We start from the raw sequence: 71,338 nt of genomic DNA on the forward strand, positions 1-71,338 counted from the left end.
ATGATCAAGAAGTGATCCTAGAACAACCTACGTCAAGCATAACTCCAACACCGTGTTCACTTCCCGGACTCCGCCGAGAAGAGACCATCACGGTAACTCACACAGTTGATTCATTTTAATTAAGTTAAGGTTCAAGTTATCTACAATCGGACATTAACAAATTCCCATCTGCCCATAACCGCGGGCACGGCCTTTGAAAGTTCAAATCCCTGCAGGGTTGTCCCGACTTAGCCCATGACAAGCTCTCACGGTCAACGAAGGAATAGACCTCCTCCCGAGACATTCCGATCAGACTCGGTATCTCGGTTCTTCAAGACATTTCGACAATGGTAAAACAAAACCAGCAACACCGCCTGAATGTGCCGACAAATCCCGATAGGAGCTGCACATATCTCGTTCTCAGGGCACACTCAGATGAGATCTCCATACAACTAAAACCAAACCTCGAGTTTCCCCGAGGGGGCGCTGCACAGGACTCTAGTTTGGACCAACACTCAGAGGAGCACTGGCCCGGGGGGGGGGGGGTAAAATAATGATGACCCTCAGGAGCGCGACTCCCAAGGGAAACGAAAAAAGGCTAGGTGGCAAATAGTAAAACCAATGTTGGGCATTGCTGGAGGAGTATTATTCAAGGCGAACTGTCAAGGGGTTCCCATTATAGCCCAACCGCGTAAGGGACGCAAAATCCGGGAACATAACACCGATATGACGGAAACTAGGACGGCAAGAGTGGAACAAAACACCAGGCATAAGGCCGAGCCTTCCACCCTTTACCAAGTATATAGATGCATTAATTAAATAAGATATATTGTGATATCCCAACAAGTAAACATGTTCCAACAAGGAACAACATCTCCATGTTCCAACAAGGAACAAACTTCAATCTTTACCTACAACTAACAACGCTATAAGAGGGGCTGAGCAAAGCGGTAACATAGCCAAACAACGGTTTGCTAGGACAAGGTGAGTTAGAGGCTTGGTTCAACAATATAGGAGGCATGATAAGCAAGTGGTAGGTATCGTAGCATAGGCATAGCAAAAGAGCGAGCATCTAAGCAAGCAAAGATAGAAGTGATTTCGAGGGTATGATCATCTTGCCTGAAATCCCGCAAGGAAGAAGAACGAGTCCATGAAGAAGACAAACGAACGTAGACGAACGGGTCCTCACAAACACGACGTTACCGGAATCAACCCGAAGAAGCAAACACCGGAAAGAAGCACACAACATAGTAAACAACCAACACATGAACATGGTATGATATGCGGGATGCGGTATGCGATGCATATGCATGATTTGACGAGGAATGATGGAACCTAGACTCAACATGGAAATCCAAGTGTGCCACTGGAAAGATGAGATGAAATCGCTTGAAAACGATATAAAGAACGCCGGAATCGGAGTTACGGTTTGGAAATGGCAAGCAATTCAAATATGGCCACGTTCTGCGATTTACAGCAAGTAGCCATCTAAATGCAACAAGACACACATGCTACATCACTCAAACATGGCAAAAAAAAACATGGAAGGGATCCAATCATGATGCTTAACAAAAGAGGAACACTAAGCTATGGCCAATTCACCCATTAACAGGTTCAAACAAGCATAGCAAAAGTGCAATTGGTAAACAGATTTCAGACTTAGTGAAATTAACACTTGTCTGGAATTCAGATCAGATATCACACTTTGGAGCATGAAAACTATATGCTACAGGACCTGAACATGGCAAAGTAAAGCATGGCATGGAGCTACTCAAAGGGCTTAACAAAAGTCCCTTAGTGACCTTGAGCCAAAAGGGATCATAAAATACAATTGCAAGCATGTGAACATGGCAAAAACATAATCAGACTCTCAGACTTAGTGAAAAACTGGAGCATGCAAATCAGATATCAAGTAGGCATGTTTACGAGCTCGATGCACTCACTACAGAGCAAGTCATGACAATCTAAGCATACACCCATCAATAATACACATTATGCAAGCTAGACATGGCGAGAACAATAACATAGCATGCACAGATCAACTACAACATCCTCGGCAAAATTGCTAACAAGTAGACAATCTTCCCAGATTCACGAAATAGCAAAAGTAGAGCTTGATTGACTCAAGCTAGGTTGCTCCATAATTTCAAACAAAGACATGGATGGATAGATCACTACAAGATTAACAATACATCCTTACTGATCATCCTCAAAAGAGGCACGGATCACTAGGAAACAACATGAACATATGGCATAATGAGATAAACAGACCAAGGACTTAGTGGAAATGCTAAGTCCCTGGAATCAGCATTAACAAGTGCACCACTTTGCAAGCTTGTGCTAGTCACCACACACATCATAAAAATACATGGGTTGCATCTCTGGATAGATGACAAAACATATAAAAAACTTATGAAGAGCTCATGGGCATATCATGCACACAATAATCATGGCAAAAATGACAAATAGCTATTTGGTGCAGCAGATCTGACAAACATCTCAACTAGCTCTCTTCCAACAGCATTTCGGGCATCAAGATGAACTCAAATGAAAATGATGCAATGAGATGAAATGATGTACTCTTTGAGATGAACATTTTGATATGCTATATGCCCAAAACGGGTCTACGGATGCAAAGTTACGATACGATGAACATGTGCATTTGAAACTGGAAATCTCCGGGACTTAGTAGAAAAATGGACCTCCAGATCTAGGGTTCTTGGCACGGAAACCGAGGCACGAACGAAGTTCGCCGGGCACGACCAGAGGCAGCGACGGCGGTGGCCGGAAGGCGCGGGATCTCACCGGAGGGTGCAGACCCGAGCTAGATCCCGCCGGATCCGGCCCGATCCGGGCGCGTGGCGCCATGGGGAGGACGGGGGCGACCGGGCGCTGAGGTCCGGCAACCTAGGCGGCGGGGCAGGGCGCCGGTGGAGAGCGGGTTGGCGGCGCCGGCGCGAGGTGGCGGCGGCGCGCGGCGAGCTGGGCGGCGGGGCGGAGGAGAATCGGGCGCGGCGGCGCGGAGGGAACGGGCCCCGCGTGCCAGGCGCGGGCCTCGCGGGCCGGTGGGAGGCGAGGGCGGCGGGACGCCAAGTGGCGAGATGGGATAGGGCGCGGGGGCGGCGCTGATGACTTGTCGGGCGTTGATTGGTTGGAGCGACGTGGCAGTGGGCGGCGGACAATGTCCGGCGCGGCGCGAACGTGTCCGGCGGCGCAAGGAGGACGAAGGTTAGGGTTCATCCGCAAATTTTGGGAGGGGAGCACATATATATAGGTAGAGGGAGCTAGGAGAGTCCAAATAAGGTGCGGTTTTCGGCCACGCGATCGTGATCGAACGACCGAGATGATGGAGAAGGTTTAGGTGGGTTTTGGGCCAAAATGGCAGGGTGTTGGGCTGCAACACACATGAGGCCTTTTCGGTCCCTCGGTTAACCGTTGGAGCATCAAACGAAGTCCAAATGGCACGAAACTTGACAGGCGGTCTACCCGTAGTAAACCAAGGCCGCTTGGCAAGTCTCGGTCCAATCCGGAAATTTTTAATCCCCACACACGAGAAGAAGGTAGAAATGACCACCGGAGGAGAACGAAACGCCGGAATGCAAAACGGACAACGGGGAAAATGCTCGGATGCATGAGATGAATATGTATGCAAATGAAATGCACATGATGACATGATATGCAAAGCATGACACGCAAGCAATGACAACGCAACAACAGCGAATAACTGGACGACACCTGGCACATCGGTCTCGGGGCGTTACATGGAGCATCCTTTCATATGACTTATGATTCTTCCACTTTGTCCTCTGTTCGACCTGTCGAGTCTCCTGTTCGTGTTCTCATGGCTGACGGCACTCCCCTCCCTGTAGCTAGTCGAGGCACTCTTAGCACTTCTTCATTTCATGTTCCCTCTGTCGCTCATGTTCCTCGACTTACCATGCAACTCATATCTGGTGGTCAGATTGTTGACTCTAGTTGTATGGTCATTCTCGACTTTGATTCATGTTCTGTTCAGGATCGTCGCACGGGCGCTCTACTTGGTGCTGGCCCTCAACGTTCTGATGGTCTCTGGGAGCTTGACTGGCTTCATCTTCCCTCCGCTGCCACCTCTGCCAGTCTCGCAACCCCTGTTGTTGCATCTACTAGCTCTTTTCAGCAGTGGCATCACCGTCTTGGCCATTTATGTGGTTCTCGTCTCTTGTCTCTAGTTCATCGTGGTGTTTTGGGTTCTGCCTCTGGTAATGCTTCGTTGGATTGTATGGGTTGTCGGCTTGGTAAGCAGATTCGGCTACCATATCCTCATAGCGAGTCAGTGTCCGAGCATCCTTTTGATCTCGTTCACTCTGATGTTTGGGGTCCGGCTCCCTTTGCTTCGAAAGGGGGTCATCGCTACTATATTATCTTTATAGATGACTTTTCTCGGTACACTTGGATCTATTTCATGTCTTCTCGTAGTGAGGTCTTATCTATATACAAAAAAATTGTTGCCATGGTTCATACCCAATTTTCCACTCCTATTCGTGTTTTTCGCGCAGATTCAGCTGGTGAGTATATCTCCCATGCGTTGTGAGGATTTCTTACTGAGCAGGGTACTCTTGCTCAGTTCTCTTGCCCTGGTGCTCATGCTCAGAATGGCGTGGCTGAGCGCAAGCATCGTCACCTTCTTGAGACAGCGCGTGCGATGATGATCGTCGCCTCTCTTCCGCCTCACTTCTGGGCTGAGGCTGTTACTACTTCCACCTATCTCATCAACATTCAACCATCTGCTGCTCTACAAGGTGGTATTCCTCTCGAGCGTCTTTCTGGTCGTTCTCCTAATTATTCGGCGCTCAGTTTGTTTGGTTGTGTCTGCTATGTTTTCCTTTCCCCTCATGAACGCACCAAACTGACCGCTCAGTCTGTTGATTGTGTCTTTCTTGGATATAGTGATGAGCATAAGGGCTATCGGTGTTGGGATCCTGTCGGTAGCCGGATGCGTATTTCCCGGGATGTGACCTTTGATGAATCTCGTCCCTTCTACCCGCGTCCATCCTCCTCGGCTTTTTCTATGGAGGACATCTCTTTTCTTACTTTCCCAGATACACCTCCCTCTATGGCCAGTATTCCTACTCCTCATCCCGCTATTGCAGATCCGACACCGTCCTCTCCTACGGTTTCTTCTACTCACCTGTCGCATGATTTTCCACCTTCATCGTCGATAGCTTCCCCTTCTCCACCTTCATCACCGATACACTCCTCGTCTCCACCTCCAGTGATTCCACCTCTTCCGTCCTTTCCTTTCCATTATACTCGTCGTTCACGTGTTGTGAATGAGTCTACCGATGTGCCCTCTACTTCTGGTGTGTCGTCTTCCTCCTCTCACCCGACTTATGGTCTTCGTTCTCGGCCTTGTCCGCCCCCTGACCGATATTCTCGTTCTCATTATGGTCTCTCGGTCGTTCTTGCGCCGACTTCTTATTGAGATGGTATTGTTTATCCTGAATGGCAGTTCGTGATAGCAGAGGAGATTGCTGCCCTTGAGCGCAACAACACGTGGGACCTGGTTTCTCTTCCCCCCATGTTCGTCCCATCACTTGTAAGTGGGTCTATAAGATTAAGACTCGCTCGGATGGTTCTCTTGAGCGTTATAAAGCTCGTCTTGTGGCTCGTGGCTTTCAACAGGAGCATGGTCGTGATTACAATGAGACTTTTGCTCCCGTGGCCCATATGACCACTGTCCGCACACTTCTCGCCGTGGCCTCTGTTCGCCACTGGTCCGTGTCTCAGCTTGATGTTAAGAATGCCTTTCTTAATGGTGTGTTGCGTGAGGAAGTTTATATGCAGCCACCACCTGGGTATTCAGTTCCTGATGGCATGGTTTGCCGTCTTCGTCGCTCTCTATATGGCCTTAAGCAAGACCCCCGCGCTTGGTTTGAGCGTTTTGCCTCTGTGGTCACTGCTGCTGGTTTTTCGCCCAGTGCTCATGATCCAGCGTTGTTTTTCCACCTTTCTGCTCGTGGTCGCACTCTTCTTCTTCTATATGTTGATGACATGATCATCACTGGCGATGATTCTGAGTACATTGCCTTTGTCAAGGCCCGTCTCAGTGAGCAGTTTCTTATGTCTGATCTTGGTCCCCTTCGTTACTTTCTTGGGATTGAGGTTTCCTCCTCCTCTGATGGGTTCTCTATTTCCCAAGAAAAGTATATCCAGGATCTTCTTGCTCGTGCGGCTCTTAGTGGCGAGCGCACTGCTGAGACTCCTATGGAGCTCAATGTTAATCTTCGTGCTTCTGATGGTGAGCTCTTGTCTGATCCAACGCGTTATCGTCATCTTGTTGGGAGTCTTGTCTATCTTACTGTCACTTGTCCGGATATCTCCTATCCTGTCCATATTTTGAGCCAGTTTGTTTCTGCTCCCACTTCAGTTCACTATAGTCACCTTCTTCGTGTTCTACGATATCTTCACGGCACGGTCTCTCATCGTCTCTTTTTTCCTCGTTCCAGCTCGTTATAGCTCCATGCCTATTCAGATGCTACGTGGGCCAGTGATCCTTCGGATCGCCGTTCACTTTCTGCTTACTGTGTTTTTCTTGGTGGTTCTCTCATTGCCTGGAAGACGAAAAGAAACAAACTGCAGTTTCTCGTTCGAGTGCAGAGGCCGGGTTGAAAGCTATAGCTCTTCTGACGGCAGAGGTGACTTGGTTACGATGGCTACTAGAGGATTTTGGTGTTTCTGTTACTACACCTACCACCCTCTTGTCCGACTAGAGCACAACATAGATTTCACCTCTCCAAACTCAGTGTTGTCGAGCCACCATGAGTTTGAGGGGGGGTGGTTAGAGTTATATTGATGATGGCCTTTGGCCTTTTGTATTCTTGCCTTTTGGCATCCTCATGTACATCATATATATGGTGGCTTTGGCCTCCTAGTAATACAAGTTGCATATTCATGACAAGCTCCAATACAGCTCGCAAACGGAGAAAAAATAAAAAGGGAAACTCATTACCACATCCGGCAGGATAAATAGGACCAAAACACTAGACGCCTATCCTATTATGAGGCCTCCATCCAAACTGGTTGAATATAGCCTGTGCTACCATCTCCCACCAGGTGCACCCAGTAACCAAAGGCTTCTTGGAGTCTGTTGGAGTGAGTAAGGACCACGTACAGATTCATGGCGTAGCTCTGAAGATGACCTGCAAGAAAGTTAAAGTATGATGTCTGTTAAAAATCATATCATTTCTGCAATCCCATATAGCCCAAATAAGCGCACATATTTCAATTTGAATACGAGCGCAGTAATATGATCTACTCCAGCTAGCCATGTTCCAAATAACGCTTCAATGCTAACTAGAGGAATAATGTTAAAGGCTATATGACCATTCACCAAAGTAATTTTGCGAGAGGGAAATCTATGAAAAGGTGTTGTATTGTTTCATCATGATCACAAAAACAACAACGTGCACTATCTACCCAACATCGCTTTATTAAGTTATCTTTGATGAGGATCCCTTGCTTGTGGAAAAACCACATGAAAATTTTGATACACAAGGGAACCTTAATTTTCCATATATGTAATGATCTTGGGATTGGGCCAGAATTAATTAGATCCATATACATAGATTTGACCGTAAAGACACCGCTTCTGGTTAATTTCTAGTGGAAAGAATTAGGTTGGTCGGATAGTTGAATCTCCATCAACCTCCGCATCAAGTGTAGCCAGGATTTCTTTGTTTATTCATGTTTAATTTTCTTACCATCAATTTTTCCTTAATATTTGTGCATATGACAATGTATTTTATGTTAGAATTGTGTGCCAGTTAGTTTTATGTTAGGAAATTATGATGTACTTCCTTTGTAAACTAATATAGGACGTTTTTTATCACTACTTTAGTGATCTAAAACATCTTGTATTAGTTTGCAAAGCGAGTAATTTATTTTTTAAGTGATCTACTTCAATCATAATAGTTATTAAAGTTGCAATATATGCTTGTTATTGCATTTTTTCCAAACAGTGCAAGTTCTACTAAATCTATTATAAACAATTCCACGAGTTGCTTGGTTTTGTTTCTTCTATTAGTGTAATACCAATGCCCTTAATTCATTCTACCTTCAAAAAAAGATATGTTTTTTATAATGTCTTTGTTATTATGGCTTAGTAGGTTTTTTGGCCGTCGAATTTTTCCAATATTCGTGAATGTGGCAGCGTATTTGATGCTGCAATTGTGTGCCACTACTTTTTTGTGTTCGGAACTTAAAATGAAATTCATTTAGTTAGTGCCCTACTTGAATCATAATGATTATTGAAGTTGCACTACTAAATGCTTATCATTGCATATTGTAGAATAGTGCAAATTCTACGAAGTCTGTTATAAATTTTGGTCAACATTTGCTTTGGGTTTTTCTTCATTTCTTCTTTTAGCGTAAAACCAATCCCTTAATTCATTCTACCTGAAAATTAGATTTCTTTATGTTTAAAATTTGTTTTATTACTTCTTCATTGTTCATGCTTAGTCGGTTTTTAACCATTGTTTTTTCTTCTTATATGTATGCAGATGACATCGTGTTTAATGATGCAATCATGTGCCACAACTTAATTTTGTGCGACGAACTTAAATAGAAATTAATTTTGTAATCGATCTACTTGAATGTGATTACTATTAAAGTTGCACTAATTGAGTAGTTCACATGTCCTTGTTCATTACAGAATAGTGCATGTTAGGCATAATTGTGTGCAAATTTCCAATATACTCTAGTTCTTGGATGAAGGAAAGAGCTTGAGAATAAGTCATTATGGTTCTTTACGTCGGCGAAGTTGTATAAAATTATTATTTTCAATTTTATTATTATTTCTTTTATTGTTAAAGCACTTGCAATTCATTACTCCATGCAAAATATTTGTTTTATTCATTTCTTCCATTAGGTAACCCCATCCCTGGAATTCTATCTTCCTCAAAGCAAGCATGTCTCTCTCTCTATGATTTTTTGGGCTAAGTCAACTTTTCTTCTTCTTTTTATGCATGTTTGCTTCTGTTTTTCTTTATTTTGGTCGAGTTTTTCTTTATGTATATTTTTGGATGTTAGATGTTTTTGTAAATGTATACATGCAATTGTTATAGAATATATGTGTATACTAGAATGCGAAAAATTAACTATTATATTTTTGTTCTTGCATATTGCAAAAAGTCTTATTTCTGTTTAAATTGAAGTTTTGTCACCATTAGTTTTATGTTTTTTTTCATTTTGTTTCTTCTTTAAGGATAATAGCAATGCCACAAATTCATTATTTCTTAGATTTTTTCATTTTGTGTGTGAAAGTACTATATAATATGTGTTTGTATTATACTACAGTGTGAAAAATGCGCTATGATATGCTTATTATTTTCATAATTTTAAAAAAATTCTATGAAGATTGTACGTAGGCAAGCTTTGTCATCGTTTAATTTAAGTTTTTTTCCTTTCTATTTTAAGGGTAATACCAATGTCACTAATTCATTTTCTTAGAAAATTCATTTTTGATTTTGTATGTGTAAGTACTATACAATATGTGTGAAATTATACTAGAGTGTGAATTGCACTATTATATGTTTATTATTTGCATACTATAAAAAATGAAGTTTGTGTACAAATTGGATGCAAGTTTTTGCCATTATTTTTTTGGGTTTTGTCTTCCATTTTATTTCTTTTTTAAGGGTAATACAAATGCCACCAATTCATTTTTATTCCTTAGTAAACTTAATTTTTTTTAGTTTTTATTTTACTTATTTATGGAGAAAAGGTGAAATGAGGAATAAGATGAATGGTGGCCCTTGATTTTCAATGTAATGGTCCAAACACATATGACCGAATGCCAAAAGTAAAATGAGGCGCCTGATGGATAGTCTCCTGTTACGTCTCCAACATATCTATAATTTATGAAGTATTCATGCCATGTTTTGAAAAAAATTATATGGTTTTGGTAGGATTTGATTAGAACTAACCTGGACTGACGTTGTTTTCAGCAGAACTATCGTGGTGTCATTTTTTGTGCAGAAATAAAAGTTCTCGGAATGAGCTAAAAATTTACGATGATTTTTTGTGGACTAAAAGAGACCCCCGAAGCTTCGTGGGAGGACCGGAAGACCCATGAGGACACGACAAGCTCGCTAGGCGCGCCCTACCCCCCAAGGAGGGGCGACCGAGCTTGTCACTGCCTCGTGGACCCCCTTGACGTGAGACCGACGCTAAAAATTCCTATAAATACCAGAGCCCCCAAAAAGAACCCTAGATGAGAAGTTCCGCCATCGCAAGCCTCTGTATCCATAAAAGCTCAATGGGGACCCCGTTCCGGCACCATGACGGAGGGGGGAATCATCACCGGAGGCCATCTTCATCACCCCGACGGCCACCAGATGAGGAGGGAGTAGTTCACCCTCTGGGCTGAGGGTATGTACCAGTAGCTATGTGTTTGCTCTCTCTCTCTCTCTCGTGTTCTTGATTTGGCACGATCTTGATGTACCGCGATCTTTGTTAATATAGTTGGATCTTATGGTGTTCTTCCCTCTCCACCTTCTTGTGATGAATTGAATCTTTTCCTTTGATGTATTGTTATGTCGGATTGAATCTTTTGTATGTGAGAGCACTTGATGTATGTCTTGCGATGGGATATCTGTGGTAACAATGGGATGTTCTATTGATTCACTTGACGTACGTTTTGGTTATCAACTTGCGGATTCCCGTGGTGACATTGGAGTAATATGCATAGGTGTTGATACACATTTTCATATTCCTTTCTCCCATAGAAATCTTGGGGTACTCTTTGAAGTTCTTTGTGTTGGATTGAATATCATGAATCTGAAATTGTGTGATGCACATCGTATAATTAACCACGGATACTTGTGGTGACATTAGAGTATCTAGGTTACATTAGGGTTGATTGATGCGTGTCATATGGTGTTATTTTAGTACGAACTCTAGTGCTGTTTGTGACACTTATAGGAATAGTTCAAAAGATTGATCAGAAAGAATAATTTTGAGGTGGTTTCGTACCCTACAAACAATTTCATCTTATGTTCTTCGCGATAGGAATTTTGGAGTGATTCTTTGTTGCACGTTGAGGGATTGTTATATAATCCAATTATGTTATTATTGTTGAGAGATCTTGCACTAGTGAAAGTATGAACCCTAGGCTTTGTTTTCAAGCATTGCAATGCCGTTTTTGCTCACTTTTGTAACTAGTTACCTTGCTGTTTTTATATTTTCAGATTACAAAAACCTATATCTACTATCCATACTACACTTGTATCACCATCTCTTTGCTGAACTAGTGCACCTATATAATTGACCATTATATTGGATGTGTTGGGGGCACAAGAGGCTTTTTGTTATTTGGTTGCAGGGTTGTTTGAGAGAGACCATCTTTACCTACACCTATCACGGATTGATAAACGTCATCCACTTGAAGAAAATTTACTACTGTCCTACAAAACTCTGCGCTTGGAGGCCTAAGATGAGTCTACAAGTGGTAGACATCATTGCCCCCTTATATTTTCATAAGTAACAACACCTCTAGAGTTCTTTCTTCCTTAGATAGTTTTATATCACTTATTTATGTCTTTTTTTGGGTAACACGACTTCCATAATATTCTTCCTTACATGAAATTTATTCTTTTTTGGGGTCTTTTAATTTGAATTATCATTATTTTGGTTTGTTTCTCCGTTCCTTTATAGATTGTGCGGTTCACTATTTTGGATGGACATTCTTCTTTTCCTTGTCCAAATGTGTGCCGGTGCTTTACTTTTCATTCAATATTTTTATTTCCAATAGTCATCTCAAAGTGTGTTGCGTAAATTGTTTTCAAAATTAGGTATGAAAACTATAATTTATTTTGTGATTATGATTATAAGATTTAGCATAATGCTTTTTTTGCAAGGGAAGCATAATGGTTTTTTTACCAGGAAACTATAGAACAATGGCTCTATGGTAAATCATATTAAAAAATTATATACAAGCAATCCAATTACACCACGGTGATCACCCAATACCAGTTTTGTGAAACATGTAAGAAATTATAAGTTCTGTAAAACCCAGGAGCTAATCTTGGGCGCTTTGGCTTGCTTTGCTTTGATCTGTGATGCCCATAGACCATCTTGGAGGTAGAAATTCCATCCCTGAACATGAGGAGCTGCTGCTCTAAAGATCTTATTGTTTCTGATGGACCATATACTCCAACAACCCATCAAAACAATATCAAGTGCAATATCTGGGGGGAGTTGCTCCATGGCTAGTTGGAAGTCATCAAAGACAGATATGCCTCTAGGCTTGAAAGGGATGATGGAATCCCAACATTGGAGAGCAAAAGGGCAATTCCAGAATAAGTGAAGCAGAGTCTCCTCCGTGTTATCTGAGCAGAGTGCACAATTGTAATTATTGAGATGCATAGATTTTCTGTTGAGAAGGTTCCTTATGTTGATCCTGTCATGAAGCAGGAGCCAAATAAAAATCTTGTGCCTCAGTCTGCAATTTGCGTGCCAAATCTGTCTGAAGATCGGGTGGACCATACTAGGTCCACACATATGATGATACATCTTGATGGAAGAGTATCCTTTGGAGGCTCCAGAATATGCCATTCATCTGGGTTATTGCATTGAGGTCTGTGCTGCAGATGCTGGAGTAGCAGAGTATATTGTTGGAAAGCTTGTTCAGACATTGGAGTGTGAAAGAGTTCTGACAAGTCAGGTTCATTCATAGTAGTCTTCAGGGTTACAAGTTCATTCCTTGTATAGGAGTGCAACTCAGGGAATTTAGACCAAAGTGGCCGATCCCACCAGTTATCAGACCACAGCAAAGTGGTGTCGCCAGAATGAGCCTTGCAAAATGCAAACTGTTTGTAGGTTGGCAGCATCTTGAGAATTGCTTTCCACCAGAAAGATCCCACCAATCTCTCACCAGGTAGAGAGGTGGAGTAGTAAGATTCCCAAATGATATTGATCCAGGGAGTATCAACTTTATTAAGGAATTTATGCAGTTGTTTCATCAGAAGTGCCTGGTTATGGGTCTCAATATCCAATATCCCTAGTCCTCCATTGACTTTAGGTTGACATGTAGTGTCCTAAGCTATGAGTGCAGCACCCCTCTCCAATGAGCCATATTTCCTCCAAAAACAGTTTTTCAGATAAATGTTCAGCTGTTTTAACACTGTTTTTGGTAGCCTCAAAGAGCACATGAAGAAAGTTGGCAAGCTGGAGAATACAGATTTAATGAGAGTTATTTTTTCTCCGGTGGAAAGCAGAGTAGAACAACCAAGCAGTCTATTCTCCACTTTCTTGAGCAGAGGTAAGTAATCTTCCACTCTAGGTTTGTGCAGGCTGAGAGGCAAACCCAAATAGGTGCGAGGAAGTGTTCCAATCTGGCAACCAAAGATAGATGACAGATATTGCATTTGCTCCACAGAAGTGTTGATGGGAATCATGATAGACTTGTTGTAGTTGACTTTCAGCCCAGTGAAAAAAGAAAAGTGCAAGAGCACATTCTTAATATGCATCAGTTGGGAGGCCTCAGCTTTGACCACTAAAATGGTATCATCAGCATATTGGATGATAGGAAAATCAGGGCTTGATTGATGTACCAGACGGGGTTGGATCATAGAGTTATGCATTGCCTCATTCATAATAGATTGCAGTATGTATGCTGCTAGCACAAAAATGAGAGGGGAAAGAGGGTCCCCTTGTCTTACTCCACATTTGCATAGAAACTGCTTGCCAGGTACCCCATTGAGTAGAACAGAAGAAAATCAAGTGCCATAAATCATTTTGATCCAATTAATCCACCTAGATGCAAAACCTTTGGCTTGCAAAATCTCCATAATAGTATCAAAAGCCTTTTGAAAATCCAATTTCAGAAGAATGACATCTTTATTTGACTGGTGGCATTGATGAATGTATTCATAGGACCAAGCTAAACAATCTTGAATGCACCTGTTGGATAGAAGACCATATTGGTTCAGATGAATGAGCTTGAGAATCTTGCTTTGCAATCTGTTGGCCATAAGCTTGGTTAAGATCTTCAGGGTGCAGTTTAAAAGGGAAATTGGTCTAAAGTCATTTGGTAGCACAGCATCATCTCTCTTGGGGAACAATGTAATGAAAGAATAGTTGATACTCTGCAAATTTATAGTACCCAAATGGAAATCCTCAATAAGTCTATAGAAATCAGGAGCCACAATATCCCAACAAGTTTTGAGAAAAGCTACATTGAAACCATCTGGTCTAGGAGCTTTATCAGTAGGCATCTTCTTAATGACATCATCAATTTCTTGCTTAGTAAAGGGGAGTTCCAGGTCTGATAAATCATCATGTTGTAAGAGTAGATTCTGAAGCATGAGTGGGTTTTCAGTTCTAGAAACAGAGCCTAATCTCTTTTTAAAAGGTTTGAAAAGGATAGTAGCTTTAGCTTGGTGATCAGTATGCTCTTCATCATCTTCATCCCTTAACACAGCAATATGATTAAATCTGTGCTTAATAGTGGCTTTTGCTTGAAATTACTTGGTGTTTGCCTCCCCCATTTTGATGTTCCTGATGGTGGCTCTCTGCTTCCAATATATCCTCTATTGTTCATTAATAAGGCTCAAATGCTCAATCAGAAACTTCTTGCCATTAGATTCCTCAATAGATAGATCCCTGAATTCCTCAATAACATCATAAAAAGGATCATGTAGTTGATGTTCTGAATAATTTGTTTGTGGTTTGAAATAGATTTGGCCCAGTTCTTCAAACCCTTTCTAAGCCTTTTGAATTTTGTAGCAATGCATTTGGCACTATCAGCTTCATGAATATCTTGCTCCCAGATGCTCCTTACCACATCCTTGAATTGAGGGTGTTTCAGCCAGAAATTTTCAAATCTGAAAACCCGTGCTTTAGGGATGCAGGTGCCCACTTGGATAACAATGGGGAGGTGATCTGAGGTAGTTTTGGCAAGAGGGATGGCTTGAGTGGAAGGAAACATGAGGGTCCAAGCTTCAGAAGTGAAACACCAGTCCAGTTTTTCCAATAGAGGGGCATCTTGCATATTGCTCCATGTGAACTTTCTGCCTTTCAGAGGAATTTCAACAAGTGCTTGATTATTGATTGCTTCATTGAACAAGAGCATGTCATTCAGGTTTCCCCCTCTCTATTTCTGTTATGAGGATACCTGATGTAGTTAGAGTCACCCAGAACAAGCCAATTATCATCATCCCCCACATGAAAGTTTTTAAACCAATCAAGGAAAACAATTCTTGCATCCTGTTGACAAGGTCCATAGATGTTGGTGAGCTTCCACATAATCCCAGATAGTTTGCAGGTAAACTTGATGGTCAATGAGAAATCATTTTGGTGATCCAACTGACCAAAGAAAAGATTGTCATTCCAGGCAATCAGCAGTCCTCCAGACGCACCAATGGATGGCAGAAATTCAAATTTGGAGATGTTCTTGGGACAGAATTTCCTAATGTATGATGTGTCAAATAACTCTCTCTTTGTTTCTTGGAGGCATAAGATGGAGCAATTGGATTCAGCAATTTTATTAGATAGAGCATCCCATTTCTTCGGGTCATTGATACCCCTAATGTTCCAATTCAAAATATTCCAATTTCTCTTCATGAGGATTATAGTAAACTAGGAAGAGAAGGGTGGGAGGCTGGGAGTTGGAGAGTGTGTGGCAGCAGATATAGATCAGATCTACCAGGATAAGCAGGAAATGATAGAAAACATCAATCCACAGAGTCATAACATACTGGAATCTCATATAGAGTCTGATCCATAGTAACCATAGAGTGAAATGCCCAGATATACATCACAAAGACAAATATTCTCATGACCCCAAAAGTTCAGGTACAAACACTGACGGAAGAGACCAAGCATAACTACTTTCCACTCTTCCCACTAATGGCCCCCTCCTTGGACTTGCTGTCCCCCTCCTTTGCCTTGGTAGCAACCTTGGGTTTCTTTATCTTAGTGGAAAGCTTCTCTTCTGAAGTATCTTGTGCATTGACCTTGCAATAAGTAGTGTTCAGATTCTTAATAATCTTAGCAGGTAATGGAGGTGGGAAAGAGTGACAAGCTAAGCAATCTTTATCCATGCAAACAGACTTCTTATAACCCTTATTGAGTTTTTGGAGACGGCAACTCCTCCTTACCTCTGTCTCCTCTAGAGGCCCCTTGCCCTTCCTCTTCCTGTTATGATGAATAACAGAGGTGGAGGATGAAGTGATCTCTTGAGAGCCACACAAAACATTAGGTGTATTCTCGTGATCCTGAGAAGTTACCAAGATACCAGAAAGATTAGAGCTGTCAGGACATGAATCTGGCAAGGCAAAAGGTAAACAGATCTCCTCATTCTTGTTTTGAGAGATAATATCCCAGACTTTAGAAGTAATGAACTGCTTGGCCCAATCAAACTTCTCAGGAGAAAGGAAAGTAACAGAAAGGAAATTAACCCAGTCAACTGGTACCTGAATGATGTCCTTACTGGTTTCTTTAGGAGCAAAATGTTTGGTCCATATTTGAGCTCCTTCTTTTCCAAGGTACTTCTCTTTAGTACCAATGGCAATCTCTTGTACGGTGGGGCAAGGCAGCCATTTCCCTGTGATAATCATGTGATCAGACTTAAACATAGGAATAGGAAAACCTGGTGGAGTAGAGACATCAGAGGATGAGGATTCACCTTGTCCTTCAGCATAAATCATGGGATCAACTGTCTTAGTAAGCATCACAAGATTAGGAGTATCAATCTGTTGCATGGCCACAGGGGGGTGAGCTTGCATAGTTGAGTTAATTTCATCCTTGCTAATAATTGGTGCAGCTTGGCTTCGCAGCATAGGTAGAGTGGCTTCCAACTGAGTAGCTTCCACAGTAAAAGATTCAACTAGGGGTTTAACCAGTTCATCAGAGTTGACACCCTCAGGAATAAGATTGATTCTGGGAGGCAGAGAACTTTCAAAATGCATGGGGTCCACCATGTGGAAGTTGAGGTCCACAGATTGATCCTTCAGGATGGCTGTGAGATTCCGATCTTCTTGCAGTGGCACAGCCAGGCTCCTCTCAGCTAGAACTACCACATTGGGTGAAACCTGGGCCATAATGGGCCCAACAGGTTCCGCAGGCCCAAACTGTCCAATATAAGCATTCAAATCAGGTAGCAGTGGGGCAAGAGGCGCCAAAGGTCCAACAGTAGAGTTTGCAGTTTCAGCACTAATATTAGGTGGTTCATCAGAGACAGTGACATTACTGTTAGCCGGATGCTGCTCCTCATCAGGATGAATATGATTTTCTTCCATGGGTTCCATCAGATCATGCAAGTGCAAAAATTCTCCAGCATGTAATTCCTGGTCAGCAAGTTCTTGTTCTGCCGGCATGGCCCAGTGTCCCCAACCAGGAAGCTCTGCCATTTCCTCCTCTTCATCAACCTGAATTCCTAACTGAAGATCCAAAATCGGGTTCTGAACTGGTGCTTGGACTGCATCTTACTCATGGAATTGCAGTGGCCCCAGAAAGTGATTATGTTGGTTTTGGTGGAAGTGAGCTTGAGCAGGGACAGGGTGAGGGTTGCCAAAAGCTGGAATCGGGTCTTCATCAGGTGCTTCTATTCCTAAAGGTGTGTCTTGCAGTATCACCACAGGTACCGAGACGGTAGCAGTATCATCTCCTTCTCCAATTGCAATGATGGAAGGAATATCGCACAGTTCTTCCACCTTGATTTTGACCATAAGATTTACTCTAGTGCTTCTGTTCCTATCCCACATCACAAACTTGCCAAACTTACTAATAGCATTGCTAATCTCATGAATGCTGCGACGGTCCAAAGGAAATCCACACAACAAAATCCACACTTCTCTGCTGAGATTTAGTTTGCGCCAATTCAGTCCTTGATTGTGCTTCTCAAAAATGACATGCACATCTGTAAAGGGGTGTGGACTGCTGTTGACTAGCTCATCCCGATCAAACACACTATCGAGCTTGACATAGGATTGTCCAAATGGGCAGGGCGAGATCTCAGAAAACCCCAGGTGCTTAACATCAGTAAGAAACTCAGAGAGTACCTCTCGAATAGTAGCAAACTGGACCGGCAGGTTGGGCATCGGCACGATGGTAGCAATGGCCCATTCTTCATGCGCCGCAGGGACCGCTCCAGTCAGGATACGAATGCGCCCCGGCCTACCCGCAACGTCGACGCGGTGGTGGCCGGCAGGGATGAAGGGGCTCGGGTCGAACGGGAAGGCAGCCATGGATTGCGCGGTTGAGGAGGAGGAAGGGTGGATTGCGAGGCGGAGGGAAGGGGAATGAGCACTGCCTTGGATGGTCGCAGCTCTCAATCATTGGGCGATGGATGCAGCGGCAGGGTTGTAATGGCGGATGCCCTCTCCGGCGGATATCGAGGCGTCTCCTCTGTTTCCTTGGTTGGCAGAGGCAATGACTACCCCTCTGACCGGCTGATTATTCTCATTCGCGGCAACAGTGGAGATTTGCCTCGGAATCACTAGATTCGGTGTCGCATGGGCTGTGGGCTGAGACACCAGGTTGAGGTCCTTAGTGGGCTGCAGAATCGGGCTTGGGTTGGGTTGCTTAGCAGAGAAACAGTCCCGGGCAATGTGGCCCCAACGCTTACATGTCCTACACTTAATTCTATTAGTGCAGCTAGGCCTAAGATGTCCATGCAGGAGGCACCTGACGCAATAAAGCACATTAAAAGCGGTTTGAATGGGCGGATTGTCCGCCCTCGCATTATTGTCCTGGAGTGACTCCGGGCGACGATCGCAGTTGGAAGGATGAGTACCATGATGCTGGTGAGGTTGATCTTGAGATCTGATCGGGGTGGGAGCATGTTGGATGTAAGTAGTGGGTGATCTAAGAGCCTGAAGGTAAGATTTTCTAGGGTGATTGCGGAAGACATGTGTCCATTCATCCTCCTTTTCTTGAAGATATTGATCGAGTTCCCAGGAAGAATTAGGGCCCCCAGAGCCCCAAAGGAGAAATTTCACATTGAGAAGAGGTAGAGAGATGTTACCTCCTTTTATGATAGAGAAACCCACTTCTTTGGATGAGACCGAGAATCGAAAAGACCAATTTTGAAGCAATTGAACTTTGAACAGGGATGCCCGACCACCAAAACAGGACAGGAGGATAGTGGCAACAGATTCCACCGTGAGCCTGATCGTCGAACGGGTGAACTCAGCAACCAAAATGAATTTTTCCATATCTTTACCTTCTTCATAGTTGATGGGTACCCCCCACTTCCTCCACACATCCGCAGCGAAATCTTGACCTATGTCAAAATTCAGATCTGCGAGAGCCATCGGATTGTCTATGGTGGCCGCCGTGTCCGGAGTGAAGCACGGCGAGTCCTCCACGGCCGGGTGGCCGGCGGAGGGGCTAGGAGGCAGAGGGGCTAGGCAAACGTCGGGCCGTAGTACCCTCGCCAAGCGGGCTGATCGCCTTGCGTAGCTTTCCCTCTTCCGATCCTCAGAGGAGGCCAACGTGGTCTCAGTTCATCCCGGAAGCATAATGGTGAGACTAGGTTGAGTTTTTTCCCTTTTCTTTCCTCCATTAAGCTTTATAATTATGGTGTATGTGTGTCAAAGCAAACCATATATACATAGTGATTGTTATATAGAGGTTCACATGTATAGCGTATGTGCATGCACGAGATACCAGTTCTAGTCATTCATATGTTTGTAGACAAACTAATAACAGTAGGTAACATCAATCATGCGACACAGATAATACTTTCTCCCTGTTGGGCTTCGATGGGCTGGGTATTGAATATAACTGAAAGGGCATAATTAGTTAGTCAACTCAGGACAAATAGTTTCTATGTGGTTCATTGGATGTGAATCCGACGGTTCAGAGAACAATCAACTAAAACATATAAACTTTTCAGGCACCTGAGCCGTAGGTGCTCCTAATGAGTTGTATTTTCATATTTTGTATGTTTGGTTATCTATATATAAGTAGTTTTCTCTATAAACTTGGTCCAAGTTTGCTAAATTTGACTTTTCAAAAATCTATATGTACTACACTATGGAAATGGAGGGAGTACTACTAGTAAACATACTCTAGCTCTGTAATGAGGTAACTGAAACCCCCCTCTCAATGCTCAAGATATATCAGTCCAAAACCACAAGAAGTTAAAAACCGAATACTTCAATTCTCGGATAGAAAATTATCTCTGAAAAAGTAAGACATAGATAGTCTTAACGATGATCCGTGTTGAAATAGCTACAAGAAAGATCTCAACAAACCTGTTCAAAAGTCCCCTTAGAAATCATTAAGACAACAACAAAGTTTCCATACCACAATTGCAAGATGATAAGACCGACTACGAGCATGGAAAAGCAAAATCACTTCTTAAAAGTTCAGGGAAGATCCCAGAAATTCTTGAGCAGTATGAGGACGATGTTCACGTTGCGCTTGGTGCCCTTGCTGATCGCGTGCGCGGCCAACTCACTGGCAAGTGCCTTCGCACAGGGAGGGCCGCTGCTGTTTGTTGGCTTCTTGTCCCACGACATGATGATCCGTGGCATGCTCAATCTTCTCTGGATGAAGGCGCACGCGTCGCCTGGAGTGACGACGTCCCAGAGCGCACTGGTGGCCAGGATCAGGAACTTGTCCCCTGGCTTCCGCTTCACTGCGACGACCTCAAGTTCCGGGACAGCGACAGTAGCCCTAAACTTTGAGCTCCCTGTATAGGAGGTGTGTCTTTTTAGCATGGTAGAAAACTAGGTTTAAAAAAAGCATGGTAGAAAACTAGAAATTAAACACATGAGGATACGGGTGTCATGTAGCGTGAATTCATGTGGGAACTAAAACACACACACACACACACACACACACACACACACACACACACACACATATATATATATATATATATATATATATATATGTGAGACGCACCTTTAAACGTCACAGGTGAAAGGAAAATTATGGAAATTGCAGGCACAAATAAACAAGAAAACATGAGAGTAATTAAGACTCATGCAACTATTTTCCCCAAAAAATGCACAGTTTAGACGTTAGACTTACGAAAAGCGCGGCGACGCATAATCTGTTCAAGTCTGCTGGCCACATCACCTCCTCCGTTTTGTGGCTGCACATATATACATTATGAACCGTGTAAGTTTTCTCTCTCTCGAGATAAGCTCAAGCAAAGTACATAATTAACTAGCATATTAAACATTACTCATGTGCAATTTTCTATAGATTATAAACTATTATAATTTGGGGCTGAGTGACTTTACAAGAACACCCATTTCAAAAAAAAAGCTAAATAGCTCAAACACTAACACAAAAGCAGCTGGAAGTAATTGAAGTAAGACCAACACCTATCATGCATAATAAACACAGAACAATAACGACATATATGATGCGAGAATGAGTTTAATGCCTGGGAGCAAAGTTAAGCATGCACTCAGGTGCATTAAACTAAATTTTAGCTACTGTTGGAGATCCAATTGCATCTTTCATACCCAACATTGTACCGAAGTACTGATACATATGGTTGATATCCACATCTTTGTCTCAAATGCCTTATATATGTCATCTGTCATATTTTTATCAAATATACAAGTGCAACATGAACATGTAATATATATCATATGATAAAATTGAATATATGACATACTGCAGGTATATATCATATGATAAAAATGATTATAATGAAGGATGGTGAGGAGGACGAAGAAGCAATGCTACTTATAGGCAGCAGCCAACGCCATGCATTGACACACATTTTTCTTTTCTTTTTGAAAAGGACGATATACCCATGGCCTCTGTGTTAGATGATGCACACAACTATATTATTAACAACATGCATAATGTCTGCCAAAGAGAGTGCATCCATAATGCCTGATGCCATGATTTTCATCCACCACTCTACTGGCCTGCGAACATAGAACTAGCCGTAAAAGGAGAAGACGCCGGAAAGAGCGAAGTCATCACATTGATCAATTTCTAACAGCATGCATTCCTGTTGTACTTAAGTTAGTAGCTGTTAGGAGAAATGTTGGTCAGGCAGCTGCTAGTTGACAGCTCCTAGTTCAAGTACAAACACAAATAAATAAATGCATTCCGAACGTTATATATATGCTTAGTCATGGATATTTGCACTTTACTTTCTGAAAAACAAATCACAGCTAGAACAAGTACATATATAGTTCTTTAATGGGAAAAGTTGGTGAATTTCTTATATTTTTTACTGTTAATTAGGAGAAGTATGGATCTGCCAGCTGCTAATTCAAGTACAAACACAGGTAAATAAATACCTTCTCGCTCTCATTTGTCCTCACATAGAATAGAACAGACGCTTGCACGACCTAGTCGTTCAATTCAAAAGGTGCACACAGAGCCAAACGATACCTACCGGTAGATTTGTGCTAGCACACCAGGCATTCCGGCTGTACAAAATGAACAATATTACATAACTATACTAGCTAGCTGATCCCCTTCTTTGCTGCCTACAACTTTTGGTGTTTCTTCGGTCCAAATTTTATGCTTAGGGGTACAAGTTGTATAATAATGTGTAGCTTAAAACTCTTTGAACAATCCAAATAAATAAGAGATCAACCATAACCTAAGGCATATCCCATTTAATTCATAACATCATATGTAGATTAAAACTTGAGAACTGAAACGTAACGGAAACGGAACATAAACTGAATTTCTGAGATGGTGTTGGGTGAAGAAAGATTAGAGTGAAAGGTGGAAGCATTACCATAGGCGTGTGCTCGGGGGTGAGCGGCACGGCCTCATAGCCGCGGTAGATCACGGCCCTAGAAGCGCCGCGGTTGGCGAGCACGAAGTAGTCCTCCAGAACCAGCACGGCGAGAGCCCCGGAGCCGACGCGCGCAGGAGCATCGATGCCACTACCGCCACCGATGAGCACCTCTTTGTCCACCTGGCGGAAAGCGTCCACGATGAGTGTCTTCCACCAGCCCTCGACGTCGTTTTGATCCCGCGGGGCCTTGGCGAGCAGGTCCCGCATAATCTCCTCAGCGACGGCGACGTGCAGCCGCTCTTCCATGTGCTTGGAGAACATGGCGCCCAAGATCCCGTCGAAGACCCCGAAAAAATCAAGTCCCATCGGCGGGGACAGCACCGTGAACGACTTGACGATGGCGACGGCGTCCTTCAGCATCGGGAGCCGGTCGTTGCGAGTGGCGGTGCCGTACGAGAGGTACATCTGCGGGCATTCTCCCCACATCGGCACCGCCTGTTCCGGGACATCATCGAGATCGATGTCCATGGAGGCTACCTGGCTGCTCTTGTGCTTCCCAATGCTAAAACTGTACCTACCGAGCCCCTCAAATTTTAACCTGCTGGCGGAGGAACGCCCCGGCCGGCCTTACCTTTGTAGAGGTTTCGTATATGTGGGTGTGTGTATCACATGGCGGGAATGCCAGTAACGCGACGCTGTAGAACCACTGAACTGGAACCTGCCGCGATGTGGAGCTATCTGGGTCGTATCGCAGCTGGCGATTAATGGTTGCCAATTTTAATCGTCTTCTAGTTAATTCTGCGCTGGCAGGTTCACTGGATCTGCTCAACAGCTCAAGGAAATTTTTTGGTACATATAGTAAACATTAATCACAAGGGAACGCCTATCTCTTTGTTGTTTCCAAATTTCCATATTTCCCGGCCCCTCTTTGTCATGTTTCAGTGAGCCGCGGACTGGCGTCACGCCTGGTTTGGATGCATGGGCAAGCGGCCCAGCCCAACATATGGCTGGGTTCTTCTTCATCTAATCTTCATTTTTCGTTTCGATCATCGTTGCAATCATGCAGCATTATGGATGAACCATGAAACCGGACTGGTGAACCACACGCACTCAACGAAAACAGAGGAAAAACTTAGGTGTTGAACTGACAATAATAAAACGGAAATCATATCTGGCGCATGTTAGATATGAGACATTTCCCAGCAAACGTCCTTTACGCCGTCCATTCACTTTGCACGAATCTTAGGGCACTTTCCCCGCATCGTCAGCTTTGGGCAATGGTTCGCTCGGGGGGGATAATTACATGAATGAGTCATGGATATACCCTCCCCTAGTTGACCCTGATCCCCAGTCATTTTTCCTCTTCCCCACTCCACTGAGCAAGTGAGGCCAACTTCAACCCATGACTGTCGGAGTAAATAAGCACGGGTAGCCTAGCCGGCTCCCCCTGGCTCTTCAGCAAAATTATAGACCGATCGAGCCTTCAAGCATCTAAGGCGTGGGGCCGCCTTCCCCCAGCCGGCTACCTTTCAGGCCGGCTTCAAGAAGGTGGCCCGGCCCTAAAAACCTCGTAAAGAAAGCCAAGAGAGGGCCGGCTCTAAGAAGCCGGCCGTGAGAAGGCCGACTCCAAGAAGCCGGCCCCCCTCCAGCAGGCGGCCAAGATCGTGCCCTTAGAGTCTGCACCCACATAACGGTGATGAGACGGGGCATGGCTACAGTGAAGTCTGCCACCCTCGAATCCCAAAACGCGCATGACCACAGTGCGCAGTACGGGGCGGCCATCACCCGTCCGACGCGGCACTGTTGCCATGTTGACCATGACGTCACCCACGGCGAGCTGTTAGTACGACCCGTGGGTGGCGGGCCCCCTCAGTCAGGGAGACGCCTAAAGGCGTCCAGGCCTCCCCCAGTCGGCCTAGGGTATGGCCGACTCCCAATAGCCGGCTAGTTCACTCCCTCGAAGGAGGCGCCTCATTAAGGAGATAAGACGAGGTAAGGCTACAGCGATAAGCCGCCCGACGGCAGCACTGTAGCCATGCTTACCACGACAAAGCCCTCGTCACCAAAGGCGAGGCAACAGTAACCAGCCTCCGACAAGACCCCCGAGCGGTGGGACCGGCCTGTCAACCAGAAGGCCGGCAGCCGGCGGGGTCCACCAGTCGGCGGGCCCCATCGGTCGGTGGAGAAGTCGGCGAGTGTAGACACAGACGGCTAGGGCCCATGCCCAGCTGGATTACCATTGTACCCCTGGGGGTTAGGCCTATATAAACCCCCCCAGGGCACCCATGCAGGGGGATCCTTTTTCAGTAGTTTTAGACACTACATCGAGAGGAGAAGCGAGCTAGCCTTGCCCTTCTTCATCCTTCCACCGAACAGCTCAAGGAGCCTCTTGTAGCTACTTGTCGATCTAGTGACCATGCGGAGACCCCGTAGAGCAGCAGTAGGGTGTTATCTCCACGGAGAGCCCTGAAGCTGGGTAAGATCCACCGGCGTGCATGCCTTCGCCTTATCTCGTTTCCAGGCACCGGCGATGTTTTATTGGCTCCCACAATGATAAGCCACCCGTTGGCATATGTCGCACCAACCACCCGGCATTTGGCGCCCACCGTGGGGCCAGGTGCACCGTCGTCCGGAGACCTGTTCTGGACGGGAACCCTCTTCCTTCCCAGCGAGCGTAGCCAGCCCGGCTCGCCCAATGGCGCTTGCCCCGACGCGCTGCAAGGCGTCGCCGATGCCTGCGCGGCGAGCTGCCTCGCCGATCTTCTTGGCGAGGCTCGCATCTCCGCCGAGCCCGCGTCGACGCGGGCACGGGCTACCCCGAGAGCCACCTCGTCAGCCTCCTCGACCAACTCCACGTCTCCCGCGAGCTTGCCGCGGACTTGGAGTCGGTAGGCTCCACCGACCCGATGCTTGTCGACTCTGACACGGCGTCGCTTGACGCCTTCCCCACCAACGTAGTAATCATCAACGACCCTCTTCCTCGAGCCGACAGCAACGGCAGCGCCATCATCGAGGTACTGGTCATCAGCCATGGCGCCGCCTCTGGCGAAAACGCCCACGACGCCCTGCAGACGGCGCTGCACGACTTGTCCGCCCCCATCCCGGCCGACGCCGACGCCAAGACACTGGAGGCGCGCCACCTCGCCCTCGTTGCGGAGGGCCAGAAGCTACCCTCCATGAGACGCCTCGCCGAGGCTCACCAGTGTGAAGTCGACCGCGCCGCTTTCGGCACACCGCTTCCCGACGGGCCGAGCCGCGTCGGCATCATCAAGAAACGCGGCGTGGCTATCGCCGACATGCTGGGAGCAGACCGCCCAGTCTATGCCACGCCTCTCGAGAACCTACGCGCCGCCCAGGCGGCCGCAGACGAACTGAATGGACTGGGGCCTGACGAGCTCCCCTACATGACCAGACGCATCCAGCAGCTTATCGACGCGGCCATAGAGCGGCATGAAGCCGGTGTCCGCGCCGAAAGTCCTCCCCCATGCCGAGAGCACGGTGCGACGTCCCGAACGCCGACTGCGGGCAACACCCGCGCAAGGAAAGAAAAGGAGATGGCTGATGGAAATATGCCCTAGAGGCAATAATAAATTAGTTATTATTATATTTCCTTGTTCATGATAATCGTTTATTATCCATGCTATAATTGTATTGATAGGAAACTCAGATACATGTGTGGATACATAGACAACACCATGTCCCTAGTAAGCCTCTAGTTGACTAGCTCGTTGATCAATAGATGGTTACGGTTTCCTGACCATGGACATTGGATGTCGTTGATAACGGGATCACATCATTAGGAGAATGATGTGATGGACAAGACCCAATCCTAAGCATAGCACTAGATCGTGTAGTTCGTATGCTAAAGCTTTTCTAATGTCAAGTATCATTTCCTTAGACCATGAGATTGTGCAACTCCCGGATACCGTAGGAATGCTTTGGGTGTGCCAAACGTCACAACGTAACTGGGTGGCTATAAAGGTACACTACAGGTATCTCCGAAAGTGTCTGTTGGGTTGGCACGAATCGAGACTGGGATTTGTCACTCCGTGTAAACGGAGAGGTATCTCTGGGCCCACTCGGTAGGACATCATCATAATGTGTACAATGTGATCAAGGAGTTGATCACGGGATGATGTGTTACGGAACGAGTAAAGAGACTTGCCGGTAACAAGGTTGAACAAGGTATCGGGATACCGACGAACGAATCTCGGGCAAGTATCGTACCGCTAGACAAAGGGAATTGTATACGGGATTGATTAAGTCCTTGACATCGTGGTTCATCCGATGAGATCATCGTGGAACATGTGGGAGCCAACATGGGTATCCAGATCCCGCTGTTGGTTATTGACCGGAGAACGTCTCGGTCATGTCTGCATGTCTCCCGAACCCGTAGGGTCTACACACTTAAGGTTCGGTGACGCTAGGGTTATAGAGATATTAGTATGCGGTAACCTGAAAGTTTTTCGGAGTCCCGGATGAGATCCCGGACATCACGAGGAGTTCCGGAATGGTCTGGAGGTAAAGAATTATATATAGTAAGTGCTATTTCGGCCATCGGGACAAGTTTCGGGGTCATCGGTATTGTACCGGGACCACCGGAAGGGTCCCGGGGGTCCGCTGGGTGGGGCCACCTGCCCCGGGGGGCCACATGGGCTGAAGGGGGTGCGCCTTGGCCTATATGGGCCAAGGGCACCAGCCCCAAGAGGCCCATGCGCCAAGAGAAGAGAAAAAAGGGAGAGTCCTAAAGGGAGAAGGCACCTCCGAGGTGCCTTGGGGAGGATGGACTCCTCCCCCCCTTGGCCGCACCCTTCCTTGGAGGAAGGGGCAAGGGCTGCGCCTCCCCCCTCTCCCTTGGCCCTATATATAGTGGGGAAAAGGAGGAGCAACCATACCTAAGGCCTGGCGCCTCCCTCTCCCTCCCGTGACACATCTCCCTCCTCCCGCAGCGCTTAGCGAAGCCCTGTTGGAATCCCGCTACTTCCACCACGCCGTCGTGCTGTTGGATCTCCATCAACCTCTCCTCCCCCCTTGCTGGATCAAGAAGGAGGAGACGTCGCTGCTCCGTACGTGTGTTGAACGCGGAGGTGCCGTCCGTTCGGCGCTAGGATCATCGGTGATTTGGATCACGACGAGTACGACTCCATCAACCCCGTTCTCTTGAACGCTTCCGCGCGCGATCTACAAGGGTATGTAGATCCACTCCTCCCTCGTTGCTAGATGACTCCATAGATAGATCTTTGTGACATGTAGGAAAATTTTGAATTTATGCTACGTTCCCCAACAGTGGCATCATGAGCTAGGTCTATTGGGTAGATTCTATGCACGAGTAGAACACAAAGTAGTTGTGGGCGTCGATTTTGTTCAATATGCTTGCCGTTACTAGTCTTATCTTGATTCGGCGGCATCGTGGGATGAAGCGGCCCAGACCAACCTTACACGTACTCTTACGTGAGACCGGTTCCACCGACAAACATGCACTAGTTGCATAAGGTGGTTGGCGGGTGTCTGTCTCTCCCACTTTAGTCGGATCGGATTCGATGAACAGGGTCCTTATGAAGGGTAAATAGCAATTGGCATATCACGTTGTGGTTTTTGCGTAGGTAAGAAACGTTCTTGCTAGAAACCCATAGCAGCCACGTAAAACATGCAAACAACAATTAGAGGACGTCTAACTTGTTTTTGCAGGGTATGCTATGTGATGTGATATGGCCAAAGGATGTGATGAATGATATATGTGATGTGTGAGATTGATCATGTTCTTGTAATAGGAATCACGACTTGCATGTCGATGAGTATGACAACCGGCAGGAGCCATAGGAGTTGTCTTTATTTATTTATGACCTGCGTGTCAACATAAACGTCATGTAATTACTTTACTTTATTGCTAACCATTAGCTGTAGTAGTAGAAGTAATAGATGACGTGACAACTTCAAGAAGACACGATGATGGAGATCATGATGATGGAGATCATGGTGTCATGCCGGTGACGATGATGATCATGGAGCCCCGAAGATGGAGATCAAAAGGAACAATATGATATTGGCCATATCATGTCACTATTTGATTGCATGTGATGTTTATCATGTTTATACATCTTATTTGCTTAGAACGACGGTAGTAAATAAGATGATCCCTCATTAAAATTTCAAGAAGTGTTCTCCCCTAACTGTGCACCGTTGCTACAGTTCGTCGTTTCTAAGCACGCCGTGATGATCGGGTGTGATGGATCCTTACGTTCACAAACAACGGGTGTAAGACAGTTTTACACATGCAAAACACTTAGGGTTAACTTGACGAGCCTAGCATGTACAGACATGGCCTCGGAACACAGAAGACCGAAAGGTCGAGCATGAGTCGTATGGTAGATACGATCAACATGAAGATGTTCACCGATGATGACTAGTCCATCTCACGTGATGATCGGACACGGCCTAGTTGACTCGGATCATGTAATCACTTAGATGACTAGAGGGATGTCTATCTGAGTGGGAGTTCATAAGATGAACTTAATTATCTTGAACATAGTTAAAAGGATTTTGCAAATTATGTCGTAGCTCGCGCTTTAGTTCTACTGTTTAGTTATGTTCCTAGAGAAAAATTAGTTGAAAGTTGATAGTAGCAATTATGCGGACTAGGTCCATAAACTGAGGATTGTCCTCATTGCTTCATAGAAGGCTTATGTCCTTAATGCACCACTCAGTGTGCTGAACCTCGAACGTTGTCTGTGGATGTTACGAACATCTGACATACACATTTTGATAACTACGTGATAGTTCAGCTAAACGGTTTAGAGTTGAGGCACCAAAGACGTTTTGGAAACGTCGCAAAACATATGAGATGTTTTGAGGGCTGAAATTTGGATTTCAAGCTCGTGCCCACGTCAAGAGGTATAAGACCTCCGACGATTTTCTTAGCCTACAAACTAAGGAGAAAAGCTGAATTGTTGAGCTTGTGCTCAGATTGTCTGAGTACAACAATCATTTGAATCAAGTGGGAGTTGATCTTCTAGATGAGATAGTGATGTTTCTCCAAAGTTATTACCACCAAGCTGCTTGAGCTTCGTGATGAACTATAATATATCAGGGACATATATGATGATCCTTGAGATATTCGTGATGTTTGACACCACAAAAGTAGAAATCAAAAGAGAGCATCAATTGTTGATGGTTTGTGAAACCACTAGTTTCAAGAAGGGAAAGGGAACAAAGGGATACTTCATGAAATGGCAATTCAGCTGCTGCTCTAGTGAAGAAACCCAAGGTTGAACCCAAACCCGAGACTAAGTGCTTCTGTAATAAGGGGAACAGCCACTGGAGCAGAATTACCCTAGATACTTGGTAGATGAGAAGGCTGGCAAGGTCGATAGAAGTATATTGGATATACATTATGTTAATGTGTACTTTACTAGTACTCCTAGTAGCACCAGGGTATTAGATACTGGTTCGGTTTCTAAGTGTTAGTAACTCGAAATAAAAGCTACGGAATAAACGGAGACTAGCTAAAGGTGAGCTGACGATATGTGTTGGAAGTGTTTCCAATGTTGATATGAGCAAGCATCGCACGCTCCCTCTACCATCGAGATTAGTGTTTGCGTTGAGCATAGACATGATTGGATCATGTCTATCGCAATACGGTTATTCATTTAAGGAGAATAATGGTTACTCTGTTTATTTGCATAATACCTTCAATGGTCTTACGCCTAAAATGAATGGTTTATTGAATCTCGATCGTAGTGATACACATGTTCATGCCAAAAGATAGTACCACCTACTTGTGGCACTGCCACGTAAGTCATATCGGGATAAAACGCATGAAGAAGATCCATGTTGATGGATCTTTGGGCTCACTCGTTTTTGAAAAGTTTGAGACATGCGAACCATGTCTATTGGTATGTATGCAAATGGACCGTTTTGTACTCGCTTGATTTTGAATCACTTGAGACATGCAAATCATACCACATGGGCAAGATGACTGAAAGCCTCGTTTTCAGTAAAATGGAACAAGAAAGCAACTTGTTGGAAGTAATACATTTTTGATGTGTGCAGTCCAATGAGTGCTGAGGCATGTAGTGGATATCGTTATGTTCTTACTTCACAGATGATTTGAGTAGATGTTGAGTATATTTACTTGATGAATCACGAGTCTGAATTATTGAAAGGTTCAAGTAATTTCAGGGTGAAGTTGAAAGATCGTCGTGACAAGAGGATAAAATATCTATGATATGATCATAGAGATGAATATCTGAATTACGAGTTTGGTACAGAATTAAGACATTGTGGAAATTGTTTCACAACTAATACAGCCTGGAACAGCATAGTGTGATGGTGTGTCCGAACATCATAACTGCACCCTATTGGATATGATGCATACCATGATGTCTCTTATCAAATTACCACAATAGTTTATGGGTTAGGCATTAGAGACAACCACATTCACTTCAAATAGGGCACCACGTAATTCCGATGAGATGACACCGTATGAACTATGGTTTAGAGAAACCTAAGCTGTCATTTCTTGAAAAGTTTGGGGGTGCGACGCTTATGTGAAAAAGTTTCAGGCTGATAAGCTCGAACCCAAAGTGGATAAATGCATCTTCATAGGACACCCAAAACAGTTGGGTATACCTCCTGTCTCAGATCCTAAAGCAATAAGGGATTGTTTCTAGAATCGGGTCCTTTCTCGAGGAAAAGTTTCTCTCGAAAGAATTGAGTGGGAGGATGGTGGAGACTTGATGAGGTTTTTGAACCGTCTCTTCAACTAGTGTGTGGAAGGGCACAGGAAGTTGTTCCTGTGGCACCTACACCAATTGAAGTGGAAGCTTATGATATTGATCATGAGACTTCGGATCAAGTCACTCCCAAACCTCGTAGGATGACAAGGATGCGTACTACTTCAGAGTGGTACGTAACCCTGTCTTGGAAGTCATGTTGCTAGACAACAATGAACCTACAAGCTATGGAGAAGCGATGGTGGGCCCGGATTCCGATAAATGGCTCGAGGCCATAAAATCCGAGAGAGGATCCATATATGAAAACAAAGTGTAGACTTTGGAAGAACTACTTGATGGTCGTAAGGCTGTTGGGTACAGATGTATTTTAAAAGGAAGACGGACAATGATGGTATATGTCACCATTAATAAAGCTCGACTTGTCGTTAAGTTCTTTCCGACAAGTTCAAGGAGTTGACTATGATGAGACTTTTCTCACTCGTAGCGATGCTAAGAGTCTGTTGGAATTATATTAGCGATTACTGCATTATTTATGAAATCTTGCAGAAAGGATGTCAAAACATTGTTTCCTCGATGTTTTTCTTGAGGAAAGGTTGTATGTGATACAACCGGAAGGTTTTGTCAATCCTGAAAGATGCTAATAAGTATGCAAAGCTCCAGCTATCCTTCTGAGGACTGGAGTAAGCATCTCGGAGTTGGAATGTGCGCTTTGATGAGATGATCAAAGATTTTGGGTGTATACGAAGTTTATGAGAAACTTGTATTTCCAAAGAAGTGAGTGGGAGCACTATAGAATTTCTGATTAGTATATGTTGTTGACGTATTGTTAATCAGAAATGACATAGAATTTCTGGAAAGCATATAGGGTTATTTGGAAAGTGTTTTTCAATGGAAAGCCTGGATTAAGCTACTTGAGCATTGAGCATCAAGATCTATAAGGATAGATCAAAACGCTTAATAGTACTTTTAAATGAGCACATGCCTTGACATGATCTTGAAGGTGTTCAAGATGGATCAGTCAAAGAAGGAGTTCTTGCCTGAGTTGTAAGGTATGAAGTTAAGACTTAAAGCTCGACCGCGGCAGAATAGAGAGAAAAGACGAAGGTCGTCCCCTATGCTTAAGACATAGGCTCTACAGTATGCTATGCTGTGTACCGCACCTGAAGTGTGCCTTGCCATGAGTCAGTCAAGGGGTACCAGAGTGATCCAAGAATGGATCACAGGACAGCGGTCAAAGTTATCCTTAGTAACTAGTGGACTAAGGAATTTTCTCGATTATGGAGGTGGTAAAAGAGTTTGTTGTAAAGGGTTACGCCGATGCAAACTTTGACACTAATCCAGATTATTCTGAGTAGTAAACTGGATTCGTATAGTAGAACAGTTATTTGGAATAAGCTCCAAATAGAACATGGTAGCTACATCTAGGAGATGACATAGAGATTTGTAAAGCACACACGGATCTGAAAGGTTCAGACCCGTTGACTAAAACCTCTCTCACAAGCAACATGATCAAACCTAGAACTCATTGAGTGTTAATCACATAGTGATGTGAACTAGACTACTGACTCTAGTAAACTCTTGGGTGTTAGTCACATGGCGATGTGACCTGTGAGTGTTAATTACATGGCGATGTGAACTAGATTATTGACTCTAGTGCAAGTGGGAGACTGTTGGAAATATGCCCTAGAGGCAATAATAAATTAGTTATTATTATATTTCCTTGTTCATGATAATCGTTTATTATCCATGCTATAATTGTATTGATAGGAAACTCAGATACATGTGTGGATACATAGACAACACCATGTCCCTAGTAAGCCTCTAGTTGACTAGCTCGTTGATCAATAGATGGTTACGGTTTCCTGACCATGGACATTGGATGTCGTTGATAACTGGATCACATCATTAGGAGAATGATGTGATGGACAAGACCCAATCCTAAGCATAGCACCAGATCGTGTAGTTCGTATGCTAAAGCTTTTCTAATGTCAAGTATCATTTCCTTAGACCATGAGATTGTGCAACTCCCGGATACCGTAGGAATGCTTTGGGTGTGCCAAACGTCACAACGTAACTGGGTGGCTATAAAGGTACACTACAGGTATCTCCGAAAGTGTCTGTTGGGTTGGCACGAATCGAGACTGGGATTTGTCACTCCGTGTAAACGGAGAGGTATCTCTGGGCCCACTCGGTAGGACATCATCATAATGTGTACAATGTGATCAAGGAGTTGATCACGGGATGATGTGTTACGGAACGAGTAAAGAGACTTGCCGGTAACAAGGTTGAACAAGGTATCGGGATACCGACGAACGAATCTCGGGCAAGTATCGTACCGCTAGACAAAGGGAATTGTATACGGGATTGATTAAGTCCTTGACATCGTGGTTCATCCGATGAGATCATCGTGGAACATGTGGGAGCCAACATGGGTATCCAGATCCCGCTGTTGGTTATTGACCGGAGAATGTCTCGGTCATGTCTGCATGTCTCCCGAACCCGTAGGGTCTACACACTTAAGGTTCGGTGACGCTAGGGTTATAGAGATATTAGTATTTGGTAACCCGAAAGTTGTTCGAGTCCCGGATGAGATCCCGGACATCACGAGGAGTTCCGGAATGGTCCGGAGGTAAAGAATTATATATAGGAAGTGCTATTTCGGCCATCGGGACAAGTTTCGGGGTCATCGGTATTGTACCGGGACCACCGGAAGGGTCCCGGGGGTCCACCGGGTGGGGCCACCTGCCCCGGGGGGCCACATGGGCTGAAGGGGGTGCGCCTTGGCCTATATGGGCCAAGGGCACCAGCCCCAAGAGGCCCATGCGCCAAGAGAAGAGAAAAAAAGGGAGAGTCCTAAAGGGGGAAGGCACCTCCGAGGTGCCTTGGGGAGGATGGACTCCTCCCCCCCTTGGCCGCACCCTTCCTTGGAGGAAGGGGCAAGGGCTGCTTCTCCCCCTCTCCCTTGGCCCTATATATAGTGGGGAAAAGGAGGAGCAACCATACCTAAGGCCTGGCGCCTCCCTCTCCCTCCCGTGACACATCTCCCTCCTCCCGCAGCGCTTAGCGAAGCCCTGTTGGAATCCCGCTACTTCCACCACGCCGTCGTGCTGTTGGATCTCCATCAACCTCTCCTCCCCCCTTGCTGGATCAAGAAGGAGAAGACGTCGCTGCTCCGTACGTGTGTTGAACGCGGAGGTGCCGTCCGTTCGGCGCTAGGATCATCGGTGATTTGGATCACGACGAGTACGACTCCATCAACCCCGTTCTCTTGAACGCTTCCGCGCGCGATCTACAAGGGTATGTAGATCCACTCCTCCCTCATTGCTAGATGACTCCATAGATAGATCTTGGTGACACGTAGGAAAATTTTGAATTTATGCTACGTTCCCCAACAATGGCTGCCAGCCGTAGCCGGACTCGAATCTCCATCGAGCGTGACGAGAAGGCCGCCCTCGAGTTGTGGAGTGGCGGGGCGACCCGCCTCCTCCTCCGCCTCGTGGGGAGAGATATCCTACTCCGCCGCCTGTCACGCATCCGACTCTCAGCGGCCGACTCGGCCACCGCGAAGGAGTCGGCGAGAATGACGCCCGCCACCAGATCGACCGCCTAGCGCGATCCCTGGCTCTGGAAGAAAAAGATGATGTCGGCCCGCCTTGCTTCGGCCCCCGCTTCCGCGACGAGACCTTCCCCAAAGGGTTCTCACTCCCAAGAGACACGCCCAAGTACAACGGCTCCGTGAAGCCGGAAGATTGGTTGATCGACTACTCCACAGCGGTTCGCATAGCGAATGGTAACAGGCGTGTTGCCGTGAAGTATGTCCCCCTCATGCTCCAAGGCACGGTGCGCACCTGGCTCAATAGCCTCAAGCCTTACAGCATCAACAGCTAGCTAGACTTCACAGAAGCCTTCATCCGTAACTTCACCAGGACCTACAAGCGGGCTCCCAAGCCCCGACAGCTCTCCTTGTGTGTCCAAGGGCCCAACGAATCAACTCGCGACTACCTCACGCGTTGGGCCGAGCTCCGCAATTCCTGCGAAGGGGTGCACGAGGTTCAAGCTATAGAGTACTTCACCACCGGGTGCCGAGAAGGCACCCTCCTCAAGCACCGACTCCTCTACACTACTAGGGAAAACCTTATACACAGAATCTTAGCAGCAGCGCGGCAAAAAACAGGCGCTGCTGCTAAGTAGTAGCAGCGCGGCTACGGAAAGCTCGCTACTGGTGCAAACTTAGCAGTAGCGCGTGATGCTTAAACCGCGCTGCTACAAAAATCCACCGACAGTACACAACGACATAAGTTTACCAGTAGCGCGGTGCCAGGGAGCGCGCTGCTTCTAATGCCATAGTAGCAGCGCGCTTTTTTGTCACCTCGCTGCTGCTAATTTTGAAAATGTGCACAGGGTTGGCCCGTTTAGCAGTAGCGCTACTGCTAAGACGCAGGACCCACCACCTTTTCCACCTCCCCTCCCCATCTCCTCTCCTCCCTTTCCCCTACCCTCCCACATCCTCCCTCTCTCACTCTTCTTCTTCCTCAATACTTCTCCCCCCATTACTCTCCCTCTTCTACCTACCTTTCTCTCTCTTCATTACTCCTAGCTATATATAACTACACCACCTCCATTAATTCATCTCCTTTCTCTTTTTCCTCCCCCTCCACTAGTTGAAATTGTCTCCTCCCAAATTAGCTAGCTAGGTAGATGTAGCATTTAGTTAAGTGACCTATTTTCCCGCTAACTAGATCTTTCTTTGTCAAGAAGAGCTTTGTGCACTTTTGACCTCCCTACATCATCATCTCCACCATGTGCTTGATCTCGAGATAGAGGTGTGATTAATATTTCATGCTTTTGCAAAATGGAAATATGTTTATGCATGTGTGTGTGATATTTTTATGGAAATTGTGTGTGTGGCATGAGTTGACGCCAAATTGTGCATTTGAGTTGCCTATGTTTTGCCGAAATGTCAATTTATTTCCGTTTCGGTGAATTCCGGGCAAACTCTAGATCTATATATGTCTGAGAAAATTCCTTATTTAACACTGTCTTAAAATCTGGTTCCTTATTTGACACTGGAAAAGTTTTTCTTCCCTATTCGACACTAGTCCTAAATTTTATTCCCTATACGACACTTCCGTCCATTTTGAGCCTAAATGACACCTGAAAAGACGATTTTGCCCCTCATGCGGTATGTGTGTACACGCATGTGTGCTGTTGCATGTGTGGGTGCACGCCCACATGTGTGCTGCTGCTGCATGTGTGTGCATGTGTGCCGTTGCGTGTGTACGTGCACGCGTGTGTGTGTGCTGTTGCGTGCCTATGTGCTGCCTGCGTGTGTGCTGCTGCTGCGTGTGTGTGTGTGCGTGTTGTGTGCGTGTGTGTTGCTGCGTGTGTGCGTGCGCGTGCATGTGTGTTGCTGCGTGTGTGCGTGCGCGTGCATGTGTGTTGCTGCGTGTGTGTGTGTGCGTGCGTGTGCGTGTTGTTGCGTGTGTGTGCGCGTGCGTGTGTGTTGGTGCATGTGTATGTGTTGCTACGTGTGTGCTCCTGCCCTCGCACTGGTGCTGCGTGTGTGCGCTATTGCCCCCCACACACATACCACATGAGGGGCAAAATAGTCTTTTCAGGTGTCATTTAGGCTCAAAATGAACGAAAATGTCATATAGGGAATAAAATTTAGAACTTGTGTCAAATAGGGAAGAATTTTTTTTCTAGTGTCAAATAAGGAAGAAGATTTTAAGATAGTGTCAAATAAGGAATTTTCTCTATATGTCCTACTTTTAAGGAAGGTCATGCTGAATTTTTGTATAACTTTGATGAATGCACGCATTTTTATAATCAATTTGTTTATTATTACCGTGCAGAGTTCACGATGGTCAGTGGAACGATGGTGGACAGGTGGTTGCGGTCGGCGGTGTAGGACATGAAGGAAAATAACCTGACAGAGGTTTTATGTCCGTGTTGAAAATGCAAAGGAATAGTTTGGCTTGACCCCCATGTCGATGGTCGTGTCGAAGCGCACCTGCTCATGACTGGTTTCATGGATGGCTATACTTGGTGGATAACTGAAGATGAGGATGACGATGTTGAGGATGCCGACGGGGCAGGCAATGATGACACGGGGCAAGACGAAGAGATGATCGATAATGGCGGCGGGGAAGAGGCCGGACATGGCGGCGGAGAAGGGGCCGAACATGGCGGCGGAGAGAACGACATGGACTCCACGCAGTAGAGTTCGTCGGTACTAAGTTCAATCGTGCGGGACCCTCATGTTCAAGCATTGCTTCGCAAGGAGACGAGTACTGAGAGAGCTGCTTCTAGAGAGGAGGCTAAGCTGGAGCAACTGGTGGTAGACTCGACCACTCCATTGTATGATGGTTGCAATCCTGAGGTGACCCTCTTGAGTTTCACGCTCCAAGTGCTGAAGACGAAGGCTAAAAACAAATGGACCGACACTAGCCTCGATGAGCATCTCAAGTACCTAAAGGATGTTCTTCCCGAGGGTAATCTATGTCCTAGTAGTGTTGATGAGGCCAAGAAGATCGTGTGCCCTCTTGATCTGCCACATGTTAGATACCATGCATGCATCAACGATTGCATAATTTATCGGAAGGAGCACGTGGAAAAAACAAGTTGTCCGGTGTGCAATGCTTCTCGATACAAGAATGCCGGGAAGAAATGTCCCCAGAAAGTGGTATGGTCTTACCGATCACTCCCTGTCTCCAGAGGTATTTTGTAGATCCCAAGGAAGCAAAGCTAATGCGCTGGCACGCGGAGAGGAAGAAGCCCAACGATGGAGATGATCCGAAGTTGAGACACGTCAAGGATGGAAGCCAGTGGAGAGCGTTGAACAGCTTCTATTGGTATTTTGAATGTGATGCAAGGAACATCGTGCTCGGCGCGTGTACCGATGGCATGAATCTGTTTGGCAACCAGAGCACCAACCATAGCACATGGCCCGTGTTTGTATGGATGTACAACCTCCCCCCTGGTTGTGCATGAAATCGAAGTACATTCACATGAGCATGCTTATTCAAGGGCCGAAACAACCAGGAAATAATATTAATTTGTATCTGGGGCTACTTCAGGAGGAGTTAGACACGTTATGGAAAACACCGGCCAAGACATGGGACGCCAGCAAAGGTGAGTATTTCAACATGAGAGCCGCGCTGATCACGACAGTGCACGACTATCTTGGTTACGGATATGTGGCAGGCCAGGTGTGCCATGGATATTGCGGATGCACGCGGTGCATGGATGATACGACGTCTCAGCAGCTAACGTCAAGGAAAGATGGCGGGTCTGGGAAAATCGTGTACATGGGGCATCGAAGATGGCTCGAACAGGACGACCCGTGGAGAAACCGTGGAGATCTATTCAATGGTCACGCTGAGCATCGAGGACCTCCACGTAAGCGGAGCGGTGCCGAAATCGATGAGCTGTTGAAAAACTGGAAGGAGTGCCCCGCGCCGGGAAAGACGATGAGAAAGGCGCCGGAGCCGCTGCTGAAGGTATGGAAGACGAGGTCTGTGTTCTGGGACTTGGAGTACTGGCACAAACTCGATACACCTCATTGACTTGATCAAATGCATATCTGTAAGAATGTCCTTGAGAGCTTGCTCGCAACACTGATGAACATGCCGGATAAGAACAAGGATGGGCGAAGGCAAGAAAAGACTTGCAAGATTTGGAAATCAGGGAAGATCTGCACATGCCGCCACGTAAAATGTCAGACGAGACAGAGACGGAGACAGAGGCATGGGAGAAGAAGGGCAAGAAAATAAAGAATGAGGATTATTGCCCCCCTTCTTGCTTCACCTTAAGTCAGGCTGAGATCAATCAATTCTTAAGTGCCTTACCGGAGTCAAAGTTAGTCCCGGTTACTGTGGCAAGATAAGTAGATATCTAGACACGGACAAGAAAAGGTTCAGCGGGATGAAGTCTCATGACTGTCATGTGATGATGACACAGATATTACCTGTTGCCCTTCGAGGGATAATGTACAAGCACGTCCGTGAAACGCTTATTGGTCTCTGCAACTTTTTCGACGTCATCTCTCGAAAGTCGATCAGTGTGAAGCAGCTCCGAAGGCTACAGGAAGAGATCGTTGTGATACTGAATGAGCTTGAGATGTACTTCCCGCCCACGTTCTTTGACGTGATGGTGCATCTGTGTGTCCATATTGTGGATGACATAATAGACCTGGGGCCGTCATTCCTGCACAACATGATGCTGTTTGAGAGGATGAATGGGATCATCAAGGGATTCGTTCGTAACATGTCCCGTCCGGATGGAAGCATCGTCTAGGGCTATTTGACACAAGAGTGCATCTCTTTCTGTGAGAATTTTCTATATGGCGCAGACCAGCTGCCTGGTGTTAGTGTTGGTTTGCCTGTTAACAAGCACGATGGGAGGCTCGAAGGACAAGGTCACTGCAACGGTCACAGGGAACTGCACGTGGCATACTCAGATCGACGCAGCGACTTTGATAGAGCAAACTTGGTAGTGCTACAACACCTAGACGAGGTAGATCCTTTCGTGGCACTGCACAAAGAAATTATCGCAAAGAAGTATCGTGACCGGGGGGTATGCAGGATGGACGCCGAAGTTACTAGAGAGCACAACTCCTCTTTTCTGCATTGGTTCAAAGAGCATATTATTGCTAATCCCCCGGAGGAGGGCTCTAAGGACGGATTGCTCATATACGCCTTAGCACATGGCCCCTCGCCCAACCTCGTAACCTATCAGGCATATGATATCAACGGATACACGTTCTACACGGAGGCCAAAGATATGGACAGTGATGAATATCAGAACTCAGGGGTGACGATGGAATGCATGACCGGCAGCAACAACGGCGCAACTGAACGATTTTATGGACGGGCCGAGGAGATCTGGGAGCTTGACTACTCTGGACTGCACAACACGACGATGTTCCGTGTCAGATGGGCTAAGAATGTCGAAAGAGAAAGCCGGATTTTCACTACCATGACTATACCCGACGCCAAGAGCGCTACAGTGAACGCTATCGCAAAAAACGAGCCATGGGTACATGCTAAGCACGTGACACAATGCTTCTTCATAACCGACCCATGCAATCCCAGTCGTGTTGTCGTGAGGAAAGGCAAAAGAAACATCATTGCAATGGATGGAGTCGCCAATGAGGAAGACTATGATCAGTACGGCAAACCAATGAGGGAAGATGACGATGATGATGAAGTATACGTCAAAAGAAGAATCAATACTACATTACCAAAGAAAAATCATACTCCATGGAAAAGGCAAAGTCACAATGAGGGGCTCAATTATTCTTCGACGAACAAGAAGGGAAAGAAGCTGACTCAAAAACGAAAACGTCAGCGCTGAGGAATCGGTCAAATGATGTAATATATATATATATATATATATGTTCCTATTTTGTATACACACTTAATTAGCCATTATTATGCATGGGTCCAATGATGTAATATATATATGTTACTATTTTGTATACACACTTAGCCATTATTATGCAAGGGTCCAATGATGTAATATATATGTTCCTATTATGCTGAGGAAAAGAAAAAAGGGAAACTGGTTATAGCAGTAGCGCTTTAGTGAAAAAGAGCTACAGCTAGTCAAGGTAGCAGTAGCGGTTTCTGCAGAAAATCGCTACAGCTAGTCAAGGTAGCAGTAGCGGTTTTTGCAGAAAACCGCTACAGCTAGTCGAGGTAGTAGTAGCGTGTTTCGTGTAAATGCGCTACTGCTACGTCCAGTTAACCCAAAATTCTCCCTCTCCCTGCTTCATCCCGTCTCTTTTCCCCCAAATCCCCACTCTCTCTTCCCCGGCCCCGTCGCACCGCCGCGCCCGCCCCCGACCTCGGCGCGCTCGCCGCCGACCCCGCCGCCCCCGACCCCACCGCACCCGACCCTAGCGCGCTCGCCCCCGACCCCACCGCCCCCGACCCAGGCGCGCTCGCCCCCGGTGCCGGCGCTCGCCCCCGACCCGTCGGCCCTCGCCTCCCTCCTCTGCTTCCTCCCCTCCCAACCTCGGCCGTCGTCGGGCCTGCCTCCTCGCCCTGCACCCTTTGTAAACCACCCCCCCTCTCTCTCTCTGCTAGCTAGGGTTAATTTACTTAGGTTTTAGTTATGTTAATTAGGTTATCTATTTAGTTATGAATTTAGATAGGTTTCAAAATTTGCTGAATTTATATGCAAATTTGAACTGGACATGTGATATGTGGATATGTCATGTTTTGGACATGTCATGTTTTGGTAAATGATCCGAGTTGCCTATGTTACGCCGGAATTTTGATTCATTTCCGTTCCGGTGAATTTCAGGCGCTCGATATGTCCATTTTTTAGCAAAGGTCATGCCGAAATTTCCCGTGAATAAAGGCATGATTTGTGCTACATAGTTGGCATATCGAGTGCTGGCACATAGATTTCTTTTTTATCTCATTTCTCATTTATTCATACTTTTAGAAATAAATGAGGACACTTAATCATAGGAAACATGTCGAACAACGAAGAAACTGGGCCTTCTGACCAAGATGCAGATGAGATGGATTATCAGGGTGAACAAGACTACCTCGACTTTTTGACTGCTAAGCAAGGTTTGCAGGTCCGCCTCGATGATGGTACTGACGCCGACACCGACACCGACGGCGCCGGCACCGATGGCGGCGCCGAGACCGGTGGGGAAGGTACCACCGGGGAAGATACCGACGCCGATGCCGGTACCGAAAAGAGGCATAAGAAGCAGAGGATACGAAAACCTAACAAACTAGGGATTGGACGACTTGTGATCACAAAGATGGCACCTGGCAAGTTTGAGCCGTTAGAGCCAGAAGAACCTCGCAAGTGCTATGGGAACCAAGTAGGATGCATCCTACGGGAATGCGCGAGCATCAATGACGATGACTTAAGGAGTAAAGAACATTTGACGCAGTTGCTCCTAACAAAGTTGCACAAGAGATTCAAGTTCCCCGATCGGGATGATAACATAGAACAACCGTGGGATGATCAAAAGATGAAAAAGATTAACAATCACGCCATGGGCATGTTCAGCAATGATTTGGCCTCCTGGAAATCGAGGGTGAAACGAGCTATTGAGGCTGAGGAACCCCTGTCCAAGATTCTGGAGGAAAATCCGACACTTACGGAAGAGGATTTCGAAAAGTTCAAGGACACTTGTGCTATCGAGGATGCCAAGGCTAAGGCTGCGGAATTCAAGAGCCTTCGACAAAGGAACACGGGGAAGCATCACCTCGGAAGCCGTGGCTACCTCGGTAAAAGGCCCATATGGGATAAGGAGGACGCAGAACGTGAAGCCGCGGGTCTCCCAGACCCCTTCGCGAAGTTCACCAACCCCTTGGAGCATGAATTCATCAGGGCCCGCTACAAGTGGGACAAGGAGAAAAAAGTTTTTTACACAGACAAGATCACGAGGAAATTGATTAGACTACTGGAGAAGCAACACCAGCTTGCAGCCGAAAACCCTACTTCTCCGATGAGGCCCAAGTGGGACACCCCTCTCAACCGGGCCTTGAACGAACTTAAGGGACTCCCTTTGGGCCAGTGGCCGCAATATGGTCGTGTGCACGGCGCTGGAGATGGCGCCACGTGGAAGGTGTTTTACAACGAGGGCCCGGAGGCCAAGAAGCATAAAAAGAAGTTTAGTCAGGCGGACATTGACGCAAAGGTGAAGCTTGCGGTCGAGAAAAAAGCAGCTGAGGACACGAAAAAAGCAGCCGAGGACAAATATGAGTTGCTACAACAGGCAGTCAATGCAGCTGTAACTGCCTACAGAAATGATTTTGCTACTAACTTCGTTCCAGTTATCATCGACTGGACGAAGGAAAATCCAGACAAGACGGTACATGATTTCCCGTTGCCCAGTTTCGTCGGGAGCAACTCCATGAACAACAACACCATCGCACCATCACTTGCTCACGCAACTGGGCCTCCTCTCGCAGCCGCTCCCGCTCATAGCAGCCCGTCCTCAGTCTCTGGCGCGCTTGGTGGGCCTTCGTCTTTGGTTGAGCTCGATGCCGTCACGGTAATTACATGTCGCACCAACATATATATATATAATATTCCATTTTTGTTGCCTTTCGGATGTTTTACGCCACAGACATATGTGTTTGCAGGCGAAAGAAACCCCGTGCACCATACTCTACTTGATCAAAGGCCAGAAGGTGGACGTGGGAAAGGGGATGATAATGGACCCCTTGCAACCCACGTTCCACAACCAGCCGATCCCTGCTGGGCACTTTAGGGTTAGCTTGTCTAGTGTGAAATCGGGGCACGAGGATTTGCCTCCTCCAGTATAGCATGTGGGAGCGGACGACGAGATCCCGCCGCGGATTGGAAGCTGCAAGGGTTGGGTGCTGCTATGGCCGAAGAATCTTATTCGTCTGGAGCCGGCCGAGAGCACACCAATAACCACACATCAACAAGCATGTGCGGAGACCACCACCCCGCCTACGCAATTACCAGCTCCTGTAGTGCCGGGTGAGAGCGGCGGACAACATGATGAAGGGGGTGCAATAGTGCTGGCTGATGTAATTTGTCCTGTAGAACAGAGAATGGATGATGAGACGGAGGTCGACCCTATGGATTTCCTCAATACAAACGCGTATGACTGTGACATAGAATTGATGAGTCAACCATATGACGAATCGGGCTATCAGCTTGCTAATGAGGATATGGATGATATGCCCGGGCAGGAAGGTCGTATCAGGGATTGCAAAAAGTCTCTCTTCATGAAATCCTCACAGGACACGCCTGAAGATGCCGCCTCAACACAGGCTCAACTATCCCAGCGCGAGGGTCGTACAGTACTTAGCCCGGGAACACTGGGGCAGGGGTTAAGGAAGGGTCTAGAAGGTGTGCCCAAGAAAAAGGAGAGAAAGAGATCGGGGAAGATAGCTGCCTCCAAACAAGCCAGAGCACATAGCAGCCAAATGATGCATTCTGAAGAGCGTGTACACGTGAAAGGTGCGGCCATGTTCCATCTCACGGGCGAGCCGATGCTACCGCCGAAACCACTGGAGGCACTATTAGGGGATCTCAGGAGACTGCACGACCATGTGCTGTCGACTGAGAAAAGCCTACTAGCCTCAAAGGATCCAGGATATCCGACATACGTGGCTCATGTGCCTAAGGGGAAGTGCTACGTCGAGACACGGCTCGCGGAGGTGTTCTTCCTGCGGTTTGACCATATCTTTGAGATGTTTCTGACAAGGCAGCTCGATTTTACAATCGTCCGCCTTTTTGAGCTACATATGAGCTCTGTCATGAACAGTGAAGAAGTCTCGCAAATCTGTGTGGCGGATCCGTACTACATGCATGAGTCTTTCTTGAGTCTCGGCGACTTTGAGCGTGAAACTGCTAGGGACTACCTCCAAAACTTCATGGTACAGAATAAGGACCGGGAAATTGTCCTCGTGCCTTATCATCCAAAGTAAGTCAGTTTCGAACAACCCTTTCATACATTTCAATCATTCCTTCTCTTTCTATGGGGAATAATTTGAGGTGTCTTCCCCGCAGCAACGGGCGCGCCGTCCTTATCGTTCTTTATCCGCAAGTCTCCCACGTCGTGTATTTTGACCCTTCCAGAGACTACCAGAAAAAAGACTACACCCACATAATGAATATTCTAGATGATGCTCTCCAAGGCTTCAGCTTTAGAGCTGGCCACACGCAGATCAGGAAACAAAGGAACAAGAAGATGGGTTTCGCGCATAAAACTAACTTCTCCTGCATCCAAGTCCCAAAACTAAGCAAGAAGGATGGATTGCACATCCTCCATCTCATGAAACAGTTCAACACGGATCACCAAAAGCTTCGCATGAGAAGCAGAAATGATGATCATATCCACAAGTGGCTAGAATCTCATGGAGAAGCAGATTATAAACTTAGAGATGACTTATTTCGCATCCAAAGCGACATTGCGACGATCATCATGAAAGAAGTCGTCAATGAGAAGGGGATGTTCCACCACGGCCCTATATCGCGAGCTGACGTCCGAACTCGCATAGGCATGCAACGTCTAGACCTCGCGCCGTTCAAGAAGCTAGGGTCCATCCTTGATGATATGGAAGGATGGAACTTCTAGTGATTTATGATGCCGATGATGATGATATGTGTCGGTTGAACTTGTATACTATTTGTAGTGATGCAACTTTGTGATGTCCACGATCCCTGCCGAACTTGCGTAACGCTACTTTGTTAGTTTGCGTACGATGACCTGTGTACCTCTAGTTAATTAATTTGCATACTGTATGTTGCATCTAGTTGCTAACCTTTTCTTTTTCGGTGTTCTCTAGTATATTTTGTTGCATATATATGATTGTACATCCTCTTCATGAACATGCATCTCTAACAGGTACCTAGTTTCTTGATGGCGAGATGGAACTGCTATGTCGTGTACAAAGGGAAGGTTCCGGGGGTGTAAAATGAGTGGCATGAGTGTCAGGAGCAAGTGAATGGTTTCTCGGACGCCAGCCATAAAGGCTTCAAAAGCAGACAAGAAGGAGAAGCTAGTTACTTGAGGTTCACGCTAGCGCGAGAGAGGACTCGTAACCGCCATCTCATGTACTGCATCGTTCCGCTCTCACTCATAGTGATAGCTCTTCTCGCGTATACCTTTGTTTAGATGGATGACGTTGTAGTTGCAAGTATTCAAGACTTGCATGTATCGCTATTTTCGAGATGATGACAAGATACCACTTTGTGATGGATGATGATTATGACGAGACTATTTGTATGTATATGCTATGATTACATTTGTGGTCTCGCAGGCATTTGTATGTGTATCATGATGACATTTGTATGTGCTAAAGATTCTTCTATAAAGCCTGTTCAAATACGAAACAAATATGCCGAAAAACAAAAAACTACTAAAATTAGCAGTAGCGAGTGCAGAAAAGTTAGCAGCAGCGCGGTTGTAGCAGTAGCGCGCACAGGGGAAGCGCGCTATAGCTATTAGCAGCAGTGAGGTTCCTTTAAGCGCGTTGCTGCAACACTTGTGTAGCAGTAGCATGGGTGGACCAGTGCTACTACTATACGTTAGCTGTAGCGCCTTATTGGTAGCGCGGGTACCCGCGCTGCTGATAGGCCTAAAACCCGCGCTGCTGCTAGCCTTTTCCCTAGTAGTGCTACGACGAGCCGACTACCCTCGACGAGCTGCTGGTCATAGCTGATAAATACACCACGGCCGATTCCTCAATGAAGACCGAGCTCCGAGTAGACGCCTCCGGGAAGGTGCTCGCTCCGACTCCCAAGACGCCGGCAGGAGACTCCAGCCGACGCCCGTACCAGAACGACCACAAGTGCAAGGCTCCCATGCCGCCTTCCGCCAGTCGGCAGGTGGCCACAGTCGAAGACGAACAACCCGAAGGGCGGCCCACGCCCAAGAAGCAGAAAGGCAGCAGGCCGGCTTGGCAGCCGGCTTTCTCCTACGAGCAAGCACTTGATGCCCCCTGCAAGTTCCACAGCAGCGCAAAGCCTTCAAACCACACGACTCGGAAATGCCACTGGCTCACGCGAATCTCCAAAGGCGAGGGGATAGTGCCACTTCCGCCTGCTGGTCAGCCGCCTCCGGCCCCTCAGCAGTCGGCCGCTCGACCAGCAGTCGGGGCTGTTCAAGACGAGTTCCCCGACGAACATGCCGCCTACATCGTCTTTACGAGCCAACTAGAAGATCGACGTAGCTGACGCCGACAGCACCAAGAAGTCAATGCGGTTGCCTCCAACAACCCCGAGTTCATGCACTGGTCAGAAAGGCCTATCAGCTGGAGCCGGGCCGATCACCAGAGGTGATGTCGTCTCCCGGCTCTTACGCATTGGTCTTGGACGCCACCCTCGCAACAGAAAGGCGAGCTGCCCGTTTCTCCCGCGTGCTGATAGATGGCGGGAGCAGCATCAACATACTGTACCGTGACACCATGGAGAAGCTGAGCATCAAGATGAAGCAGCTCATACCCAGCTGGACTGTGTTCCATGGCATCGTACCCGGCCTATCCTGCTCCCCAATCGGCAAGATCAAGATAGATGTCCTCTTTGAGGACAAGGATCATTTCCGCCGAGAGGCAGTATGTTTTGAAGTAGTGGATCTGGAGAGCCCTTACCACACGTTGCTTGGCCGACCTACTCTGGCCAAGTTCATGGCCGTACCCCACTACGCCTACCTCAAGATGAAGATACCGAGTTCCAAGGGCATCATCATCATAACCGGAGACTACAAGAAATCCTCCGAGTGTGCGGCAGCTAGTAGCCGGCTGGCCGAGTCCCTCATGATTGCTGAAGAGAAGAAGATGTTGGATCGAGTCGTGGCCATGGCCGGCAAGCAGCCGGCCCTATCCCCGAACCCCAAGGAGTGTGATGCCCAAGGTTCTTTCCAACCGGCCAAAGAAACAAAGAAGAGACCTCTGGACCCGGAGCACCCAGAAAGGTTTGCCACCATCAGGGCAAACCTGGACCACAAATAGGAAGGCGAGCTCCTCGATTTCCTCCGTGAAAATCGGGACATCTTCGCATGGTCCCCCAAGGACATGCCGGGTGTTTCGAAGGAATTTGCCGAGCACAAGCTACACGTCCGAGAAGGTGCAAAACCAGTCAAACAGCCCCTCCCCCGACTATCGGAAGAGAAGAGAAGGATTGTAGGAGAAGAGATAGTCCGGCTTCTGGCAGCCGGCTTCATTATGGAGGTTTCCTTTCCAGAGTGGCTCGCCAACCCGGTACTCGTGCTGAAGAAAAATAACAAGTGGCGCATGTGTATAGACTACACTAGCCTCAACAAGGCCTGCCCCAAAGATCCCTTCGCCCTTCCAATGATTGATCAAGTAATAGACTCCACAGCCGGATGCGAGCTGTTGAGCTTCTTGGATGCTTACTCAGGCTACCACCAGATAAATTTGGATCCAGCTGACCGCTTGAAGACCGCCTTCATCACACCATTCGGAGCTTTCTGCTACCTGACTATGACATTCGGCTTGAGAAATGCCGGTGCCACTTTTCAGCGTTGCATGCAGAAATGCCTCCTCAAGCAGCTCGGCAGAAATGCCCACATTCTATGTAGACGATATTGTGGTGAAGACGGAGAAGCGCGGCACCTTGCTGGAAGACCTCAGAGAGACATTTGAAAACTTGCGCCGGTTTCAGATCAAGCTCAACCCCGAGAAATGCATGTTCGGAGTACCAGCCGGCCAGCTTCTAGGCTTCCTGGTCTCCGAACGCGGCATCGAATGCAACCCAATGAAGATCAAGGCCATAGAGAGAATGGAGATTCCCACCAAGCTACGAGACGTCTAGAAGTTCACCGGATGCTTGGCTTCCCTGAACCGCTTCATCAGCCGGCTCGGAGAGAAAGCTCTCACCCTCTACCGACTCATGAAGAAGTTCACTCACTTCGAGTGGAACGACCAAGCAGACCAAGCTTTCCACGAGCTAAAGAAGATGCTGACCACGCCGCCTGTCTTGGCGGCACCGACTGAGAAAGAGCCCATGCTCCTTTACATTGCCGCCACTAGCCAGGTGGTCAGCACAGTTATCGTGGTCCAGCGCCTAGAAGAAGGCCGAGCTCAGCTAGTCCAGAGGCCAGTGTATTATTTAAGCAAAGTATTATCTGCCTCGAAGCAGAACTACCCACACTACCAGAAGATGTGCTACGGTGTGTACTTCGCCGCCAAGAAGCTCAAGCCCTACTTTCAAGAGCACCCCATCACGGTCGTACGTACTGCCCCCCTCGCCGAGATCATAGGCAGCCGGGATGCATCCGGCCGGGTGGCAAAATGGGCCATTGAGCTAGCTCCCTACACGATCTTCTACCAGCCTCGCACCGCCATTAAGTCCCAAGCACTGGCCGACTTCCTCGTCGACTGGGCCAAAACCCAGTACCTGCCATAGGCCCCCGACTCCACTCACTGGCGGATGCACTTTGATGGGTCCAAGATGTGCACCGGCTTGGGAGCCGGCATCATAATCACCTCTCCCAAGGGCGACAAGCTCAAGTACACATTGCAAATTCATTTTGCCGCCTCCAACAATGTGGCCGAGTACGAGGCGCTCATACATGGGCTCCGGCTAGCCAAAGAGCTGGGCATCCGCCAGATCCTGTGCTATGGCGACTCGGATTTGGTGGTCCAGCAGTCATCTGGCGACTGGGACGCCAGAGACGCAAACATGGCGAGCTATCGCTTCCTCGTACAGCAAATCAGTGGATATTTTGAAGGATGCGAGTTCCTCCACGTGCCACGGGCCGACAACGGGCAAGCAGACGCCCTGGCATGAATAGGCTCCACCCGGCAAGCTATACCAGCCGGCGTTTCTCTCCACCGCCTCCTCAAGCCATCGATAAAGCCGTCTCCAGAATCTGATTCCATCTTCGTGCCGCCTGACCCCGATGCGGTCAGGTCCGACTTGGGGAACCAAGCAGGCGGCTTGGGGACTGCCATAGTCGCACCCGGCCCGGGGGCTACTGCAGCCGGCCCGGGGACTGCATCGACACAATAGGCGGTGGCCGACTCCAACTCTTCACCACCCAGCCCACCCACCCTGGTCACAGTAGCAGTTTTGACAATACAAGAAGTCGCAGCTCCATCATGGGCCCAGCCCATCCTCAACTTCTTAGTAAACAGAGAGTTGCCAACTGACGAGATCTCGGCAAGACAAGTCCAACGCCGAGCCGGAGCATACACAATAGTAAACCGAGAGCTTGTTAGGCGCAGCGTCACTGGAGTCTTCCAGCGCTGCGTCGAGCCAGAGAAGGGCATAGCAATCCTCAAGGACATCCACCAAGGTGAATGCAGCCACCACGGGGCCTCAAGATCACTCGTCGCCAAAGCTTTCCGCGATGGATTCTTCTGGTCGACTGCTTTGGGTGACGCCATGGAACTAGTCAAACACTGCAAAGGGTGCCAAGTTTTCAGTTCCAAGCAACACCTGCCAGCTTCTACACTCAAGACCATCCCCCTCACCTCGCCTTTTTCCGTCTGGGGGCTGGACATGGTGGGCCCATTCAAGACGGCACGCGGCGGCATGACACATCTGCTCATCGCTATGGACAAATTTACCAAGTGGATTGAAGCAAAGCCTATCAAGAAGCTGAATGGGCCAACCGCCGTGACATTCATCGCAGATATTACAACCCGGTACGGCGTGCCGCATAGCATCATCACTGACAATGGCACAATTTTTTCCAAGGGAGCACTGGCATGCTTCTGCGCAACACAAGGCATCCGGCTGGACCTAGCGTCTGTTGCCCACCCCCAGTCAAACGGCCAGGTCGAGCGAGCAAACGGCCTCATCCTCTCCGGCATCAAGCCCCGACTGGTCGTGCCACTAGAGCGTTCGGCCGGCTGTTGGCTCGACGAGCTGCCGGCCGTCCTCTGGAGTTTGCGCACTACCCCAAACAAGTCAACCGGCTTCACCCCTTTCTTCCTTGTATATGGTGCCGAGGCTTTCATCCCAACTGACATCGAGTTCGACTCACCTTGGGTCACCAGGTACACGGAGGCGGAGGCCAAGGAAGCACGAGAAGACGGCGTCGACCTACTGGAAGAAGGCCGGCTGTTAGCCCTCAGCCGGTCCGCCATCTATCAGCAGGGTCTGCGCCGCTACCACAGCCGGAAGGTTAAGCCAAGATCCTTCCAAGAGGGCGATCTTGTGCTCCGGCTGATCCAGCGAACAGCCGGCCAGCACAAGCTCTCGGCCCCTTGGTAGGGCCCCTTCATCATCAGCAGAGCTTTAGGCAACGACTCCTACTACTTAATTGATGCGTAGAAGCAGAAGGCACGCAAGAGAGATGATTTCGGCAAGGAGTCGGAACGACCATGGAATGCCAATCTCCTCCGAAGTTTTTACAGTTAAAAAGCAGTATGTAGCACGCTACCTTTTGTACTAAGTACGAGACAAAGGGTCCCCCGAGGAGCACTCGGGGACTACCCTCTTTTATCTATGAATGATGAATATCACGCATATGATTATGTTACTACATTTGCTTTTTCGTCCGGCACCGGGTTCGACCAATCGGCCCGGGGACTCGCCGCCTCGAGTTATATATAAAGTTGTGCCTGCAGTCAGACAAGTAGTGTGCCGGCACCCAAGCCCTCTCTTGTCAAAAGTTGTAGCTTGAAGAATCGACTGTCCGACTGGCAAGAGCCAAGGGCAGGAAAGGATGCCCACACGAAAAACGGCTACTAACGAACTTATATAATGTGAGCCGGCCTCCCGCCCCGTCAACCAGCTACTAGAGCAGCCGGCTGGCCGGCTTCCCGTTCACCTTGCTGCAATCTAAGAAAGCTCGAGTACTTGTCTTCCCAAAACGACCAAGTCCTTCCCCAGCCATAGACTGCAGAGCAGCTGTCCAGCTGGGAAGGTGGTTACCAAGGGAAGGCGGCAAAGGAAAAAGCCCAAAAGGATGAAAAGCAAACATGAACGGAAGCCAAACACATGCATAATTATATTTACACAAAAGACCTTCAAAAGGCCAGCATTCAACATAGTTTGAATACACCCCCGGTGGGTGGAACTGCGCAAATTTAATAAAAGTTGTTCAAAAGAGTAACAACCAAGAAAGCAAGGACGGTGGATCAGGCCAAGGGAACGACGGGCGAGTTGGGCAGGTTGGTGGAGACGGCAGTGCCGGCTGGAGGAGTGACCGGCTAGCGAATCTCGGCATGATCATCACCTCTTGTAGGCGACGCGCTTGCACGCGCCTCGTTGCTAGAGGCACGATCAGGCTGAGGCGGGCTGGTCACTTCGCTATCTGGCACAACGTCTTCACCATCCTCTCCCTCTTCCTCTTCGCCCTCATCGCTGGAAGCAATCTCCTTCGCTGGGTCCTCACCTTCTGCCGGGTTCAGCCCGAACCACTCCTCTGGCTGAGCGACGCCAGCATCATCCACCTCAGGGGCAAAGGCGATGGTGTCGGTGTACTCGGTGATCGCCGAGGCATGCTGGACGATAGCCAGCCGCACCGCCTCCAGCTCCTTGTCGGTCTCCTACCGCCAGGTGCTCAGCTAGTCCAAGTTTAGCCCAGGATACCATGCTCGGACGAATTCTAGCGCCGGACCGGGCCGCTGACGCCTTCCAAGCCTCGAGGCGGCCGACTGCGACCTCCAGCCAGTTGTAGTCTGACTTGGGGTGCGGGGAACCACCTCGCCGGGCCAGAGGGCGGCCAGCACTTGCGCCCCGGCACGCTGAAGACGGCGGAGCATGCGGTGGGCCAGCTGCAGGCGGGCTTGAAGTGCCAGAAGCTGCTCCTCAAGTGACCGGCCAGCACCCGGTGCGATCTCAGCCCCTGCCTGCCGTCGCGCGTCGCGGTAGGCCTCGATGGCTTGGGTAGCGGCAACAGAGTAACCGGGAAAGTAATCTGCACAAAGAAGAAAGCAGTAGCACAAAATCAAAAGATGAACCAGATGGCAGGAGGAAGGTAAAGAAACGAAGAATAAGGCGGCCTACCATCGATTAAGTCTTCCACCCGGCTGTAGCCTTGACTCAGCGCCTGCCTTGCCTCGGCCCAGTTCGCCGCCTCGGTTTCATATTCGGCTTTGAGGGCAGCCTTGCTGTCCTGCGCCGCCGTCAGGGCCGCCTTGTGGCTCTCCTCCTGGTCGGCCAGTTTCTTGGCCAGGCGATCGTGCTCCTGAGCCAGGGTGGCGCACTCGGCCTCCTTGGCGCGAAGGGCGGACTGGGCTCCGCTTAGCTGGTCCCTCAATTCAGCATTGGCCCCTCCAGATATGAAGAAAGAAGTCATGAGGAAAAGATCCGACCCGACTGCTCAGCAGTCGGCCCGAATCTCGGGGACTACACCCAGTGGGTGCGCTGACGCGCCCCCACTTGAGATAAAATATGAAGCACTTACTCCGGCTCTCGGTGAGGTCAACGGCCTTCTGGTCCAACTCCTGGGCCTGGGAGTTTAAAGCAGCTGCGCGGAGGTTGTGGTACTCCTGCAGATAAGACAAGACATGCGAGTAAGAACAAGACGGCAATCAAAGTCTACTAAGAAGTTCCAAGCCGCCTGCTCAGCAGCCGACTCGGAACTCGGGGACTACACCCAGTGGGTGCGCTAACGCGCCCCCACGGAAGAAATCAGGAGCAATCAACGAAAAGCGGGAGGACTCACCCGAATAACTATTCGAGTCATGAGAAACTCTTGAGTATACTGCCTCAGCGCGGCGGCCTGGGCCTGAAGCCGGCTCCGGACGTCCTGCGCCGCCACGTTCAGCGCGGTCGTCCCACCGCCCGGCGTCCACCCGGACGAGCTGTCGCCGACCGCCTCCGGGTCCTGGGCTGACAGGCTGGCGCCCACAGCTTTTTGCGGCTCCGGCGCTGAAGTCGCCTTCCCCGCGCGCCGACGAGACGGCGACAGGACCACAAGGTCCGCCCCCACAGTCGGCTCACCTTCGGCCGGCTGCACAGGCGGCGCGTCGGGCCGGCCACCTTGGCCCGTTCCAGTCGGCAGTGATGGCACCGCCTCCCTCTTCATCACCGGCCGGCCGCGGCCGGCCTCCTCCATCGGAGGCACTGGGATGTCGGGAGCTGCGGCGTGAAGGGGGATGACGAGCTGCGAAGGCTGGTTCTGCAGGGCGTCTGCCTCCCTCTCCGCGGCCGCGGCCTCCGCCTGGGCCTTGGCAGCCGCGTTGGCTCGCGCCTCCGCCGACTTCTCCCTCACCTCCCGAACCGCCCTCCACTCCTCCGCCTCCCGCTCCTCCTGCGCGTTCCGCTCCGTCGCCTCTAGGAGATCGGCACGGGGATCCACACGGCGGGAGCTTGAAGACCCTCCCATGGCTCCGACTATGGAGGCAGCAGAGGCCCGCTCGAGAGAAAGCGGGGCCCTGTTTGATAAGTCAAGAAGAGGGATTAGAAGAATATCAACCGAAGAAGAAAAAGAAAGGCGTAAGAAAAACGACACTTACGCTGAAACCGCCGGCGGTTGCTTCACCACCTTGTGGAAGCAGGCCGCCTTCGCGGCCGCTTCGTCCCGCTTAGTCGCCACCGCGGTACTCTTGGGCTTCTTTGGCTGACTGCCGAAGTGGGTCGACGCGGCCCGGCGTTTCCGCGCGCCACCATGAGCAGCCAGTGCGGCAGATGGGCCCACACCTTGATGATCGGGCGCCGGTCGGCGGCGCGGAATAACTTCGGTCTCGTCATCATCCGGCCAGTCCTTGAAGGCGGCCCCGAGCCCAGAGCCGCCTGCCTCGCCGCCTCCCCCTATGACGTCGTCTTCCATGGCGGCCGCCCCCAGGTCCGGGTCGTCAATGTCGTCCACCGCGCGATTGGAGAGGAACTGGCATTCCACCCCCGCAGCCCCGGTTGCCGGCGGAAGCATGGGGTTCTTCCAAAAACAAGCTAACTGGTCAGGAGTCGGCCATCGCGAACCTCACAACAGGGAAAGAAGAAAAGAAGAGAAACTTACCTTAGGCGGAGGATTGGCGCGAGAGTACGGCTCCTTGCCGTACTGCGACTCCTCGGTGAGCTTGCAGTTGGAAATATAGTTCACCATGTAAGACACCTCGGCGCGAGGCATCTCCTTGGTGCTTAGCCGACACGGGTCGAAGCGGCCACTCATCTGGCAGATCATGTGAGGTCGGCCCTGGAGCGGAAGCACCCGGCGCTCCACGAAGACAGCCACCAGGTCGGCCCCGGTCAGGCCCTCCGACTGGATCATCACCAGGAGCCGTGCAACGGCGGCGGCCCCACCCTGAGACAGTGACCTGGCCCGGTAGGACCATGAGGGCTGCCTCCCAGCCGGCGGGCCGGCTGTGTAAGCCGGCAGATTGACGAAGTCGCCTTGCGGAGCGATGTTATTCACGTAGAAGTAAGATTTTTGCCAGAGCTTCACCGACTGGATCAGTAGGATGGGCGGAAACGGATTGTTGTCGCTCGTCCTCCGCATGGCAATGAAGGCGCCGCATAGGGCGGGCACGCCCGCGACGACATTGCCAAGCTTGCACTGGAAGAATTCCCCCCAGAGTTCGAGGGTTGGGAGGACGCCAAGAAAGACCTCGCACAAGGCGACGAAGGCCGACAGCAGCATCATCGCGTTTGGAGTGAGGTGATGCGGCTGGAGATGCTAAAACTCAAGGAAGGAGCGGAAGAACCCGCTCGCCGGCAGGCCGAAGCCGCGCAGGCAATGCGAGCGGAAGATTACCTGCTCGCCCTCCTCCGGGGCCGGCGAGATCTCCGTCTCCAGCGCGAGACGGACCCGCACGTAGTTTGCGCCGGGCAGCCACCGCATCTGGCGGAGGAATTCGACATGGTCATCATGGACGTTGGTGCCATTCCAGGAGCTCGACATCGCCATGGGGATGGCGCGGCCACGAGAAAGGCGCAGCGGCGGAGAGCGCGCGACCCTGTCACGGCTGAGCGATGGCGAGCCAAGAAGATTGGCGGAAGAGCCGGGCGGCGGCAGGAAGCTGTGGCGACGGAGAGGAGGAAGAAGAAGAAGGAAGGGGCAAAGCGAGGGCGAGCGTGCAAGCATCTTCCGCTCCCCCTCCCCCCTACTTATAGCCTCATGCGGCGAAGCCGAGGAGGCGAGGCGTGGGGGGACATGGGATTAATTGCGCCCACTCCCCCACGTCCCATGATTATTGTGCCTTAACGGCATGCGGGTTGGGCTCCGCCTTCCCCCAACCGGCTACCTTTCAGGCCGGCTGCAAGAAGGTGGCCCGGCCCTAAAAACCTAGTAAAGAAAGCCACGAGAGGGCCGGCTCCAAGAAGCCGGCCATGAGAAGGCGATTCCAAGAAGCCGGCCCCCTCCAGCAGGCGGCCAAGATCGTGCCCTCAGAGTCTGCACCCACATAACGGTGATGAGACCACAGTGAAGCCTGCCACCCCCGAATCTCGGAACGCGCATGACCACAGTGCGCCGTACGGGGCGGCCATCACCCGTCCGGCGCGGCACTGTTGCCATGTTGACCATGACGTCACCCACGGCGAGCTGTTAGTACGACCCGTGGGTGGCGGGCCCCCTCAGTCAGGGAGACGCCTAAAGGCGGCCAGGCCTCCCCTAGTCGGCCTGGGGTATGGCCGGCTCCCAATAGCCGGCTAGTTCACTCCCTCGAAGGAGGCGGCTCATTAAGGAGATAAGACGAGGTAAGGCTACAGCGATAAGCCGCCCGGCGGCAACACTATAGCCATGCTTACCATGACAAAGCCCTCGTCACCAAAGGCGAGGCAACAGTAACCAGCCTCCGACAAGACCCCCGAGCGGTGGGACCGGCCTGTCGACCAGAAGGCCGGCAGCCGGCGGGGTCCACCAGTCGGCAGGCCCCATCGGTTGGTGGAGAAGCCAGCGAGCGTAGACACAGATGGCTAGGGCCCACGCCCAGCCGAATTACCATTGTACCCCTGGGGGTAGGCCTATATAAATCCCCCCAGGGCACCCATGCAGGGCGATCCTTTTTCAGTAGTTTTAGACACCACATCGAGAGGAGAAGCGAGGTAGCCTTGCCCTTCTTCATCCTTTCATCGAACAGCTCAAGGAGCCTCTTGTAGCTACTTGACGATCTAGTGACCATGCGGAGACCCCGCAGAGCAGCAGTAGGGGTGTTATCTCCACGGAGAGCCCTGAAGCTGGGTAAGATCCGCCGGCGTGCATGCCTTCGCCTTATCCCGTTTCCAGGCACCGGCGATGTTTTATTGGTTCCCACAATGATAAGCCACCCGTTGGCATGTCGCGCCAACCACCCGACAACGACCCCATCCGATTTGTCCGGATTTTGTCCACTTGGGCCGAGAACATGAACATCAGACAGACGAACGCGTTCGGACAGGGCCTCTGCACCCAACGGTGCTGCTCCACTTGGTGAGTTGTCCACCCCCGACATTTGGTCGAACACCTAGCACGGGCAGCCATCGCCGGTGTTGACGACGAGGGAGTCCGAGAGCAAGACGAGGGTGGCGGCGATGATCAGCCGAACTTTCCCTGCTGCTCGCCGCACTCGTTGCAGCCGCCTGCTTGCAGTTCCCTTTTGCTTTTTATTATCTCGATCTTTGGCGATCCCATTCGCTTTTTAAACTTTTTCAATTTTTGAATCATTTTCATTGTAAAATTTAAAACTTTGTTGAACATGGGAACACAAATTGTAGAACCACGGCAAGTTCAAATACATTTTTTTCTTTTTTCTATAGCTTGTTAGTGTACCATTGCAAATTTATGTAGGTTTTTTATTTTTAATACTCCAATATGCTATGCATGATTTTATATATGATGGCATTTTCCTTTGTGTCTAGCTGTATGTTATATATGATAATCCCAGATAATGTGGTTGTTTAAATTTTGTTTTCTGTTTTCTGGGGTGTACAATCGTGATCAATTTGACGTGACTGCATTATTTTTTGTACATCATGGCATTTTCTGTGCTGTTTTTAACCTTTTAAAATGACATCCAAAATTCTAGTTTCATGCATGGCAGTTTTAGATTTTGGCAAACTTATGTTTATTCACACCTTCATCAGCTGCTTTTGTTTCTATTCTCAGTGCATTTACAAATATGATTGTAAGGCATTTTTTTGAAAGATCTAGCAAATTGCTGGCATTCATACATCTTAGCCAATCCCCGATGGTGGCTCTGCAAATGGCTGTGCTAGACACTGGGCTCCCGCTTGCCGCCACAACTCAATACTGTGCCTGATCGCAGCCAAGATGTCGGTCTTCTGTGCCACCTTGCCTCTGAAAGAGAGTGGTGTCGCTCCAGCCAGATTTCCCAAAGCACGAGCATGATGATGGTCTTGATGCCCTTCCTGCTTCCCGTCACGGTGTTGCTGATGATCATGCCCACAATCTCTGTTGAGCGGTGGAGGGAGGACCAGAGACCTGGCTGGACAGCATGGCAGCCCTGCCAGGAGGCCACCTTCTCCTAGATCTTCAGAGACAGCTCGCAGCGCCAGAACAAATGCACTGAACTTTAAAGGTGTCGAAGGCAGAGTTGGCAGAAATATTGATTTTCCCATCCTCTCCTTTGCAGCCTATCGTTGCACCATAACCGATCCAGATGCAACAGCCAGGTGAAAGCTTTGATCCGGCCAGGGGCCCAAGCCGTCCACAAGGTTTTTCTGAATGGAGCCTGAACCGATCCAAGAAACTGTGCATGATATGCTGATGACGCACTATAGCTCCCGCTCGCCGTGAATTTCCATATAATTTCATCAGGCTTCCCTGGCCTCATTCTCGTTCTGGCCATTCTAATCAATCTCTCTAAGGTCACGAACTCTTGGAGGAGAGGGTTAACGTTGCCATGTGCTAAGTCCTTGATCCAAGTAGCAGAGCTGCCTATACAGTCCCGTTCTTTCTTCTCGAGTGTTTGAAGAGGCGCGAGAAGGCCGTCTTGAGAGGGTCGACACTAGCCCAGGCGTAGCCCCAAAAGGTAGCCTTGCAACCATCACCAATGGTGATTATCGTCATTGCACTGAATGCCGCCTTGTTGCTCTCATCGCAAGGCACATCCATCCCCACCCATGGCCGTTCTGGGCTTACCCAAGAGTGTCACAGCCATCGCAATCTCAGGGCCCTGCTGAATTTTGAGAGGTCGAGGATGCCGAGGACACCGTACTCCGTGGGCGAGCAAACTTTGGACCAATTTACTTTGCATTTGCCGCCAGTCAGATCTTCATCTTGTGCCCAGAGAAATTTACGCCGGGATTTGTGCACCTCCTGTAGAAATTTTTTTGGCACCCGCAATGCGGTGATTGCAAAAGTTGGCAGCGAGCTGAGGACAGCCCTGACCAGCTCCCTTCTAGTAGCTATGGACAACAGCTTTCCTTTCCACCCGGTGAGACGGGCCCTGATTCTATCCAGAACGAACTGCAGATGCACAAGCCTTATGCGTTTGATGGTGATTGGCAGCCCCAGGTATGTGAGAGAGAAGTGAGCGAGCCGCCCGCCAAAGCTCTGCATAACCTGCTCCATATCGATGCCCGAGCATCTGATCGGCGTGGCTGTGGACTTCTGGAGGTTGATCTTCAGACCAGAGGCTTCTCCAAAGCAGTGCACAATTTGCATGAGCGTTTCAATCTCCTCTTTGATCGGGTTGGCGAATATGATTGCATCATCCGTATATAGACTGACCCTCAGCTTTATTTCTCTTCCCGGCAGAGGCTAGAGTAGCCTAATTCACCAGCAGCATGCAACAGCCGGTGCAAGGGATCAATGGCGATGATGAACAGCAGTGGAGAAATGGGATCGCCCTGCCTTAGTCCCTTTTTGTGCCAGACCGACTGCCCCGGTAGGCCATTAAGCAGGAAGGAAGAGTGCGAGGTAGATAGCAGCATCGTCACCTAGTCTCGCCATCTGGAACTGAAGCCCAACTGCTGCAAGAGCTCGAGTAGATAGGGCCAGGATATACTGTCAAAATCCCTGGTGATGTCTAGTTTCAGCAGCATTGCTGGCGTGTTTTTCTTGTGCAGCGACCGGACGCCATTCTGAACATACATGAAGCTGTCATGTATGCATTTGGTCTTCATGAAGGATGTTTGGGCTGGTGAAATAATCAGGTGGATGACCTTAGCGAGGTGGATGGACATGAATTTTGTAATGAGCTTTGTCATGGAATGAATGAGACTGATGGGGCGATAATCAGCCATCTTGATAGCCCTGTCCTTTTTGGGCAGCAGAGCCACATGAGCAGAGTTGAGCTCGCTGAAGTTGTGGCTAGAGCAACAATAGAACTGATTGAGAGCAAGCATGCCATCTGCCTTAATAATTGACCAGCAAGATCTATAAAACACTCCATTAAACCCATCCGGCCCTGGAGCCCTGTCCTTTGGCATTTCCTTGATCGCTTCCCATACTTCCTCCTCAGAAAAGGGGTTATCCAAGCCGGCATTTGAAACTGACGGCATGTTCAGCTGATCCCAGTTGAGAGTGGTTGCCCTTGAGTCTGAAGAGCCCAGAATCGCATTGAAGTGATCGAAGATCATCTTCTCTTTGTCTTCATGTGCTGTGGCTGTGTTGTCATCAAGTTGGATAGAGTGGATGAAGTTTTTGCGTCGCCTTGAACAGACTTTGGCATGGAAGAATTTTGTACTGGCGTCTCCCTCTCTGAGCCAGGTGATTCTAGAGGCTTGTCGCTTCCTTGCCCTTTCCACTGCCACGAGGCCGATCAGCCGTAACTTGAGGGACTTTCTTAACTGGAATTCGGCAGCAGACAGGGCCCTGCTTTCCTGGGCAATATCCAAGCGCAGGATTACCTCGTTGACCATATGGAATTGTACCTTGGCGTCGCTGAATAGGGTTTTGCTCCAAAGCTTCAGATCTTTTGCTGTTCTGCCTAGCTTGATCGCCAGCCTCTTGAAAGCACATGTGTGGGAAGTTGACTTGTTCCATGCCTTCTCGACGGTCTCCTGGAAGTGCGGGAAGCGCGGCCAGAACACTTCAAATTTGAACCTAGCCCGCCTGGGGGGGGAGGAAGCATTTGCCAGCAGGAGCGGATAGTGGTCAGAGATGGCTGTCGAAGCTGCCATCTGGATGTCATTGGGGAATAGCAGTTCCCAGCTAGTGTTGCAAAAGAATTTGTCGATACTAACAAGTGTGGGGTTTTGACGCTTATTGCTCCAAGTGTATCTCTGATTTTTACACTTGATCTCTCACAGGCCAGCCATGTCCAGGGCGTTTCTAAACCGTCCCATAATCCTCCTATTTAGATTTAGGTTATTCTTGTCTCTGGCCTCATAGATGATGTTGAAATCGCCATTGAGAAGCCAGGGTTCAGATGTGGGGGGTGCTGCACGCGAGATCTCGAGAAGGAAGTCCTCTTTGCGGGCGTCGTCGGCCGGACCGTACACCGTGGTGAGCCAAAAGGGTTGACCCGCTTGCAGCACTGTAACTTTAGCCGTAATGGCGAATTGGCCTATGCTATGGGAAGAAACCGAGACTAGGGTTGCGTTCCAGAAGATGGCTGCGCCACCCCTCGTTCCTATGGTCGGGAGGACGATGCAATCAGCTAGCAGAGCCCCTCCAGTATCCGACACAAGGCCACTGTCCCAGACATCTATCTTCGTCTCCTGGAGACAAAGAAGAGCTAATCTATGCGATAAGGCAATCTCACGAATGGCTTCACGCTTTGCTGGCGTGTCCATACCCCGAACATTCCAGCTCATCATGGGGCATCGGTTGTCATCCATGGGGAAACCAAGTCATGCTCCAACAACTACAATTACTATTGAACTGGAAGGAAAACAGATACACCATCCATCGCACCGGGGGGCGCCAGAGTCCACCAATATCCCCTGAAACTAACTAGCGTCAAGCGAGCAGCTACCCTAAACTACAATAAGCAAAGTGACAACCTAACTCGAACCAGCCAAGGGCCAGCCGCTGTTGGAGACTATTACTAAGGATAGCTAACGTGATCAACTAGTGGCCACGGGGACAGCAGCATCTGGTCCAGCCATGCCCGCAGCGATGCGCAACGCGGCAGGGTCGAGGCGGGTCAGTGTGGCAATGGCTTTGATGTCTTCTTCGGAGAGGGGCTGCTTGAACTTGTTGATGAGGGCGACAGCAGCGTTTGGAGCCATCTTCTCCCTTGGCCCCAGGATGCCCAGCGCGTGCACGAGACGGAGCGCTGCCCTTTGGGCCACGGGCACCTCCGAGCTGTTGGCAGCCTGACGACCGCTCTGACGCACCGGGGCCGCTGCAGTATGGGTCTTGGGGGGTGCTGAGGCTCTGCGCGCCGGGGGAGGAGGGGGGCGCCGTGAGGATGGGAGGCTGGACCTACCGGAAGAGGCTGGAAGGCACGCCGATGACGACAGGCCCCGGCGATGACAGCGGAGCCGACACCTCGGGCACCAACTGAAGTTGCTGAACCTGCTGCGTGACGGCTCCGAGCTGCACCGCCAACTCCTTGGGCCGACTTGGAGCTTGTTGGCGTTGCAGACCCACGATCACAGGCGGCCCAGCGAGTGTTGGGCCGAAGGTGTCTGGCGGCCCACTTGGCAGCAGGCCATCCTGCACCAGCGGCTGCAAGTCGAAGGAGAGGGGGGCCTCCACCGCCGCAGCCACCTGGGCGTCCAGCTCAGCAAGCATGCAGTCCACTCCTTTTGGCGGGGGGACAACGTTGACCACGTTGTCGAAGAAGCCAGCCATCGGGTCTTCAGCAACGGCGTCAGACGGTCGGGGCGGGGTCACCGTCAGTGGCCGTGGGGCGGCCAGCAGGCCGAGTTGCACCTCCGCAGCAGCCCCGTGCGCGCTGGACGGACACGTGGCGGCCCCTCGTGTCTTCAGAGCGGCACTGCCTAGGAGTGGAGCGGCTGCGCCGTCGAGAGGAGGAGCCATCCCGGCGCGTCAGCTCCTTGCCAGCCTCAGCCCTGCTCGTGCGGCCTCTGCCGAGCAAGGTGTCCTTCCAAGACCTGCGCCCACCCTGGTCGTCGCCGTCTTCGTCACGCCGGTCGCCGCTGGGGAGGCCCCGGCAGCCCGAGTCAGCCACCACAGCCACCTGCCGACGCTGCTTGGGCTCGCGCTGGCCGTCCTCGACACCCTTGGACCAGGTGGCGGGGTAGAGCCTGGGCATGGGCCTGTCATCGTCGTTGGTGTCGGAGGAGGGGATGCTGCTCTGACCCGACGAGGGCGAGCGCGGCTCGTACGGAGTCTAGTCCTCCACCAGGTCGATGTGGATGAGGAGGTCGTGGCGCGGAGCGTCGGGTGGCGGAGCAACGATGCGGTCCGGCGGGGAGTAGCCGTGCATCTGCTCCGCACGGCCAGCCCCACGGTCAAGCACCCAGAAAGTGTGCTTCGTCGGGATCAGGGCGGTGTCCCACACCCAGACCCAGCAGGCAAAGGTCTTGGTGTGGCCACACTCCAGAGTCCGGGTGTCGAGGCGGTCGACCCGGCAGCCCAGCACCTCCTCGGCTCCTTCAGCCGACCAGAAGTGCTGCGACATGTCCTCGATGACGACACAGACGTGGAGGAAGAACTTCTGGATGGCGGCGTGGTGGTTCTCGTGCCAGGGCCTGATGTGGAACTTGGTGCCGTCGACGGTGAGGGAGCCGCGCTTGATGACGTCGTCGCGGTGCAGAGGCAGGTTGAACACAATGAAGAAATCCTCCGGGTGATGGCGCGTGATCCGCAGCTGGTGCGGTGGAATGCGCAACTGCGCCTCCAGCTGGCGACCCACCACCATGGCATTCGTCGACCGCGTGGGGGCCTGCCCCACAGCAGTGAGCGTGATCGTCTGGCGACGCAGCAGCACCACTTGCTGCTCCAGGGCTGGGGTAGAGACCACCACCTTGCAGCTGCTCCTTGGACGGGCGACGGGTCGACGTGGGGGTGGAACCGGCGCTCCATGGGTGGCGGGGGCGAGGACGGAGCAGTTGGCGTCGAGGGGAAGCAGACGCGCTGGTGCACTGGCTCTCTATGGTGGAGGGGGCCAAGCCTATCTACTAACCGGCCACCGGCGCCGTTCTTCGGGTTCTGCGGGCACTCCCTGCCAAAGTGGCCGGGGCGCTCGCAGATGATGCAACAAAGGGGATCACGGCAGTCTTTCCGACGATGGAACTTACTGAGGCAAAGAAAGCATTTCCCCTTGAAGCGGCTTAAGAAGGCAGCGCGGCCGGGATCCGCATTCAAGGCGTGGCGCCGGTCCGAGCGAGGGCCTGGCCACCGCTCTCTAATGCCCTCCAGATCCAGGCTTGCTCGCCGGCTTTTCCGGGATGAGACCTCCGTCCATCCCTCGCCCAAATCCTGGGAGGGAGCATTGATGTCTGATGAAGGCCCAACTACAATCGATTTAAGCCGCGGCCGGTCCGGAAGAGGCAAAGCGGATGGGGCACCGGCTCGGGGGGATGGAGGGCAGCCAGATCCTTCGCCGCGGAGCAGAAGCCGGGGTATGGGCGCTGGATCTTGGGAGGTGCCGCAGCAAGGCCGGCGCAGATCTGGCGTCGCCACCGAACCGCTGGATCTAGGGGAGGATGCCTTGGGGCTATCGCAGGCAGCAGAGCGCGGCGAGCATGGCGGACCCATGCCGCAGAGTGGAGCCGTGGCCCGGCACAGGCGACGACTAGGGCTGGTGGCCGCCGCGGCCGGAGTGGCCAGCGGCGCTCGGGAGGAGGAGGGGTCCCGCGTGTATGACATCAACTTCGGGTTCGGGAGGCCAGGGAAGGTTGTGGCAGTGTCCGCTGCTCCTATTGTAAGTCATTTTTATCAATCCATGTTGAACATGATGGCAGTTTTATTAATAATTTTCAGGCTAATTTATATTTATTTTGTTTAGCTATTGAAAGTCAAGTCCAAGTACTAGGTTTAAGGCCTTTTGTGTTACTCATAGCAAAAACTGTGATTTTTTTGTTGCTAAACCTGGGCTCTATGCTAAGAGGTTCGCTGTGGGGATTGATTCCGAGGGAACGAATATGTTCGCTCGGACCCTCCTCCTATGGTGAACCATTGGTTCGCTAGGACCCTCCTCCGTGTCAAGGCCTCAGTCATGCATGTGCCGTACTGTTTAGTTGATTAATATATAATTCAATTGTTATCCTAATGTATTATTCTGTGCTTATATTTGAATAAAGTATATGCATGCTATAGTATGTTAAAAGACTTGCATCGTTAATCAACGTTGACTTTATCAGCTTGGGCATCTTCGCCTTGCTACCTGGCGTTGGATGTTGCATGGTCTTTTCGACCTTGTACCAAACCTCTACCGTAGTTTGTTTCAGTGTTGCGTCGCCTCTGCTGGGTTCTTGTTGCGACCTTGTACCGAACCACTAGTACCTTTCGGCCTCAGTCTAAGGCCCGACGACAGCCTTCCTTCTTTTTTTAACGTTGATGCATCCATGCTCTCTTGCACTTACACAATGAGCTAGCCATTTGACACATGATGCCGGATGACAAATAACCTACCAAACTTGCGTGTGAGAATAGCCTTTTCGCTTCATATACTCTAGCTCTGTAACTGACAACCCGCTACCTCAGTGCGCGCTCAAGGTATACCAGTCAACAGCTAAAACGACGGACTTCAATTCTCAGATAGAAAATCATCTCTTAAAGTAAACATACTTTAGCTCTGTAACTATGTAACTGAAATCCCCCTCTCTCAATGCACAAGATATATCAGTCCAAAACCACAAGAAGTTGAAACCAAATACTTCAATTCTCGGATAGAATATTGTCTCTTAAAAAGTAAGACATAGTTTGTCTTAACGGTGATCCATCTTGAAATAGCTACAAGAGAAATCTCACAACAAACTTATTCCAAAGTCCGCCTTAGCAATCATTAAGACAGCCACAAAGTTTTCATACCACAATTGCAAAATGATAAGACCGACTACGAGCATGGAAAACCAAAATCACTTAGAACTTGAGGGAAGACTCTGTTCCCAGAAATTCTTGAGTAGTATGACAACGATGTTCACGTTGTGCTTGGTGCCCTTGCTGATCGCATGTGCGGCCAACTCATTGGCGAGTATGTTGGCACAGGGAGAGCGGTTGCTGTTCGTTGGCTTCTTGTCCGACGACATGATGATCCGCGGTACGTACGCGCTCAATCTTTTCTCGATGAAGGTGCACGCGTCGCCTGGAGTGACGACGTCCCAGAGCCCGCGGGTGGCCAGGATCAGGAACTTGTCCCGTGGCTTCCGCTTCACCGCGACGACCTCAGGTTCTGGGCAGTAGCCATAATCTTTGAGCTACCAACTGTATAGTAGGAGGTGTGCCACATTAGCATGCATGGTAGAAATTAAACACATGAGTTATGGATGTGTGAGGGTGTCATGTGGGAACTAAGACACACACACATATACGTGTGAGTGTGACGCACCTTTCAACGTCACAATTTTTTTTTTTTGGGATCTTTCAACGTCACAGATGAAAGGAAAACTATGGAAATTGCAGGCAAAAACCAAAGAAAAAGATGATGAGAGTAATTAAGACTAGTGTTCAACTATTTTTTTCCAGAAAAATATGGACTTACAAAACGCGTGAGGAGGCATAACGTCTTCAACTCTGCTGGTAGATCCAACCACATCACCTCCTGCATTTTGTGGCTGCGCATATATATACATCATGAACCGTGTAAGTTTTTCTTCTTCTTGAGATAAGCTCAAGTACATAACCAGCAGATTAAACATTAATCATGTGCAATTTTCTGTACATTATAAACTATACAATTTGGTGCTGAGTGACTTTACAACATACGCATTTTAAAAAATTAGTTAAATAGCTTAAACCCTCTAAATATGAAAAACCGCTGGATCCTAATACAAGCAGCTGGAAGTAATTGGAGTAAGACCAACACCTATCATATGCATAATGAACAGAGAACAATAATATATATATATATATATATATATATATATATATATAGTGTTACTATTCACCATCCAGGGTGCAGAATAAGTTATTCTTCACTTGAGTTAATCTTACGATCATTTCATAATTAAATTACGTTTAGAAATTAAATAGTTACATTCATATAGATTCACTACGTAAAATTTGACATAGAAAATAAAAATATAGGTCATAAGACAAGAAAATTTGCAGTTTATGTGTATTTTAGACTATGTTTTTACGTTTGTACTTTTACATAACATAAAATATTTTTACGGTGATTATATATTTTCTTACGGTCCCTTTTTACGTCAGAAATAAGACAACTTACGAAACGTAAAATTACGATGCATTGATGGTAAAATAGAGGGGGGTGAAGAATAACTATTCTTCACTCAGGGTGACGAATAGCGCGGCCCTATATAATATATATATATATATATATATATATATATATATATATATATATATATATATATATATATATATATATATATATATATATATATGAGGTGAGAATGAGATTAACGCCTGGGAGCAAGATAAGGGCCCACTCAGGTGCTTTAAACTAAATTTTAGCTAGTGTTGGAGACCCAATTGCATCTTTCATACCCATACACTGTACTGAAGTACTGATTACATAGTTCATATCGACATCTTTGTCTTAAATGCCTTACAGATATATACCCGTCACTTTTTCTTTGATTTTTGCCTGCAATCTGGGAGCCTCTCCATCAGATATACGTGTTTTGATTTTTGCACTTTGGGAGCCTCAGGTGCCTGCTATTTTTTTTTTATGTATCAGTCACTTCTGTTTTTACCCGTGAGATTTCAATCTAAGGGCTGGTCTCCTCTCTATGTACTAGTTGCATGAAAACAGATCACGTCCCAGTTACTTTTTTTTGTAAGGAAAACGGTTTCACGCCAGCGCGCCGGTCAAAACTTTGGCCGATGGTGTCGCGTGCGTCCGATCCCTGTGGATCACGCGTTCCCCTCGCGTAGGAACTGTCATCCCCTCCCCCCCCTTCCCCCGCGCGCCCCCGTGCAGGCACTGCCACACGCCCCTCACGCCTTTTGCGATGCATCGGGCACCGCTCAGCGAGCTCGCGCACCACCATCCCGCCCCTCGTTGCCATGGACGCGTCCGTCGCCTTGACCTGTGGCCTTCGGCATGGCCGCGCGCGAGAAGGGCCGAGCACCGGATGCCTCCGAGCAGCAGCGATGCGACCAACAACGAGGTACGGGAGGGGAGGGGGGGGGGGGGGGGGGACGTGCCATGGACGGAACCGTGCGTATGCAAGTGTTGCAACCGTCACATAAAACAACTTCAATAGTTGTTGAAAAGATCTGCAACTGTAGATAGAAAAAACTTCAATCGGCATTGCCCAACAAGGAAAAGCTGCAACCATTTGACACAAAAACATCAAATGTAGATATATATACAAAGCTCCAACCACGGCACCACGCAAGTCGAAAAGAATTGCAACCATTTTGACAGAAAAGCTTCAACCAAGATACGAGTGTTGCAACCATCGACAAAAAAGCTTCAAGCGTATATAGAAAAGGCTTCAACCATCATCAGGGGAAGCTTCAACCAGCCACTATCAAAGTGAGAAAGCTGCAACCCTTATGAAAAAAGCTTCAACCCTAGGTGAAAAAAGCATCAATCGGCACGGAGGAAAGCTTCAATCTACGAAAAAAGCTTCAACCAATGAGAGAAAAAGCTTCAACCTGACTCGCCAATGGCGGCGAGCGGCGATGTTGAGAAGCTGTGTCGGCGACACGACTGTGCAGTGATGACGGCGGCTGCTAGGTGCTGCAATGATAGAGGGTGTCGGCGTGCTTCAAGGCGGCATTGTTCTTTTTGCTACGAGGGGCGACGGCTTCCTGCCGGACGGGGGGACGAGTACGGATGTTGCGACGGCGACCGACGACGACGGGGACGGAGTACGCATCCAGCAGCGCGGGACTGTGGGGGAGAAGGTCTAGTTGAGGGGGTGGTGGCCAGCGGCAGGGACGACCGGCGTGCGCGAAAGAAGAAGATGAAGAAGTCAACGCGGGAGGGAGGGACGGGGGGGTGGAGGTGGAGGGTGGTAGATCAGATGACAGGGGCTAGGTGCATCGGGCAGCTGGGGCGGGACCGGCCGAACTGTTGGGCCGGCGTGCCGGCGCCTAGCATCACCCTTTTTGTAATGACATTAAGAAGCTGCCATCTTTTGCCCTATAGCTTTCCTGCTGCTGCGGCCATTGGTAATTAAAATGTTTGATCAAAGAGCGATTGTAAACTGCATAAAGGGTTCCGGCACATAAGCAAAATTTGTTCAAATTAAAGTATTGCATGAAACTAAAATATGAGAAACATTTTAACTATTGCACTCTTCCATACTGTGCAAGAATAAGTATAAACATGTGGAACTTTGATAATAATTATAATTTAAGTAAATAATATTAGGATCATTTAGTTCTTAACATCAATTAAGTAGTTCACCCGATTGCATTATCAAAACGACTACGGGACACAAAAATATAAGAGAAAATCCAACAAAAGAATTAATAGAGCAAGAAAATAACAAAATGGAGATAGAAACATTAGCACAAGCAAGAAAAAGAAAAGATTGTTTTGTGTCAGTCACTTTATCCTTATCAGTAAACAAAGACATATTGTATGTGCATATGTATGAACGTCTGCGTCTGTTCTATATATGTTAAATAAGAAGTAAAAAAAGGCATATACTAAGGAAATCATAAACTAAAAATATATATAAAGTTTTCTGAGAAAGAATGAACTAGTCGGTATTGCTATTACCCATAATTAAATAAGAAATAAAATGAAAAATGAACTAAAAAATGATGACAGAAACATGCACACAATTTGTACAGGAATTATATATTTTTTATAATATGCAAGAATAAACATATAACAGTGCAACAAATTTTGAAAGTTTTCTAGGAAAGAATGAGTTACTGGATGGTATTACCCTTAAAAAATAAAGAAGTTGAAAAAACATAAAACAAATGAAGAAAAAAACATGCACACAATTTGCACTTATTTATAATATGCAATAATAAGCGTCAAAATAGTGCAATTTTCTCAATCTAGTATAATTTACACATGTATTGTAGAGTATTTATGTGTATACTCACAAAACACACATGATCAGCATATAGGCATAAAAAAAGAAAACAACTCATAAAAGAGTTAAAACAGAAGTAGACACACATGAAAATGAAAAAAAGGACTGAATATTCAGAGGCCAGTCCAATGGCAAAACCTAATAACATATATAAAAGAAAAACAAAAAAATTTATTCGAAGGTATGAATTAAGGGAATTGGTACAGAAAGGCATGCAGTTGCATACACACAATGGAAAGATACTCCCTCTGTAAAGATATGTAAGAACATTTAGATCACTAAAATAGTGATTTGAACGCTCCTATATTTCTGTACGGAGGGAGTACATGTTTTTTTTATGGAAAAGTAATCATACATGTAGGGTCATACACACCCGGGCAACCTCCTACAAGCCCACAAATGAAAACTCTCCCCCACATAGAGAAAACGCTGAAAAAGACTTGGGCCATGGAATCAATCGATCGATGAATTGTACAGAAGGCAAAACTACGTAATTAACGTACGGCTACAAAAATTGACTGACGGACACAAAAATTCAGGTGCCCGACTAATAGCAAAACCGTTGCACACTTTACTTTCTGGAAAACAAATCACAGCTAGAACAAGTACATATACAGTTCTTTAAGGCAAAAAGTCAGAGAAATTTCTTATATTTTTTACTGTTAATTAGGAGAAGTGTGGGTCTGGCAGCTGCTATTTCAAGTACAAACACATGTAAATAAATGCCTTTTTCCAAGCATAAGTTCTCTCTCATGTGTTCTCACATAGAACAGAAGCTTGCATGACCTAGTTCAATTCAAAAGGTGCACATAGAGCCAAACAATAGCTACCGGTAGATTTGTGCTAGCACCAGGCATTCCGGTTGTACAAAATGAACATTACATAACTATATACTCCCTCCGTCCGAAAATACTTGTCCTCGAAATGGTTGAGACAAGTATTTCCAGACCAAGGGAGTACTAGGCTAGCTGATCCCCTTTCTTTCGTGCCTACAACTTTCCGTGTTTCTTGGGTCCAAATTTTATGCACAGGCGAGGAAATCTTGCAAAACTCTTTGAACAATACAAATAAACAAGAGACCATACCATAACCTAAAACATCCCATTTCATTCATAACATCATATGTAGCTTAAAATTGGAGAACTGAAACAAAACAGAACATAGATCTGAATTTCTAAGATGGTGTTACTGTTGGGTGAAGAAAGATTAGAGTAAGTTAGAAGCATTACCATAGGCGTGTGCTCGGGGGTGAGCGGCACAGCCTCAAGGCCGCGGTAGATCACGGCCCTAGAAGCGCCGCGGTTGGCGAGCACTAAGTAGTCCTCGAGAACCAGCACGACGAGAGCCCCGCAGGCAACGCGCGCAGGAGCATGGATGCCACCACGGCCACCAGCGACCACCTCGTTGTCCACCACGCGGAAAGCGTCCTCAATGATCTTCCTCCACCAGCCCTCGATGTTGTCCCGGGCCCGCCGGGAGTCGGCGCGCAGGTCCCGCTCTATCTCCTTGGCGACGGCGACGTGCAGCCTCTCTTCCATGTGCTCCACGA

The 71,338-nt window shown here is 48.5% G+C and overlaps 4 protein-coding genes across 4 annotated transcripts in view; all 4 read right to left on the bottom strand.

Annotated features, from left to right (window-relative positions):
• Positions 1–17,441: 17,441 nt before the first annotated feature.
• LOC147978921 (uncharacterized) lies at positions 17,442–19,271 on the bottom strand. The gene is made up of 2 exons (XM_087514947.1): positions 18,445–19,271; positions 17,442–18,264 (listed from the first exon to the last, which is right to left on the bottom strand). Exons 1-2 carry the CDS (start codon positions 19,269–19,271, stop codon positions 17,442–17,444), a joined length of 1,650 nt encoding a protein of 549 aa, XP_087371073.1.
• A 948-nt stretch (positions 19,272–20,219) lies between these two features.
• On the bottom strand, positions 20,220–23,279 carry LOC147978922 (putative protein phosphatase 2C 6). Its single transcript, XM_087516685.1, has 3 exons — positions 22,688–23,279; positions 21,001–21,064; positions 20,220–20,656 (listed from the first exon to the last, which is right to left on the bottom strand). The coding sequence occupies exons 1-3, from the start codon at positions 23,216–23,218 to the stop codon at positions 20,331–20,333; spliced, it is 921 nt and encodes a 306-aa protein (XP_087372811.1). The 5' UTR covers positions 23,219–23,279; the 3' UTR covers positions 20,220–20,330.
• Positions 23,280–52,801: 29,522 nt separating this feature from the next.
• On the bottom strand, positions 52,802–55,438 carry LOC147978923 (uncharacterized). The gene is made up of 6 exons (XM_087514948.1): positions 55,070–55,438; positions 54,815–54,874; positions 54,315–54,733; positions 53,522–54,233; positions 53,261–53,345; positions 52,802–53,127 (listed from the first exon to the last, which is right to left on the bottom strand). The coding sequence occupies exons 1-6, from the start codon at positions 55,436–55,438 to the stop codon at positions 52,802–52,804; spliced, it is 1,971 nt and encodes a 656-aa protein (XP_087371074.1).
• Positions 55,439–65,676: 10,238 nt separating this feature from the next.
• LOC147978924 (protein phosphatase 2C 56-like) overlaps positions 65,677–71,338 on the bottom strand; it is a 5,885-nt gene continuing 223 nt past the window's right edge. Inside the window, exons 1-2 of the mRNA XM_087514949.1 lie at positions 71,019–71,338; positions 65,677–66,015 (exon numbers count right to left, since the gene is read on the bottom strand). The exon at positions 71,019–71,338 is cut by the window's right edge and continues 223 nt beyond it. Of these exons, the coding sequence (XP_087371075.1) occupies positions 65,677–66,015; positions 71,019–71,338 (659 nt within the window). The remainder of the gene's footprint in view (positions 66,016–71,018) is intronic.

The sequence above is a fragment of the Triticum urartu genome, chromosome 3A (genome assembly GCF_056163025.1).
Source record: "Triticum urartu cultivar PI428250 chromosome 3A, HENAU_Tu73, whole genome shotgun sequence".
NCBI classification, from domain to species: domain Eukaryota; kingdom Viridiplantae; phylum Streptophyta; class Magnoliopsida; order Poales; family Poaceae; genus Triticum; species Triticum urartu.

Coding starts and splice junctions, on each gene's coding strand:
- LOC147978921 (XM_087514947.1), bottom strand. CDS start 19,271: ATGGCTCTCGCAGATCTGAATTTTGACATAGGTCAAGATTTCGCTGCG. Junction 18,265..18,444: donor CCGAATCTAGTGATTCCGAG/GCAAATCTCCAC, acceptor CATCCAAGGCAG/TGCTCATTCCCCTTCCCTCC.
- LOC147978922 (XM_087516685.1), bottom strand. CDS start 23,218: ATGGACATCGATCTCGATGATGTCCCGGAACAGGCGGTGCCGATGTGG. Junction 21,065..22,687: donor CCCCCGAGCACACGCCTATG/GTAATGCTTCCA, acceptor ATATATGTGCAG/CCACAAAACGGAGGAGGTGA. Junction 20,657..21,000: donor TATGCGTCGCCGCGCTTTTC/GTAAGTCTAACG, acceptor CCTCCTATACAG/GGAGCTCAAAGTTTAGGGCT.
- LOC147978923 (XM_087514948.1), bottom strand. CDS start 55,438: ATGATGCTGCTGTCGGCCTTCGTCGCCTTGTGCGAGGTCTTTCTTGGC. Junction 54,875..55,069: donor CCGCCGTTGCACGGCTCCTG/GTGATGATCCAG, acceptor TCCAACTGCAAG/CTCACCGAGGAGTCGCAGTA. Junction 54,234..54,314: donor CAACCGCCGGCGGTTTCAGC/GTAAGTGTCGTT, acceptor CTTATCAAACAG/GGCCCCGCTTTCTCTCGAGC.